Genomic DNA, 71,838 nt, shown 5'->3' with positions numbered 1-71,838 from the left:
AGCCCTGTGGCCAGTGGTGGTGGCTCAGCCCTCTGAATGATGAGTGCCACGTAAGGGTGAAGGACAGCAATGACAACTACCTCCAGGAGCCTGCTTCTGCCCTATCTTTATGGCTCTGAAATGCCCCAGGCAGAGCATTGTGATTTTAGGGTTTTTAATTTTCTCTACATATTTTTAGGGCTAAAGGCTTTACTATGGGTAAAAATTAGGACAAAGGGTGGAAAGAGAGAGAGGAACTCTGCATTGTAATAGCTGCCACCCCTCCCTACCTAAGTGCCTGCTCAGCATCTGGGCTCTAACTGCTTTTTTTACATTTTAGAAATTAATATCAGGTACACCACCACAAGTGTACCTACCCCCAGTGGAGTTAATGAGTCCTCAATAGGCATCAGAAAGCACAAATAGCTTAACCACAGGAAGTAAACAGTCCCAGATTTCTGGGGCTCACCCACCACCAAGAAAATTTCCAGGACTCCATATCAATGCAGACTGGGAAACCCAAAGACCATGTTATAGCAGCTCAACCAAAGAAAGGGCTTTCTAATAGCCAGTGCTATTAGGTAGTGAGCCCCTCAGAACTTACAGTGTGAAGCTACATTGTGAGGCCATCCACAACAGTGCTACAGAACCATTTCATGGAGCCTCTTCTAACTGTGTTGCCTTGTACTTTGAATCTTTGGTGTCCCACTCAATGAAGAAAGGGGAGAGGGATAAGAACCAGAGTGCCTGCCAGGTATGGTGGCACAGACTGTCATTCAGTTACTACAAAAGGTGAGGAAAGAGTAACACAAATTCAAGGCTAACTTGAGCAAATTAGCAAGACCCTACTTCAAAATAAAATGAAAAGGGCTCAGGATGAGCTCAGTGGTAGAATGTCTCTGTCATGGGGTTTTGGGGAGAGTATGGTTGTGGGGAAACTGTCCCAGGGACCCCTGTTAGGGTCCCAGACACAATTTCCCTCAAGCCACAACAAAACCCAAAACGACCAAAAACAATAAATTACTGTGGGTTCTTGTCCTAAGCTAATAATAAATATGCATAGCTTGGACAGTTGCTGAAGATTTAAAGAAGTTTATTAAAAGATAGAAATACAGAGGATAGGTACAGCTCCATAGCAGTCTGGCATGGAGGGGTGACTTGAATGAGTACTCCAAAGGGATCACACGTGGACTCCACCTTTTTTTATACCCATGACCTCCATCTTGTTCACATAATCCTGACTTACTAAACGTCCCTGTAAGGTACCTCCCCCAGCCAGGTGTGGCATGGTGCCTCCTTTCCTGAAGGGCAAGGTCAAACCCTGCCCCATCTTCCCTAGATTATCATGTAGATCTATCTTTAGAAAGAGGAAGCCATAGCTCTCCTCTATTGACTTGTTAATTACTTTGAGCTAGGTTAATTTACATTGGAATAGCTGCCTGCTTTAGGCAGAAACCAAGTCCTTGCACAGATTTGCCCCTCACCCATTTCTGCCGCCATTTTGATACAACTATTTTCAAAATATATCAATTATTTTCTTTTGAAATATATTAATAATCAGAGCTTTCTCAAATCTTCCTTGGCCATTCCCAATATTGGTACAATGGGAAACATGACAATTCTGTAGGCTTCTTGTCTTACATGGCAGAAAAGAATTTCAGCATGTACTGGTCAGAGAAAAAGACAGATGGTTTATTTAGGAAATTGAGGGATTTCATGAAGAAGGCAGGCCATTTGGGGTGGGGGTGGGGCATCCAGCAATAGGGTCTTTGCACTTTTTCAGTTCTTTTGTAGAACCCCCCCTTGAGGGGTGGGTGGGGTCACATGCACAGGTGGAGTTATGGACTTCCTCTTAGGTGGTGGTATCTGACCTTTGGCCTCCTCTTGGAAGCTTTGTTTACTAAGCATCACAGGAATTTCAGGTGGGAGAGGGCCCAGAGCAATTAAGGGTGTGACTCATTGAGACTTCTGTCTAAAACAGAACACACCCTATAGGATGGAGTTAGATTATGAACTTTCCAGATTTTAAAACTATATTTTTCTTTCCTTCCCAATTTGTCTCCTTTCTGTGTGTGTGTGTGTGTGTGTGTGTGTGTGTGTGTGTGTATGTGTGTGTGTGTGTGTGTGTGTGTGTGTGTGTGTGTGTGTGAGACTGGGGAAGGAAACCAAGGCCTTCTACTGCTGGGCTACACACCCAGACCTATTTTACATTTTATTGGAAAAAGGGTCTCACTAAATTGCTGAGAGCCTCACTAAGCTGCTGAGGCTGGCTTCAAGCTTGCGACCCTCCTGTCTCAGCTTCCCAAGTACTAGAATTTTACAAGCATGTGCCACCATGCTTGTAATAATCTACCAAATATTTTATTTCTTCTCTCCTACCTCACCCCTAGGTTCAATTGAAAGAAAGAAAAGAAGGAAAGAAAGAAGAAGGAAGGAAGGAAGGAAGAAAGGAAGGAAGGAAGGAAGGAAGGAAGGAAGGAAGGAAGGAAGGAAGGAAGGAAGGAGCGAGCCGGGCGTGGTGGCACAGGCTTGTAATCCCAGCATTCAGGAGGCTGAGACCTGGAGGATCATGGTTTGTGGACAGCCTCAGCTACTTAATGAGGTCCTCTGCAACTCAGTGAGACTCGGTTTCAAAATAAAGAATAAAAAATACGACGGGGTGTAGCTTGGAGTGTAGGGGTGCTGGAAAGCAGGCTGGAAGAAGTGCTTCCCCCCCTATATGAGAAGTTAACTAGAGAAGTCTTCTCCCATATTAGGATTAGAAATAAGGTATTAAAATATAGTTAAGATAGAAGTAGGGTAGGATTGAAAATAAAATCAAGATCCATCCAAGGACAAGGGTAGGGGACCCACAAGGTCAAAGCCTCTAATCTCCAGCTTGCCGGCCAAGGTCTTTGTAAATGGGACCCCATATCTCTGAGCTAGATCAGCAAACAAGGCCAGGCTAATCTGCTCTCCAGTGCAGAGATAATCTGTTCTTCAGTGCAGAGATAAGCCTGGCCCAGCCAAGGTGGGTGGGAAAGGCAGAGCAGGCTCTGATGTTTGTGGATGCATGTTTTAAAATTATTGGTTGTACTTGTTTGTCCTTGTATCTGATTGGTTGTATTCTAAGGTTGGCGGGCTCTGACTTGTGTAACCACTCCCTCATGTGTAACCACTCCCTCCTAGGATTATAAAATTCAGAGCGTGGAGTGGGGAGGGGTCGAACCTCGGCCATAGTGTCTTGGTCTCGACCCCTGGCTAGCCGGGACAATAAACCTCGCTTGCATTCTTACATCTCTTGTGAGTCCTTCGATATTTGGGTTGGTGGGCAATTCTTGGACCCTTCAGGAGGTAGAATGGGTTCCATCCCCAGACCCGCAAAAAAAAAAAAGGAAGGAAGGAAGGAAGGATGGAAGGAAGGAAGGAAAAAAAGAAAGAGGAAGAAGAGAGAGCCTGCCTCTTGGGGTTGTATGTAGATCCAATGAGGTAATAGGTACCAAATGCCCAGAAGAGTATCTGACTTGTCATCTGTTAGTACTTGGGGACCTTGCTGACCGAGGGCAGCTTTGGGGAGAGGTGGTCAGATTAGCCTCCCTGATACCTGGCCCTGTTGATGTCACTGGTGAGAGCTGTACCAGTATTGAGAATGGCCTAGGAATATTTGAGAAAGCTCTAATTATTATATTTCAAAAATTGGTGAAAGGACTTGGTTTCTGCCCAAAAAAGCAGGTAACGATTCCAATGTAAATTAACCTAGCTAAAGGTAGCAATTCCATAGGAGAGGGGAACTAGGACTTCCCCATCCTCATTCTAAAGACAGGTTTACATAATAATTGGATAATCTAGTTAGGATGGGAGGAAGGGGTCGACCTTTGACCATGACCTTCATGAAAAGTACACCTTTGCAGGGAAAGTAAGGGGAGGTACCTTACAAAGTAAGGGGAGGTACTTTACAGGGACCTTTACTATGTCAGAATTACGAGAACAAGATGAAGGGTGTCTTGTATTTCGGTGAATTATTTCGGACCATCCCCCCACAATGCCACTCTTGAATGGCATGGGGCTGTGACTGTCTTCTGTATTTCTATCTTTTTAATAAACTTTAAATCTTCAGGAAGAGTTTGAACTAATGTGTATTTATCCTTAGCTCAGGACAAGAACCTGCTTTTTATCTTTTATCTTTTTGTGGTTTGAGGGAAATTGTGTCCGAGTCCCTAAGGGGTCCCTAGGGACAGTTTCCTTAAACCCTAACAGGAGCTAGATCACCTGGGTCCCATCATCTCTTTCTTTTTTTTTTTTTTTTTTTTTTTTTTTTTGCGGGTTTGGGGATGGAACCCAGGAGCATTTGACCTCCAAGCTACATCCCCTGCCCTATTTTTTATTTTGAAACAGGGTCTCACTAAGTTGCAGAGGGCCTCACTAAGTATCTGAGGCTGTCCACGAACTGTGATCTTCCAGTCTCCACCTCCTGAATGCTGAGATTATAAGCATGCGCCACCATGCCTGGCTATATTTCTTCTTTTTTTATTTTTTATTTTTTATTTTATTTTATTTTATTGGTGCATTATATTCAAACATCATATTGGGGTAAAAAACTTGTGTGTACAAACATGTACTCATCGCTGATTTAACCCCTACCCAATTCCCACCCCATTCCCTCCCCGCCCTCCCTCCCTTGCTTGGCTTAGTGATTGACTTCGATATGTTTAAGTACATTGTGTGTTTTAGAGATTTTCCTCTTCCCCCCTCCTTTCTCCTCCTTTAGGTTGTCTGTTTGCTCCTCTATAGGATTTCCTCTTTCAAGAGTTCCTCCTATGACCCATTTCTCCCTAACTCTCACATATTAGGGAAAGCATCTGATTTCTTACTTTTTGTGACTGACTAATCTCACTTAGCATAATGTCCTCCAGTTCCATCCATTTCCCTGAAAATGATGTAATTGAGTTTTTTTTTTTTTTTGATGGCTGAGTAAAATTCCACTGTGTACATATCCCACAGTTTTGTAATCCATTCATCTGTTGATGGACATCTTGGCTGGTTCCATAGTTTGGCTATGGTGAATTGTGCAGCTATGAACATATATACACATGCATTAGTTTGGTAGTTTGGCTTCCCATCTTTTGGGTAGATACCCAGAAGTGGTATTGCTGGATCAAATGGTAGATTTGTTCCCATTCTTCTGAGGATTCTCCATACTGTTTTCCAAAGTGGTTGCACTAATTTGCAATCCCGCCAACAATGTCTTAGAGTTCCCACTTCTCCATATCCTCGCCAGCATCTGTTGTTGTTTGTATTTTGAATGATTGCCATTCTAGTTGGAGTTAGGTGAAATCTCAGGGTAGTTTTGATTTGCATCTCTCTGATTGCCAGTGATGTTGAGCATTTTTTCATGCATTTATTGGCCATCATTTGAATTTCTTCTTTTGTGAAGTGTCTATTTAGTTCACTTGCCCATTTTGTTATTGGATGCTTTGTTTTCTTAGTGTTAAGTTTCTTGAGTTCTCTGTATATTCTAGATATTAGTCCTCTATCGGTGGTGTAGGTGGCAAAAATCTTCTCCCATTCTGTTGGCCCTCGATTGAGGTTCTTGATAGTTTCCTTTGCTGAACAGAAGGTCTTTAGTTTCATGCAATCCCATGTATTGATTCTCCTTTTAATTTGTTGTTCCTTTGGGGTCTTGTTGAGGAAATGTTTGTCTGAGTCTATGTGTTGTAGTGTTGGACCTATGCCCTCTTCAAGGAGCTTCAAGGTCTCTGGTTTAATTTCCAAGTCTTTGATCCATCGTGAGTTGACTTTTGTACAGGGTGAAAAAGTGGGATTAATATCCAATTTTCTGCATATGGTTAACCAGTTTTGCCAACACCATTTGTTGAAGAGGCTATCTTTTTTCCAGTGTATGTTTTTGGCCCCTTTGTCAAAAATCAATTGAAAGAAAGTGTGTGGACTTGTTTCTGGGTCTTCTATTCTGCTCCATTGGTCTATATATCTGTTCTTTTGCCAGTACCATGCTGTTTTTATTACAGTGGCTTTGTAGTATAGTTTAAAGTCAGGTATTGTGATTCCTCCTGCGTGGTTTTTGTTGCTGAGAACTACCTTGGCTATTCTGGGCTTTTTGTTATTCCAGATAAATTTAAGGACTGATTTTCCTATATCTGTGAGGAATGATCTTGGTAGTTTAATGGGCATTGCGTTAAATCTGTAGATCACTTTTGGGAAGATGGCCATTTTAATGATATTTATTCTGCCAATCCATGAACATGGAAGATCTTTCCATCTTCTAAGATCTTCTTCGATTTCTTTTTTCAGTGTTTTATAATTTTCTTTGTAGAGATCTTTTACCTCCTTGGTCAAGTTTATTCCTAGGTATTTTATTTTTTGTGGGAGATCCTGAGTGGAAGTGTTTTCTGAATTTCTTTTTAGTGGATTATGGTTGGTGTTTGTGCTCACACTTGTGGTCTTGGGGCTGAAGGCAGTGATGTTGCCTGCACCCCTCCTTGACCTGCCTGTCTGCCTGCAGGAAGATCCCTGGGAAAAGGAAATCTCGAGATCCCAGGCCCCTCAGAGCCATGCACAGCTTAGCATGGACCAAGCAACAAGGGTCAGCCTCACAGGGTGCTCTGAGGTGGAGACAAGTCAGGCTTCTCCACCACTTCTCAGCCTTCCAGCCCCAGCCTTCAGATTCCCCTGGACCTTATGACAAACTCCTAGATCCTGCCACATGGTTACTGTACCAGTATTGGGAATGGCCTAGGAAGATTTGAGAAAGCTATGATTATTAATATATTTAAAAACTTGGGTGAGGGGCAAATCTGTGCAAGGACTTGGTTTCTGCCTAAAAGCAGGCAACTATTCCAATGTAAATTAACATAGCTAAAAGTAATTAACAAGTCAATAGGAGAGGAGAACTAGGCCTTTCTCTATCTAAAGACAGATCAACATGATTAGATAAGCTAGCTAAGATGGTAGGAGGGGTCAACCTTCATGAAAGGAGACACCTTGCCACACCTTGCTGGGGGAGGTACCTTACAGGGTAAGGGGAGGTACCTTACAGGGACATTCACTACATCAGAATTACATAAACAAGATGGAGGTCATGGGTATAAAAAGTCCAGTCCACATGTGATCCCTTTGGTGTATTCATTCGAGTCACCCCTCCATGCCAGTCTGGTATGGAGCTGTACCTATCCTCTGTATTTCTATCTTTCTAATAAACTTCTTTAAATCTTCAACAACTGTCCAAGCTATGCATATTTATTCTTAGCTTAGGACAAGAACCCGCAGTTTTTTTCTGTTTTCGATCATTCTGGATTTTGTTGTGGTTTAAGGGAAATTGTTTCTGGGACCCTAACAGGGGTCCCTGGGAACAGTTTCTCCACAACCATACTCTCCCCAAAACTGTAACAGTTACAATCATCTGGTAAAATCCCCCCACTTGGTACCAGGCTCTTTTCTGCTGTTTCTCTCTCTCTTCCCAGTCCACTGAAGACCTCGCCCTGCTGCAGCCCTTTCTGATGGGCCCCTCCTCTTATACCTTTCCGTATCTTTCTCATCCTTCAAGATCCAATTCTGAGCCTTCTTTCTAGAAGGTTCTCCTGGGCGCCTCAGCGTGTCTGGCCAGCCAACCTGTGCTCTCCATTTGCACCCCTCCCCCTGCTTCCTCTTTTCCTGGGCCAATATATAGTTAGAAGGCAGGTTCTGCAACCCTAACAAAGCTCAAAGCTCTTAAATAATTCTGGTTTCAACCAGAAGAGAGTTGATTCCCCTAGGAATACCCCAGTCATAAGCAGGCCAGGCAATAGAAGAGTTCCCTAGGAGTGAAAACCATGACAATACCATGATCTCATAGTACTGGTATTGGAAAATTGCTCTGGTATTAATTTACAAAATATAAGAAAAAGCAGTCAGAGCCCGGGTGCTGAGCAGGCACTCAGGCAGGGAGGGGCAGCAGCTGTTACAATGCAGAGTTTCTCTCTCTGCCCTTTGTACTAATTTTTACCCATAGTGAAGCCCTTAGCCCTAAAAATATTAAAAACCCTAAAACCACAGTGACTTTGCCAGGGGCATTTCAGAGCCATAGGTAGGGCAAAACCCAGGGAGATTGTTAAGCTCTGGAATTAGTAAGTGCACTGTCCAGAGGCACCATCTGGCTAAGAAATAAGTTACTAGTCCATTCCCTTGGTAAGACTGATAAGGATATACCAATACAAAATCTATTTAAAGGCTGAGGTTCCAAGAGGGGATCAGAGTTTCACAATCGGGTTCTCCAGTGTGCCCCAAGGAACACTGTTTTTTTCTTCTCTTCTCTTTCTATTTCCTACTGCTTTTGTAATAAAGACTTGTTAAAGCTGCCTATTAGTTTTTATTTTCCTAATCAACAAATTTTAGTTGAACAGAGAAAAAGAGCCCACTGATCATCGCAACCATAACTTTATCAGTACAAGGTCCACATTCTGGGAGAAGAGAAAAAATCAAAGGAAGGGAATGTGAGCCTCCTCTTTAAAGGCACAATCAGCAACTTGTCCCCCTTGCTTACCTCTCCTTGGCTGGGATATGGTCACATGTCCACACCTGGCTGCAAGGAAGGCTGGGAATGTAGTCTTTATTCTGGCAATAGCATGCCCTGCTGCAATTTCTCATTAGAAAATCAGAAGGTAAATAATCAGGGTGACCTCCACCAGTGGGGCAGCCAGCCTATTGCTTACTATTTGGCACACCTGAGTTTAATTTCCAGCAGATCCACCAGCTCTTCCCAACATCACCTCCATTAGAGGGGCACAATGTCCTCAAAAAAAGTGATTTTGCAGCTGGGTGTGGTGGTGCATGCTTGTAATCACAGCATTTGGGAGGCAGAGACAGGAGGATTGCACAGGTTCAAAGCCAGCCTCAGCTACTTAGTGAGGCACTCAGCAACTTAGTGAGACCCTGATTCCAAATAAAGTATAAAATAGGTCTGGGAGTATAGCCTGTAGGCAGAAAAGCCCCTGGGTTCCACCCCCAGTACCATGCAAAAAAATTGATTTTGCACCCCGCTCCCCCTCCCATGGGACAGTTTCTGAAAAGGGTGTTTTGGTTGTGGCAACTGGGAGTTGCTACTGCCACCTGGGGGGCAGAAGCCAGCAGTGCTGCCAAAAACCCTCTAAGAATCTTTGGGCTGCCTGGCCAAGGTGCAACAGCACCAGGGATGAGAAGTCCTGAGCAGGGGGTGGTAGGGGGGAGCATGTGTGGCAGAGTCAGACCTGCCTCCCCCTGCACCTTCACTGTTCATCCTCGGTGGCTCTGCAGTCACTTCACCTCACATAACATTCGGAATGATAATGTGAACATTTTCTAATTATGTAAAAATTGATTTAATTTCATCTTTGCATTCAGTACATGAGAATTCCTTCTCTCTCCACACAAACATCCATTAACATCTACCCTGGAGGGAAGTTAATCAGTCTGGATGTTTTTTTATTGTAACAAACAGGAAAACAGCTTGAACTCTAAAAAAAGACATTGAGTCTGAGAGATGAGTCAATCATTGAATTGCCAGATACTAGAAAGGATAGTTAGGTAGGCAATGATCACTAAATATTAATCTCTGGAGCCTGTTGCCTCACATGGCAAATAAAAGAAAAAGAAAAGAAAGAGAAAGAGAAGGAAGGCTTTGCAAGTGTGATTAAATTAAGGGTCCTGAGATGGGTCCATTGTTCTGGGCCCTGAATGCAATCACATGTCCTTCTGAGAGGGAGAGAGAGAGGGAGAGCTGGTGCTGAAGAGCAGAAAGCAGTGGGGCCACTAAGGCAGAGCTGGAGTGCTGTGGCCTGAGCAGCCCCCAGCAGCTGGAAGAAAAAGAAAGGATTCTTTCTCTCCCAGAGGCCACCTTGATTCAGATTCATGGCCTAAAGATGAAAAAGTAAAGTTCTGTTGCTTTAAACCACCAAATCTGTGGTCATTTGCTACAAAATCCCCATGAGGCCAACGAAGCAGGAAGCATGGCGCTAGACCTCTAAAATAATGGTAGGGCCGGGAGTGGTGGTGCACGCTTGTAATCCCCGCACTTGGGAGGCAGAGACAGGAGGATCGCGCTGGTTCGGAGCCAGCCTCACTGGTTTAAGAGACCCTGTTTCCACATTGCCACCTTTTCCTCGGCATCTGCGTGAAGATATTTCCACGCAAGAAATTGGCTAAGCTTAAAGGAAGCAGAGCCCCGAGGGGAAGTGTTGTCTCTGGCCAAAGTACTCCCACACTCTTAGATATTCTTTCATAACTACTATTCTTTTGGTAATGATTCTTTAACTTCCCACACGAATTGCTCCGGTGATGTAAGATCAGGACTGTGAGAGAAACTGAGTCCGTGGAAAATAAATTTTCTAGTAATTTGTCTAAGCCTCTAAATGCCCTCGGCTTTGCTCAAATGGTAATAAAATCTAGTCAGAATTCAAATGCTGTAGAACCATTCCAGTTACAGCAATTACAAACACAGATTTCCCCTCTATCTCTGACCTTCATTCTAATCATTAACCTATAGTAAAAGCCTTAAGAGTCAGGTGAAGTCATTAGCCCTAAAAACTTGCAAGGGAGGCAACCGTGCCTCTGTTTACCCCCTCTCCTTGTGATCTGACCTAGATACAGAGAAGATAAACTTTTTGTGTGACTTCAAAGCAGCCTAGTTGGCCGGGCGTGGTGGCGCACGCTTGTAATCCCAGCATTCGGGAGGCTGAGACCGGAGGATCATGGTTCGCGGACAGCCTCAGCTACTTAGTGAGGCCCTCTGCAACTCAGTGAGACCTGGTTTCAAAATAAGGATAAAAAATAGGGCAGGGGGTGTAGCTCGGAGGTCAAATGCCCCTGAGTTCCATCCCCAGACCCACACACACACAAAAAAAGCAGCCTAGTTGATGAGCAGCTAATACTGCCCAATACAATAGAGCCGAAGGCTAGGAAGATTCTTGATCTTTACACCCAGTATGTGTGCTGCCCGAGACAGGGAGGGAGGCGCCACGTGGTTAAGAAATGAATATGTCAGAACAAAGGACAGATATAATAAATGTGTAAGTGTGAAAGAAAGGAAATATGGTGAGAATAAGAAAGCATTTTGTATGAAGAAGAGCTTATCCTAAGATTGTCCCAAATGGGAAAGAGAGAATCAGGGTAATCAGAAAAGAAAACGAAGTTGCAGAGGGTTTGTGATAGGAAAATGGATTATAAAAAGAGGAATAGGCTTCTAATAAGCCTATCGTTTGAGGAAAAGTGCTCAGCAGCTAGAGAAGTACATCTGACAACTAAATCTAAAAACTTCATGTTACTTTTTGGTGTTTATCTGCTAAATTGTGTTGTGAGCTTGTTTAAGCTTTCAGACTTTAGATGGCAATGCAGACGAAATCTGGGAGACCTCCATCATATCCCCTTGGATCGCCATATCTCCCCATGCCTGCCATATGGACTAAGCCCTAGGAACAGAAAGTTCCAAAAAGTTAAAGGAGATTCCATAAGAGGCCGTCTTCTCCAAGCCCTGGGCGTGCCTGTGTCTTCTGGAATTTGCCCTTTGGAGCCACCTGTCTGCAAGGGCAGGGGGCTCAAGGGCAGGGGGCTGGATTTGGTCACAGGATCCGAGCTAATCGGAGCTAATCTTGCATGCCCGGACTAGTTTTTTTTTTTTTTTTTTTTTTTAACTTTGTTTACATGTCCTTCACTATTTGTGGTGATTACACTTCTTTTTTTTTTACTATTAATCTCACTGGTGAAGGATATAAATTTTCCTGGGTTCTTGTAATAAAGGGTCAATTTCACTAGAGGCATTTGTCCATGTCAGATTCTTTCCTGGTGAGGAATCTCCACTTTTAGTGCCATGAATAGGAACTTAAAGGAGTTTATTTCATAAAAAGGGAAAAAATCGCTGCAGATAAGTGGCTGCAGAACTGTAACCGAAGACTTTGCCCATCTTTCTGAGAAACTCGGTCTCGAGCGGATTCAGTGCCAGATTTATTGTGCACGACTGAGCCAGTCTGCCGTACCACATAAAAAAGTTAAAAAATAGGTCTGGGAGTGTAGCCCGTGGGAGTGTATCCCAGAGGTAGAAGGGCTTCCAGGAACCCCATTAACACCAAAAAATAAAAAATAATAAATAAAATAAAATAAAATAATGGTAGGGAGTCCAAGCCAGCCCTTTTGAGCCTTCACCCCTCAGGCCCATGTGTGCACCTGTCCCTGTCAGCCCTCCAACCTCAGTCCCCACCATCCCTTAAGTAACTCCACCCAGCACCCATCAGGCTGTGACCACACCACGCTCCCTAATTCAAGTGCTCCCTAACAGTTCTCTACAAGAGGCCTCTCTAGACCATTTCATCCATGATGGCACCAGTTTCACTCTCTCTTCCCCCATGCTACTTGAGTTTTCTGCATAACATTTATCGCTATCAGAAGAAGCAGTATTTGAGTTGGGCGTGGTGACCTATACATATAATCCCAGCCATCTGAGTCTGAGGAAAAGCCATCTGGGTCTGAGGTAGGATAGGAAAAATAAGAGTAATGGGTAGAAAGAAGACAAATAAGTTGGGTGTGGTGGCTCATGCTTGTAATCCCAGCATTTGGGAGGCTGAGACAGAAGGATCACGGTTCACAGACAGCCTCAGCTACTTAGGCCCTTTGCAACTCAGTGAGACCCTGTTTCAAAATAAATAATAAAAAATAGGGCTGGGGGCATAGCTCAGAGGTAGAATGCCCCTGGGTTCCATCCCCAGTAACGCCAAAAAAAAAAAAAAAATGAAAGAAAGGAGACAAACAGGTAAGAAAAGAAAGACTATATCTTTAAATCTAAAAATTCCAGAGCCAGGCATGGTGGCGCATGCTTGTAATCCCAGCATTCAGGAGGCTGAGTCAGGAGAATTCGAGTTCACGGACAACCTCAGCTACTTAGTGAGGCCCTTTGCAATTCAGTGAGACCCTGTTTCAAAATAAAGAATAGAAATAGAGCAGGGGGTGTAGCTCAAAGGTAGAATGCCCCTGGGTTCCATCCCCAGTGCTGAAAAAAAAAAATCTAAAAATTCCAGCCAGGCATGTTGGTGCATGTCTGTAATTCCAGTACTTGGGAAGCTGAGACAAGAGGTTCTCAGGCTTGAAGCCAACCTCATCAATTTAGTGAGGCTCTCAGCAACTTAGCAAGACTCTACTTCCAAAAAAATAAAATAAAATAGGGCTGGGATATAGTCTGGAGGTAGATGGCCCCTGGATTCCGTTCCCTAAACCATAAATAAATAAATAAATAAATAAATAAATAAATACAATGACCTTCACCTTTACCCTGAAAGTCTGTTTTCCTTCAGATCTAAATTCCTACACAGTTCAGTAAGTATTATAGCACTATACATCCAGTTAATTGGTGCATATATTTTGCTAACCTACATAATGTATGTTAGACTGATAAATCAAGGGAAACCAGCTACTCCCTTACATGCTCACTTTTTTCCCACCCCCCAGGAAAGGGTCCTGGAAAGCAAGAGCCCTACACTCCCAAGGGCATCTCTCTCCCACTCTAGAGGTGACCTGTGTTCTCTCTCAAATGTGTATTTCTTACTTCCCTAAAAAAACCTCTGTCTGTCTCTCTGGGTTGCATAGATTGGAATTCTTTTCTGTCATATAAGCCAGGGATCCAGTAGATCCTGAGGTTGAGGAATGAAACTGATAAGTTGGGTCCTGCACTAATGTGACTTTGTGTCACATGACCTCTGCAGGGCAAGGGAGGGGCTGAAACCCCCGCGAGAATTGGGCGTTCCTGCGAGTAAACCCTCATCTCAGGAGATGCATACCTTGAAAAGGAGAGCCTGCGTCCTCAAGCTTCGGACAGGCGCGCGGGCCCCACGGTGCCTCGCCCTGATCCCCGGGAGAGCCGTGCCATTAAAACTTTACATGCCACATGTACCGGATCTCTCTTGTGTTTTTCATACTCCGCCGTACTCACATTATTTTTTATTTTACTCACATTAATTTTTTATTTTACTTATCAGAAACATTTTCCCATGTCAAGTCCTGTGAACCTATAGAAAGATTTCATTAGGCTGGGCGTGGGGGTGCACGCTTGTAATCCCTGCGCTTGGGAGGCGGAGACAGGAGGATTGTGCTGGTTCGGAGCCAGCCTTGCTGGTTTAAGAAACCCTGTTTCCAAATAAAAAAATATAAAATAGGTCTGGGAGTGTAGCCCAGAGGTAGAAGGGCTTCCAGGAACCCCAGTACCACCAAAACAAAAAAAGAAAGATTTCATTAACAGCTAGATGGGGCTTCTCTTCAGCCAAAGAATTAAGAAGGGGGGCAGGCAAAGGGAAAGGGGAGCAACAGAGGTTGCTCAGAGATCTGCTGCATCACTGCTGGCCACTCGCAGGCCAGTATCTTTCCATGTGCAGGTTGGCAGCAGCACTGCATTATTTTTTATTATTGTTCTTGGTTTGGGGAAGTTGTGGAAAGAGGGGAATGACCTCCACGTGGCTGAGAGGGCAGAGGAAGAGGGAAGGTGACAGGTATTGTGTAAAAGCCTCCAGAAGGTTTGAATGTCAGCTGAGAAAGCAATAGTTGGTGCCACTTGCCAGCAATCCCTGGGCTGCTAACTATAGGGGGTCTAGTTCTCAGGGACTGGATGGGAGCACAGAGGAGGGGCTTCTGCTGTGGGGACACAGCCCCCACCCACAGGGAAACCATAATGAATGAGGAAGCCACAGAGCACATACCAAGGGCTGAAGGTAGTGGACAGTGGAAAATAAGTATGGGCCTGGAGGTAAGGTTGGGGTGGAAGGCAGCTGGGGCAAGTGGGAGATGAAACAGGAAATGAATGTGGGCCAGAGAGCAGAGTCATGTGTCACCATGGAAGTTAAGACCAAAAGTGGGGCTGGCTGGGTCAGGAGGTGATGGTGTTAGAGGTGGTAGGTCCAGGAACTCATGACAGAAAAGAATTTTTGCACAAGCCAAAGACATAGAGGTTTATTTAGGAAAGTAAGAAATATACATTGAAGGCAGAATCTAAGCCATCTCAAGAAGGAGAGAATGTTTTGGAGAGCCCAGGGCTCTTTTTCTATAGGAGACTTTCATGAGGGGTGGGCTAGAGAGAGTATGGGAGAATGATCTCAGTCCAGTAGCCACAAGGCAGGTTCTGGGGATCTAGTCAGCTTAAGGGTTCTCAGGGTGATTGAAGTCTTTATTATAAGTGATAAGCTGGACAGTGTCCTAAATTATAAATCTTCTCGGAGGAAAACAAAACAATTTTGTGGGGTTCTTGGCTTCCATGGCAGGAAAGAATTGCAGCACTCGATAGAGACAGGTTTATTTAGGAAAGTGAGGAATGGAAGAGAAAGGGTGAGAGCCCCCACCAGCATTGACAGTCCTTATAGAACCCCAACCAGGGGATGGGTAGGGCCCTACAGCAGCGTAGGACCTCTTAATCCTCAGCTTTCTGGCAACATAGGTGATGGTTGGGTGGCATCTGACCTTGTCCTTCCTTAGGAATCTTTTTTTTTTTTTTTAACTAAGCTTCCCAGGAATTTCAGGCGCAGAGAAGACCTGCTATGATGAAAGTTGTGGGCTTATCGAAGCTTTCTCTTAAGATAGAACAGATCCCTAGGGTGAAGTTAGATTAAGGGTGTGGACCTATTGAGGCTTTGTATAAAATGGAACACACCTTGTAGGGTATACTTAAAGATTATGAAGTTTCTAAACTAAGCTTGATGATACATGCTTATAATTCCAGCTTCAGCTCCTTAGTGAGATGGCCCTCTGCCCTCCCCACCTAGTGAGATGCTGTTTCAAATTAAAGGATGAAAATAGTGTTGGGAGGTAGCTCAGAGGTAGAATGCCCCTGGGTTCAATCCCCAGTACCATAAACACACAAAAAAATTATGATATATCTAGATTTATTTTATTTTTTTCTAAGGTACTGGGAATTAAACCCAGGAGGTTCTTTCTCCAAGCTACATCCCTAGCCCTATTTTTTTGGGGGGGTGGTACAGGACAGGTGAAACCCAGGGGCTTTTCTACCTCCAGGCTATACTCCCATTTTTATATATATACCTCACTCAGTATATATACAGCCCTATTTTTTACTGAGGTATATATACAGCCCTATTTTTTACTCTTTATTTTTCAATAAAATAGTTGTGTGTAGTCCTGGTCGGCTGACAGAGTTGCACAGCAGAGGGGAAGTCAGGGTATTTTATAGGAATGCCCATTTTCTCATGATATCTGTAGTCTCGCAACCTCTGGAGTCTGCGTTGTGATGCCTGGAGTCTTGAGGCACCTGAATTCTCAAAGTATCTCCGCTTCTGGCTTCTGGGGTTCAGCCTCCAGTTCCCACTGCAAGGTCTGCTGGGGGAAGGGCGGGATCTGACCTATCATTGGTATAATGTTGAAATTGAGTTGGGGGTCGCAAAGGAGGCAAGATCCAGCAAAGGAGTGTGAAACCAGGCACTTTTTATTTTTCACTCTTGGGCAAGGTGTGTCGACCAATAGCAGAGTTGAGCCTGAGAGAGGAAGTAAGGGCATTTAGGCAGACAGGGTGGAGCTGGTGAGGTGAGAGCTAGAATGCCGGGCCTCTCGCAACATCTGGGGTCTGCCCATCTCTGCTTCTGGCTTCTCCAGCTCTGGGGTCTCCTGTCCCAGCTGCAGGGTCCCATGAGGGGAGGGGGAGGGGACCCGGCCTATCAATTAGGTTGTCAAGAAGGTGAATGAGTTAGTAGTATATTTAAAGCTCCCTAAGAGTGTCTAGGAAGTCAGGTGTGGTGGTGCACACTTGTTATCCCAGCATTTGGGAGGCTGAGACTGGAGGATCGGGGTTTGTGGACAGTCTCAGCTACTTAGTGAGACCCTGTTTCAAATAAAGAATAAAAAACAGGCCAGGAGGTATAGCTCGGAGGTCAAATGCCCCAGGGTTCCATCCCCAGACCCGGAAAAAGAGTTTCTAGGGGAAGAGTGTTATGGGGAAGGGTGCCTCCTGAGGCCTCAGGAGAAATTATGGGGGATCCCCTTGATGTAAAAGAAGAAGAAATAAAATCAATAGCTGGAAAGGAGACATGAGGGAGAACAAGAAAAATGAAGCTTTAGTATGGAAGCTTGTGACAAGGTCTAAAAGTCCACCTTGTGACAAGGTGCCAAAAGTCCCAGAGGAATTTACAACTGGCCCTGGGTTTTTATCTGGACCTTGAGTGATTCTTTTTTACTCCCTCACCCCCACCATTCGGGGCTGACTGGCAATCCCAGTGGGGATCTTCAGAAGGTACTGTGGCCACTCCAGTAGGGATGGCAGGGTTAGTCAAATGGGCTTGGTTGGCCCATTCTCGGGCAGCTGTTAAGATATGATCCCGTTTATCAGGGTTTGAGGCAGAAGTCAAAATAACATGAAGATCCTGCCATGTGAGATCATATGCTTGGATGATATGTTGGAATTCCTTAATAAAACCAGATGGAGCCGGGCGTTGGCGCACACTTGCAATCCCAGCATTTGGGAGGCTGAGACTGGGGAATTGTAGTTTGTGGGCAGCCTCAGCTACTTAGTGAGGCCCTCTGCAACTTAGTGAGACACTGTTTCAAAATAAAGAATAAAAAAAAAAATAGGGAAGGGGGTATAGCTCGGAGGTCGAATGCCCCTGGGATCCATCCCTAGACACCCCCCAAAAAAAAAAGAAAAACCAGATGTATTGGCAGAAAAATAATCCAGTTTTCTTTCAATTTGAGCAAGGTCCAGGGAGAAAGAAACATGGACATGGACCATATCCTCCACACCAGCCACCTCATGGAGTGGGGCTGAGAGAGGAGGAGGGTCCTTGGAGCAGAAGTGGTGACTTGTGGGGGGAGGTAAGGGTTGGTCCCTTAAAGGAGGATGGTGGGGGAAAAAGGAGCAAGTTAGGGTGAGAGGCCATCGGAGGGGGCTCCAATGGCGATTGGCAGAGAGGAAGGGGTAGATAGAGGGAACTGGGGGTGCAGAGGTGAACTCGGTGGTGAAGGGAGATTAACTGTAGAGTATGGTGGTGGTCTGGTGGTGAGGAAAGACCCTGGGGATCAGGGGTAGAGTCAAAAAATGGCACCTGTCTCAGTGGAGTCATAAAATGGCGGCTTATGGGGGAGGGGGTCAGAGCAGGGTTGGAAAGACGAGCAGAATTGTCCCATACCAGCCGGGCATGGTGGTGCACGCTTGTAATCCCAGCATTTGGGAGACTGAGACAAGGAGGATCCGGGTTCATGGACAGCCTCAGCTACTACTTAGCGAGGCCCTTTGCAACTCAGTGAAACCCTGTTTCAAAATAAAGAATAAAAAATAGGGCTGGGGGTGTAGCTCGGAGGTAGAATGACCCTGGGTTCCATCCCAGGTACCTCAAAAAAAAAAAAAAAAGTGTCCTGTGCCAACAGAACCTGTGCGGTAGAACAGTGGGGACAAAGAGAATTTTGGTTTCCCATGTTTGGTCTGCGGGCAAAAACGAAGAACAGGAGACAGGTGTTCCCATTATCCTAATAAACATCTAGGAACAGGGCCAAGAGGATGGGAGGGATATCTCCACTCCCCTCTCAGGGCCAGAGGAGGACAACCTGGTTGTTTAGAGCAACTCTGATGTGGCCGCATGCTTGGACAAACAGAGAAGCCAAGACAGTGACCTGCAAACCAGAGTAAGGGAAGGGAATTCAACCCGTCCCGAGAATGGTTCCAGGTTCAGGGGAGTAGAGAGGAGAGCTCCCCTCAGGGGCCTGGCATGGACAATCTGCTGGGACTCAGGGAGGGAGAGAAAGACACACCTCCTCCTGGGTCTCAGCACCAGATGTTGAAATCAAGTCAGGGGTTGCAAGGGAGGCAAAATCCAGCAAAGGAATGTGAGACCAGGCACTTTTCTTTTTTTTTGGCGGTACTGGGGATCTAACCCAGGGGGTTCTCCCTCCAAGGTACACCTTCAGCCCTATATTTTATTGCTTATTTTGAAACAGGGTCTCACTGAGTTGCAAAGGGCCTCACTAAGTAGCTGAGGCTGGCCGTGAACTGCGATCCTCCTGTCTCGGTCTCCCGAATGCTGAGATTACAAGCGTGTGCCACCATGCCCGGTGAGACCAAGCACTTTTTAATTAATTGGCACCCCTGGGCGAGGTCTGCTGATCATATTGTGGGGGGAGGGACTGATCCTGATCGGTCAGCAGAGTCACCTCTGAAAGAGGAAGTGAGGGTATTTATGCAGCCAGGGTCTTGGGGTGGGGCTAGTGAGGCCAGAGAATGTCCTCTCACAGTCTCTGGAGTCTGCCTCACCTCTGCTTCCGGCTTACAGGGTTCTGCCTCCTGTCCCAGCTGCAGAGTCCCATGAGGGGAGAGGAAGGGGACACAACCTATCACTCAGGGTCCTTGGCTTCCATGGTGAAATTTCAGCACACACCAGTCAGAAATAAAGACAGAGGTTTTATTTAGGAAAGCTGGGAATACACAGTCAAGGAAGAATGTGGGCCTCCTCAAGAGTGTGAGAAAGGCCCCTGTCATCTTTGGAGTCCTTTTAAATTTTATTTATTTATTATGGAACTGGGGTTAAACCCAGGAGCATTCTATCTTTAAGGTACATCACCAGCTCTATTTTTTTATTCTTTATTTTGAAACAGTCTCACTGAGTTATGGAGGGCCTAAGTAGCTGCGGCTGCCTAAAAAACTTCAATCTTTGTGTCTCAGCCTCCCAAGTACTGGGATTGCAGACGTATACTACCACACCTGGGTTACCATAAGTCTTTAAGCTAGGGTAAGTCACCGTCAGTTTGTATGGTCCAGAGCAAGCCTCTTAGTCTCACTTAGTTGCCGAGGCTGGTCTCAAACCTGAGATCCTCCTGCCTCAGCCAGAGGCTACAGGAAAACACCACTGTGCTTGGCTATCAGCCCTTTTAAATTTTTTCATTTGAGACAGGGTCTCACTAAGTTTCCCAGGCTGGCTTTGAACTTGCTATCTTCCTCAGCCTCCTACATAGATGAGATTTCAGGAACCTAATTCGTTTGACATAGAAAGGTTAAATATTGCCGGGCATGGTGGCGCACGCTTGTAATACCCATGCTTGGGAGGCAGAGACAGAAGGATTGCGCAGGTTTGAAGCCAGCAGCGCTGGCTTAGGAGACCCTGTTTCCAAATAAAAATATAAAATAGGTCTGGGAGTGTAGCCCGGAGGTAAAAGGGCTTCCAGGAACCCCAGTACCACCAAATAAATAAATAAATAAAATAAATAAATATTTTTGCAGTTTTAATGTACACCAAAATTTCATGTAAATAACTACTGTGTCAATGGAGGGAAGACTGAATCTTGTGTTGTTCATAACTTTGTTAAGAAGGGTTTGGGCCAAGTATGATGGCACACACTTGTGATCCCAGCATTTGGGAGGCTGAGACAGGAGGATCACAGTTCACAGATGGCCTCAGCTACTTAGTGAGGCCCTTTGCAACTCAGGAGACCCTGTTTCAAAATAAAGAATAAAAAATAGGGCTGGGGGTGTAGCTCGGAGATAGAATGCCCCTGGGTTCCATCCCCAGTACTGCAAAAAAGAGAGGTTTGGACTGAGGCTGGGGGACATCTCAAGAACTCCTTGAGAAAGGGGTCACCTAACCTGAGGCCTGAAGAATGAGCAGGAGCTTTCCGAGGGAAAGGGAAGGGAAGACCGTCCCAGGCAGGGTGGCAGGAGGCCAAAGAAAAAAAAGTCAAGAACCTTAAAGAATCGTGTCTGAAATGATCTCTTGGAGCAGAAGTCAGAAAATGAGAGAGCTCCTTGTCTGCCTGTGATGTAAAAAGGTGCTCTAGGCAGAGCGAGCAGCAAATTGCAAAGGCCCTGAGGCCAATGGGTGCCTGGCTCCAACCAGAACAGCAAGAAGGTCTTTATGAAGCAGAGAAGAGGATGGGATGGAGGAGACTCGGGTCTTGCAGGCCATGTGACTGTCATTTATGCAGGGTGAAAGAGGGTTGTGAGCAGAGGGGTGTCAGGTTCAAGGCCTACAGAGTGTGGGATCCCTTAGAGTATAAGCCGGAAGGGGTAGGCACTTTGTTTTGTTCCCTAACTTGGAAGCATCAAACCACGGATATCCCTCAGGAAATGTTTGAACAAATAATGAATAACTTAATGAAATGGTCGGTGAAGAGAGTCTATGAATCATGGTGAATCTGACTCTTTCGGGGTCTTTCCTCCGACCAGGCAGGTGGAAGACCTGCCTTGCCTCCTCCTCCGCCTCCTCCTGCTTCCGTTGTTAGGCTGCGATGCGCGCCGTGGCCGCCAGAGGGCGCGGCGGGTTTCCCGCACGGAGGCCTTTGCGTGTGGCACCGCGTGGGGCGGGGCCTGCGGGCGGGCGGGCGCCCAGCGGCTGGGCCGGGTCGACTGGCGGGCGGAACGCCGCAGCCGGGCTGGGCTGTGCCGCGGCGGCCGGAGCGGTTTGGGAAGTGCACGGGGCGAAGATGGCGGCGGAACGACAGGACGCCTTGAGAGAGTTCGTGGCGGTGACCGGCGCCGAGGAGGACCGGGCCCGCTTCTTCCTGGAGTCTGCGGGCTGGGACTTGCAGGTAGCGCCGCGAGGCGGACAGCCTCGGGCGGGCCGGGGCTGCGGGCGCGGGCGCCTGCCGCTGGAGCCCGAGGCGGCCGAAGCGCACAGTCATCCCTGCCCCGCCGGAGCGACCCAGGCCTCATGGTCCCGGGGCCGCCTGCCACGCGTCGCCGGCTCGGCTGGGGACCGGAGGAACGCGGGACGCCCCAGACTGCCCTGCTGGGCCTCAGTTTCCCCTGTTGCCTCGTCCTCGCCGCGTCGGCGAGAGTTCCGGCACTGCTGCAGCCCGCAAGGACAGGGGTCGCCCGGGGGCGTGGCTGCCGCGCCGCCGCTGGCTGGTGGCCTGGCGGGTCCGAAAGATAATGAAGGGCCAGGGGAAGCTGCGCTCGGAAGGGAGTGCTTTGTCAGTTTCTAGTCTTCGCTCCGGAGGATGTGATCTGTCAGTTTCTAATCTCCAGCGCGGCCGCGGTGGGGGGAGGAACCCGGCCCCGGGAGGTGACCCACGCCCCCTCTTACCTAACTGCTGGGAGAAACTGCCTCTGGGGCGGTAGCTCAAAGTTGGAGCCTTTTTTCGGTTTAAACGGGAATTTACAGTCTCGTTCACTGGCACGTACTACGTCTTAGATGATTATGAATAACATTTATCGAGTAGTTACTACACGCCAGGCACTGTTCTTACTGCATTACATGCCTGATGTCATGTTACCTGAGTATGTTGCAGCTGAGGTTTAAAGAAGCCAAGTAACAGCCGGGCGTGGTGGCGCACGCTTGTAATCCCCGCGCTTGGGAGGCGGAGACAGGAGGATCGCGCTGGTTTGGAGCCAGCCTCGCTGGCTTAAGAGACCCTGTTTCCACATAAAACAGTTGAAAAATAGGTCTGGGAGTGTAGCCCGTGGGAGTGTAGCCCGGGGATAGAAGGGCTTCCAGGAACCCCAGTACCACCAAAAAATAAAAAAAAAAAAGAAGCCAAGTAACTTGCCCAAGGCCTCACTAGCTATCAAATGGAAGAGATAGAACTCATTTCTGCCAGACAGAGACAGATAGACTAGCCCTGTTCTATGAATGAGAAATTTAAAGCCTAGAGAGCAAGAAATGTGCCTACGGTCTCACAGCTAGTAAATAGTGAGGTTGGTGTTTGAAATGGGTCTGCTCATAGTCTTTCAAATTGCTTCCCAAACAAGAGTTAGATAGGGTGTCACTGCCCACACAGGCAAGGTGTAAAGAACGTGTGCTGAGCAGAAGGTCAGGATAGAAAAGCACTCTGAAATGCATAGTGTTATGGTCGAGGGTCAGTGCCCCATTCTCCTTACACTATAGATGGAGAAAGTGAGGCTCATGCATGTGTAAGTTGCCCAGCAGAGCCAGGCCTTGAATGTGGGCTTTCTGCTTTCTGCATGTCAGTTCAATGCTGACATTAGCAAGAAAGCACACTGCCTCGCAGCAGGCTGGCGTGTCCTATGACAGCTTAGATGACCTCCTAAATAGCTGGTCATCTAAGTACAAAACGTGTGTCATCTTATTTCTTTGTGCATAGTATGCCATTAGTAAATGCCTATCCATTAAGCTAATGACAGAGACAGAGACAGACAATCACAAATGGCCAACATAACTCCTATAGTCCTTCTTTATGTGTAGAGCTAACACACAGCTGTGCGTAAATCTTTTTTTTTCTTTTCTTTTTCTTTTTTCTGCAGTACGGGGAATGGAACCCAGGGGCATTCTACCTCTGAGCTATACTCTAGCCCTATTTTTTATATTTTATTTCGAAACAGGGTCTCACTAAGTTGTAGAGGACCTCACTAAGTAGCTGAGGCTGGCTGCGAACCTGCACTCCTCTCTCAACCTGCACTCCTTCCAAGTCCTGGGATTACAAAGATGCGCCACCATGTCCGGCATGCGCCACCATGCCTGGCTTGCATAAATCTTAATGGATCATCTTATCCATTATGCAGGGTTGGTGGACAGGTGCCCCATGTCACAGATTAAGAAACAATTATCAGAAAGAAAGGAAATGTAGCAACCAAATTGGTCCCTGGTTCCTGGCCTCTGACCATAAGAATGTAAAGAGTAGCCAGGCGTGGTGGTGCACACTTGTAATCTCAGCATTTGGGAGGCTGAGACAGGAGGATTGCACAGGTTCAAAGCCAGTCTCAGCTACTTAGTGAGGCCCTTTGCAACTCAGTGAGACCCTGTTTCAAAATAAAGAATAAAAAATAGCGCTGTGGGTGTTGCTTGGAGGTAGAATGCCTTTGGGTTCCATCCCCAGTACCGCAAAAAAAAAAAAACCAAAAAAAAAAAAAACCCCAGAACTTAAAAAGTGAGTGTGGTGGCGTATGCTTGTAATCCCCATGTTTGGGAGGCAGAGACAGGAGGGTTTCTTAAGCTGCCCTGGCTTAAGAAACCCTGTCTCCAAATAAAAATGTAAAATAGGTCTGGGAGTGTAGCCTGGAGGTAGAAGGGCTTCCAGGAACCCCAGTACCACCAAAAAAAAAAAAAAGTGAGGGCCTGAGATCAGTCATGGCTTCACTCCTTATCAATGGTGCAACCTTAAGCAGTTTTCTTCTCAGTATTTCTGTATAAACTATTAAATGAGACAATAAAGCTGGGCACTTGCTTGTAATCTTAGTAGGTAATCCTAGTAGGAGGCTGAGATCATGGTTCAAGGACAGCCTCAGCTATTTAGTGAGGCCCTTTACAACTCAGACTGTTTCAAAATAAAGAATATAAAATAGGGCAAAAATAAAATGAGAAATAATAGTACTAATTTTATGGAATTGTATGAGGATTTATTTATTTATTTATTTATTTTGCGGGTCTGGGACTGGAACCCAGGAGCATTCGACCTCCGAGCTACACCCCCTGCCCTATTTTTTATTCTTTATTTTGAAACTGGGTCTCACTGAGTTGCAGAGGGCCTCACTAAGTAGCTGAGGCTGTCCTCCGGTCTCAGCCTCCCAAATGCTGGGATTACAAGCGTGCACCACCACGCCCGGCTTGTATGAAGATTTAAATAAATTAGTACATATAGAATTCTTAGAACAACCTGGAACATAAATGAATGCTCAATAAATATATGTTTTGTTTTTTTTTTAATCCCCCTCTCCACCTCCCAAGTGGGGGTGGGGGGATTAGTCATGCACCACCATGCCCGGTGCTTTTGGGTGTTTTTTGTTTGGTTTTGTTTTGTCTTTTGTGATGCTGGAGGTTAAACCCAGGGACATTTCTACCTCTTAGCTTTACTCCCAGCCCTATTTAATTTTATTTATTTTTTTCCGGGTCTGTGGATGGAACCCAGGGGCATGTGACCTCCAAGCTATATCCCCTGCCCTAGTTTTTATTCTTTATTTTGAAACAGGGTCTCACCAAGTTGTGGAGGGCCTCACTAAGTAACTAAAGGTGTCCACGAACCACGATCCCCGTGATCCTCTGTTCTCAGCCTCCTGAATGCTGGGATTACAAGTGCGCACCACCACGCCCGCCCTTATTTCTTACTTGAAAACAGGGTCTTGCTAAGTTGCTGAGGCTGGCCTCAAACCTGTGGTCCTCCTCTTTCAGCCTCCCAAGTATTGAGATTACAAGTGTGTACCACCACATCTGGTACATATGCTTTTACTTTATAAAATAAGAATGAAGAGTGTCTTCTACTCTAATTTTGCTTCTTGCCTTTCCTCAGTGGAATTTGATTCAGGTGATATGATGATTAATAACTGGTTTGTTATCTTTTGGTCTTAATTTTCTATGGTTCCAGGTACAAACCATCTTGTATATGTGGGCCATGTTTTAACGTGTTTGTTATTTTGTGCTCAGAGGAGCTATATATTAGGTGAGGGACTGTTTAAGGGTCCCATAGTACTACCTCTCTGTTACAGATTGCACTAGCAAGCTTTTATGAGGACGGAGGGGATGAAGACATTGTGACCATTTCACAGGCCACCCCCAGTTCAGTATCCAGAGGCACAGCCCCCAGGTAAGGGCCAACTTTACTTATTGTTACATGATTATTTTCAGTAGTGATGAGAAGCTATTTTCTGACTTGACAGAGGATTTGTGCTTGTGAGTGTGTGTGCCCCAGGGGTTCGAGTGAAAGTTAGACCAAGTGGTGGGTAGAAACTCCCTGCAAGCCATCCATAGTTCTTTCCTGCATTAAGATTTACTGAGTGTGACTTACTGAGTGTGGTTGTGGTTTATCTTTTTAATTAATTTATTTATTTATTTATTTTGTGGGTCTGGAGATGGAATCCAGGGGCATTCTACTTCTGAGCTACACTGCCTACCCTATTTTTTATTCTTTATTTTGAAACAGGGTCTCACTAAGTTGCAGAGGGCCTCACTAAGTAGCTGAGGCTGTCTGCAAACTGCAATCCTCTGGTCTCAGCCTCCCAAATGCTGGGATTTCAAGTGTGAGCCACCACGCCCAGCTGTGGTTATGGTTTAGTTTGGGGGAAACCACAGAACCTTTGTGAGGGCCTTTTATTCATAAAACATGAGGATTGCTTCATCTCTGGAAATTTTTAAGTAGAAGCCAAAGGACTTCCTTTCAAGGGTGCTATAGATATAAACTTTTAGGCCAGATGACTTTAGGAATGCTGCTTTTGTATTTTAGGACGCCCAATTACAATAGTAAATCTTACAGAGATCTGGGCATAGCTGTGCATGTCTATATTCCCGAGTATTCAGTAGACTGAAGCAAGAGGATTGCAAGTTGGAGGCCAATTTAGGCAACTTTGTGAGACATTATCTCAAATTTTGAAAAGGGCTAGGGGTGTAACTCAGGGGTCAAATGTTTGCCTAGTATGCACAAGCCCCTGGGTTCAATTCCTGGTACTGTAAAACAATCAAATAAATCTTAAAATTAACCTGCACAACCAGTCCTTTTCCAGGTTAATTTAGGGAAGTCAAACAGTTTTGACCTTTGGGATGCAGTTTGTATCACCTTTCTTGTCCTGCTGGCTTCCATAGTAGATCATCCTGTAGTCTACAGAGTAAGACAGTGCTAGTGATGCTCCCTCTGCTTTGGCCTGTTTACTTGTACTTTCTGGTATGTTTTAGCCAGAAAATTTTACCTGAATTTGAATTCGACCTCAGAATATAGAAAAGATTTTATTGGGCCATGCAGTAGTAAATACCCTTCTGAGGGCATGTAACTATTAAGCTATATTTCCTCCCTTGGAAGAAGAAACACTAGCACCAGATCTCATTGTTTTTCCTTCATGTCTTTCCCAGCCTTCCATCTCCCGAGAAAAAAGGTAATAGGAGCCGGGCGTGGTGGCGCACACTTGTAATCCCCAAGCTTGGGAGGCGGAGACAGGAGGATCACACAGGTTTGAAGCCAACCGTGCTGGCTTAAGAGACCTTGTTTCCAAATAAAAATAAAAAAAAATAGGTGTCTGGGAGTGTAGCCCAGAGGTAGAAGGGTTTCTAGGAACCCCAGTACCAACACCAAAAAAAAAAAAAAAAAAAGGTAATAGAAATGCAGTCTCAGCTTTTTGCAGGTGCTAAATTGTAAGGTGCTGGTGGTCACAAAGGGACATTCCTACCTGGACATGGTTATTAGGGTAAGGTTCTTCTTGCAGCTACTGGTAGAGGCAGCTCGTTCCTGGGATCTGAGTCTTTGATAACCACCTCAGGTTACTGGTGGGATGTGCATGTCAGAAGTACCGATGGGGAGAGTAGAATTTTAACCTCTAATGCCATCAGATGCTTGCTCCTCTTCTTTTGTAGTTTCAAAGTCTTATCACGGTAGAGGCCCAGGAACCTAACTGCTTGACCACTTCAGAGCTCTGTGATCTCAGGCAGGTTACTTATCTCAGTTCCTCAGTTTTCCTCTCCTGTCTAATGGACATGATAGTAGGGCCTGCCATGTGTCAGATTAAAGGAATTCTTCAATAGCACTTAGAGCACAATATGTATTATCCACTGATAGCATCATTTAATTGTTATCACTTTTAGTGTCCATTCTCCTCTTCCTCATTTTTGTACCTTATCTCATTCAAGAACAAGTACATATATTAAAAATAGGCATAAAGGTAAGATCACTTTAAATCAAGAAAATAGAGTTTAACATTAAGCCTGAAGGGAATAAAAGGCTAGATACACATTCAGGCTTAAGCCTTTCTCATTCCTGGTTAGGCCTCTGACTTGGTGAAACTAACAGAGGGTGGGGGAGGGCACAGTTTGTTACATCATTGTCCTTTTCTGGGAGGATAATGCTGACTACATTCTTAGGAGAAGCCAAGCTTATGGTAACACCCCAGAGAAAATTCTGAGAGGGCCTGCTTCTCCCTTCAGCTGGGCTGTCGAGGTACTCTTGGGCCTGCTTTGGACCTCTGTCCATTTCCATCCATCATCTTCCCATCGGCCTGTCATGCTGTCACGCAGTCTTAGCTTTGACTCTAGAGCAGGGGTGTTTAATGTAGAGCCTGTGCATCCCTAGGAGGAGTCTGTGGGGTGGCTCTGAGAGGGTCTATAGATTACTTGAAGTTTAGGCACAAGTTTCTATATGTGTCAGCCAGTATCTTTTCTGGCAAGAGACTCCGTAGACTTGATCAGATTCTCAAAGGGGTATAGGAAATAAGAAGTTTAACCACTGCAATGAGAGGAAGTGTAAACTCGTCATTTAGTAGGTGCCGGGTTCTGAGTTAAGCCTTTACCTACAAATCATTTTATTTATTTTTTTATTTTGGGGGGATTCCGGGGATGGAACCCAGGGGCATTCGGCTTCCAAGCTACACCCCTTGCCTGTTTTTTTTTTTTTTTTAATTCTTTATTTTGAAACAAGGTCTCACTAAGTTGCAGAGGGCCTCACTAAGTAGCTGAGACTGTCCGTGAACCGTGATCCCCTGGTCTCAGCCTCCGAATGCTAGGATTACAAGAGTACACCACCACACTCGGCCATACAAATCTTTTTAGTCCTCAGTGAGTACTATTAAGCTCCCTGTTTTACGTATGACACCAGAGCTAGGTTTCTTCCCATGATCACACAGCTAATAAAACAGTGATTTAAGGGCAGGGCTGTTTTGTTCCCAGCATTTCAGCTCTCACCCACAACAACGTACTGCCTCTTCTTGTAGACACTCACAATCCTCCCCCTAGCTTGTAAGAACTGTATTTAATTATCTTTATAGACCCAGCATCCAGTTCAGGGCCTAGCATTTCCTCAATATTTAAAACTAAGTGAAGCCAGGTGTGGTGGTGCACCCTTGTAATCCCAGCACTTAGGAGGCTGAGACAGGAGGATTGTGGCTTCGCAGACAGCCTCAGCTATTTAGTGAGGCCCTTTGCAACTCAGACCCTATTTCAAAATAAAGAATAAAAGCCAGGCGTGGTGGTGTACACTTGTAATCCCAGCACTTGGGAGGCTGAGACAGGAGGATCACACAGGTTCGAAACCAGCCTGAGCTACTTAGTGAGGCTCTCAGCAGCTTAGTGAGACCCTGTTTCCAAATAAGATATAAAAATAGGTCTGGGAGTATAGCACAGAGGTAGAAAAAGCCCCTGGGTTCCATCCCTAATACCACAAAAAAATAATAATAAATAGGGCTAGGGTATAGGTAGAATGCCCCTAGGTTCCACCCCCAGTACTAAAAAAAAAAGAAAAGAAAAAACTAAGTGATAAAAGCAGTTGTCCAGTAGTAATATTTCATAGTAGCAAAGATCCTATTCTATTTCTCCAGGACAGCTTAAGTTATATTCCATTTTCCCCTCTCAGTAGCTTATCCCTGTTTTATTTTTTATTTTGAACCCAGATCTCAACTAAGTTGCAGAGGGCCTCACTAAGTTGCTGAGGCTGGTGGAGAATCTGCGATTCTCCTGTCTCAGCCTCCCAAAGTACAGGAATTGCAAGTGTGTGCCACCACGCCCAGCTCCACAGTAGCCTTTTCTAACTTATTTTTAATCCTGTGTGGCTTTGAAGAAAAATTCTCCCTGAAATCATGTTGCTTCTTTCTGTGTTTCCAGTGATAATAGAGTAACATCCTTCAGAGACCTCATTCATGACCAAGATGAAGAAGAGGAAGAGGAAGAGGGCCAGAGGTAAGTCTTTGATTGGGGGCACAGCCCACAGGATGGTCAGAATGATGCATAAATCACGTAGGGCAAAGTCATTTATAATACTATACCTAGATATAACTAGGTATTGACACTTTTAGTGTATTTTTTCCAGCCTTTCCTTTATATAGGATAAAGCAATATATTAAATAATAGTTTAATAGACTTATAATTTATACGTTCTCCCAGTGAACACAAACACACTGTTTTAACATTTAGTAGCATCCATTGTTGAACATACAGACAGTGCCAGACATGGTTGTGCACACTTGTAATCCCAGTACTTGGAAGGCTGAGACAGAAGAATCGCAGGTTTTCGGCCAGCCTCAGCAACATGTGAGGCCCTCTGCAACTTAGTAATTTAGTGAGACCCTGTTTTAAAATAAAGAATAAAAAATAGGGCTGGGACTGTAGCTCAAAGGTAGATGCCCCTGGGTTCAGTCTGCAGTTCCACAAAAAATAAAATAAAATTCATACCAGTGTAATGAAAAAGTATAACATTAATTTACCCTTTGGTAACTATAAATATTTTGGTATAATCTCATTCATTCATTTTTATTCTATAATATATTTTGTGTATATTTTACATGGTGAAAGTCAGATAATGTGCTGTTCTTGGATTAATGCTAGGTCCTGAACACTAATTCATATGTTAAAATTCTTCATAAAAAGCCGGGTGTGGTACACTTGTAATCCTTTTTTTTTTTTTTTTTTGTGGTACTGAGATTGGAACCCAGGGGCTTTTCTACCTCTGGGTTATACTCCCATACCTGTTTTATACTTTATTTGGAAACAGGGTCTCACTAAGTTACTGAGAGCCTCACTAAGTAGCTGAGGCTGGCTTTGAACCTATGCGATCCTCCTGTCTCAGCCTTCTAAGCGCTGGGATTATAAGCGTGTGCCACCACGCCTGGCTTGTAATCCTAATATTTGAGAGGTTGAGACAGGAGGATCATGGTTCAAAGACAGCCTCAGCTACTTAGTGAGGCCCTTTGCAATTCACTGAGACCCTGTTTCAAAAAATAGGGCTGGGGGTGTAGCTTGGAGGTAGAATGTCCCTGGGTTCCATCCCCAGTACCGCAAAAAAAAAAAAAAACTTCATAAAAAAGCCAGGCATGGTGGCGCATACTTGTAATCCCAGCATTTGGGAGGCTGAGACAGAGGGATTGTGACTCATGGACAACCTCAAATACTTAGTGAGGCCCTTTGCAACTCAGTGAGGCCCTGTTTCAAATAAAGAATAAAAAGTAGGGCTGAGAGTGTAGTTTGGAGGTAGACTGCCCCTGGGTTCCAACCCCAGTACTGCCAAAAAAAGAAAAATTCTTCATAAAAGCCAGGTGTGATTGTGCATGCTTGTAATCCCAGTACTGGGGAAGCTGAGACAGGAGGATCACAAGTTTCCAGACCAGCCTCAGCAACTTAATGAAATCCTGTTTCACAACTTGAAAAAAAAGAATAAAATAGGCCGGGCGTGGTGGCACACACTTGTAATCCCAGTGCTTGGGAGGCTGAGACAGAAGGGTCGCACAGGTTCGAGGCCAGCCTCAGCTACTGAGTGAGACTCTCAGTGACTTAGTGAGACCCTGTTTCCAAATAAATTATAAAATAGGTCTGGGAGTATAGCCCAGAGGTAGAAAAGCCCCTGGGTTCCACCCTCAGAACCACACACACAGAAAAGAATAAAATAGGATTGGGTATGTGGCTCAGAGGTAGAATACCCCAGATAGATACTGGGTTCTGTTGTCGGTAACACACACACACACACACACACACACACACACACACACACACTTCTTTGTAAGTATTTTCAATGACTACAATAATCATTATATGGGTTTCCAACGTTTACTAGTGAGCCTCTCAGTTCTGTGAGCATCTTTGTGTATTATCTTTGGCCATATTTCAGATCATTTTCTTAGAATAATTTGTAAAAATGGAAATAGAAGGCTTAGAGAACTTTAATAAAGACTTTACAGTCCATCAAGCAGAACAGTTGTCTACCTGTATTAAACAAGAATAAACTGGCAACAGCCTTATTTCATGGGTTTTGGTTCTCCATGGGTCTACCTCTGTCTATCAGACATTCTTCAAGAACATTATATAATAATCATATGGAAATTTCCTTACAATGGTCATTCTTTGGGAATTGGGTTAAGAAATTACTTGTGTTTTTTTTTTTTTAATCCATATTGCCTTCATACTACATCAGACCTTTTAGTTAGTTAGTTAGTTAGTTTTTGCAGTACCAGGGATGGAACTCAGGGGCATTCTACCTCTGAGCTATACCCCCAGCCCTATTTTTTATTTTTTATTTTGAAACAGGGTCTCACTGAGTTGCAAAGGGCCTCACTAAGTAGCTAGGGCAGTCCTTGAACTACAATCCTCCTGTTTTAGCCTCCGGAATGCTAGAATTACAAGCGTGCGCCACCACGCCTGGCCAGACCTTCCTTTTAAATACACTCAAAGTTTAGGGATATATGTCAATTCCAGGTCTTTGAAATTGAGGGAAAAGTAGTGACATCAAGAATGTGAGTGAGAGCTGGGCATGGTGGTGCACACTTGTAATCCCACCACTTAAGGCTAAGACAGGAGGATCACAGTTCACAGACACCCTCAGCTAACTTAGTGAGGCCCTTTGCAACTTAGTGAGACCCACTACCCCAGTACCACCAAAAAAATAAGAAAAAAGAAGTGTGAGTGCCTTGCTCCTAAATAGCTCCCTCACCTTCTGTCCAGCCGGCTGGTCATTTCATGCCCCTTAGCTTCCTCGGCCCCTTCCTCGGCACTTCTTCAGACCTGCAGTGGCACTACCACTCATCTAAGGTCCACCCATTCCCTAATGAATGCCAGGCATGAGAGGGTTGAGACTAATTGTCACAGGTTCTCAGTTCTCACTTGGAGGACATGCTATTGGCTTAGCTGTGAATAAGAGTGATGGGGCAGTATGTGACTAGTTTTCAGACCCAAGTTAAAAAAAAAAATTACTAACTTAATCCCAAACCAGCCTTAGCCCATTACAAAGCCCAACGTGGATGTTTTGGGACTGATATTTGAGATTAGAGTTTCTCTGTCCTTTTCTAGTCCCATCTCCTCAGGGCTCCCAGTGTATGTCCCTAAAATGACAAGGTGAGTCTCTGGGGACACTTGGTGCTGTCACACCACCTCATGTGTGTGCATCCCTCTGCTTGTTCTTTTGCATACATCTGCTGATTTGAACCTCACGGCCCTGGCTTAAGGAGCAGGTAGGTAGGGCATGCTTTCTCTCCCTCCCCTTCCAAAGACAAGGACTGTGTAAGAACAGAGCACTGGCTTACCCAGCACACACAGCAGCAGAGCCAGAACTGTTACACTAACTATGCCACTGCCACATTAACCCGAACTGCTAGAGGTAGTTGTGTCCAACTAGGACTGTAGTCCTGTGCTGGCCTCTGGATGGATGATTCCTAGCTAGTGCTCTTCTCTGCTGACATGCTGTCCTGCATGCTTCGAATGCCCTTCCTGATTCTTCACCTGATACACTCATCCTCAAGAAAGCCCAGAGGACAGCCTTTTAGGAAGCCTTGGCTATCCTCCCCCCCGTGCATTGTGCCAGAGTCCCCTTAACTTGACTTCATGGCTGCTCACGTTACATTGTGCCTGCCTGCCTCCTTACATGTGTCCCCAACTAGCCATGTTTCTTAAAGATGGGCATTGTGTCATTCTCTACAGTGTGCGTAGCACCAGCACAGAACTTGATGCATCTTCTGTTCATTTTCTAAAAGCATTTGGTGTTACAAGTGTATATTCTACACAGGTTTTATGCTGGGGGCTCTGAGAGAAGTGGACAGCAGATTGTTGGCCCTCCCCGGAAGAAAAGTCCCAATGAGTTGGTGGATGATCTCTTTAAAGGTGCCAAGGAACATGGAGCCGTAGCTGTGGAGCGAATGACCAAGAGCCCTGGAGAGACCAGTAAACCAAGAGTGAGCATACAGGACTTGGGTCCCCCAGAGGAGGGAGACTTTCTTTGCCCCAGTAGTGATTGTTTTGTTTTGTTTTGTTTTTCTCTTTTTTCTCTTTTATTTGCTTACTTGGTTTCCTGTGTAGACAATTGGTATAGTTAACACCTTTATCATGAAACCATTATTGGGATCAAAGTGAAACCTGAGTCTGGATCACTTTCTGCAGACATGTTTGTCTTGGCCCATCCAATTTGACCAACTAAGTGTTTTGTTTTAATTGACTTAATCACTACCAATTTTTCATAAAATCCAGATTTCTGTCTTTGGGAAATCAAAGTCTTTAGAATTATTCTGTTCTCAGATTCCTACCTGGCAATGATTAAGTAAGTATAGAGTTTAGTAACAACTGTTCCTTGTAGCTGGTCACCCACACACACCCTTCCCATTCTCACCCCAATCCTGGCCAATTTACCAATTTCATGTTAATTTACCAAACCATCACTGAGTGTGATATGCAGAAGATGTGCATTTGGTAATTCACAAGCTCATGCAGGGTACTTTTTCTTTCACCTACCTAAGGTTCATCATTGTATCTGAGTACTCCATCACCAGTTGTTTACGAACTTGTCCTTTATAGCCATTTGCAGGTGGTGGCTACCGCCTCGGGGCAGCACCAGAGGAAGAGTCTGCCTATGTGGCAGGAGAAAGGAGGCGGCATTCCGGCCAAGATGTGAGTGTGCTTCTGCCTTCCTTATGGAAGCTCGTGGATATTTGTTCTGCCATTTTTCCAAAGGGATTGGTGACGTGCACAAACAAGTGGCCTCTGGTAGAGAGGCCTACAGAAATATTGCCTGTCCTGTGGCCTTTAACAAAAGTCTTACTGAGGAATCAGAGATAGCTCTCATCTGGCTGGGCAGGGGGCTGGCAAGAAGTTTTCTGAGCATTCCATGGATCTCAGGCAGAGGAAGTGTACCCAGAATTCTCTGAATGTGAATGTGGCTGAAGAACTTGGTCTTGGAGAAGGCCTGGTGACCTAAAATACAACCCTTTTCTTTCTTTCTTTTTTTCTTTCTTTTTTTTTTTTTTTTGTTTAAGTTTTCCTTATTATTGTCCAATATAAATATAAATAGGTCTGGGACCTATATATTTATAAAGTAGTTCTGGGACCCATGTGCATAGGGTCCCTCCCCCTATAGATGCATTAATATTATGCCACAAAATTTTCATACAGCCTTGTGCCCTTTTTTTTTTTTTTTTTTTTTCAGTACTTGGGATGGAACTCAGGGGTGTTCTACCTCTGAACTACACCTCAAGCCCTATTTTTTATTTAGCTTTTTGTTGTTGTTGTTGTTGTTGTTAGTACTGGGGATGGAACCCAGAGGCTTTCTACCTCCAGGCTACACTCCCAGACCTATTTTCTATTTTATTTGGAAACAAGGTCTCACTAAGTTGCTGAGAGCCTCACTAAGTAGCTGCGGCTGGCTTCGAACCTGTGCAATCCTCCTCTCTCAGCCTCCCAAGTGCTGGGATTACAAGCGTGCGCCACCACGCCCAGCTCTATTCTTTATTTTTTGAAACAGGATCTCACTGAGTTGCAAAGGGCCTCATGAAGTAGCTGAGGCTGTCCATGAACCGCTATCCTCCTGTCTCAGCTTTCCAAATGCTGGGATTGCAAGCACGTGCCACCATGCTGGACTATTACTTTCTGTAATGTATGTTTTAAATAATTTTGGTTTTTATTCCAAAATAAAGTCAAGCAAGAAGAAATTAAAAAATCTTATTTACTCTTGGCAGCAGTTGCTAAGGCATTAGCTTTTAACCTTGTAGGCCCTTTTCTAAGAATGTGTATAGGGAGTTGTCGACAGAAATTGTAGACACAGGTTTTTTTTTTGTGTGTGTGTGTGTGTGGTACTGGGGGTGGAACCCAGGGGCTTTCTACCTTTGGGCTATCCTCTCAGACCTATTTTATACTTTATTTGAAAACAGGGTCTCACTAAGTCCCTGAGAGACTCACTAAGTAACCGACGCTGGCTTCAAACCTGTGCGATCCTCCTGTTTCAGCCTCCCAAATGCGGGGATTATAAGTGTGTGCCACCACGCCCGGCTTAGATACCATTTTTAATGACTGAAAAATAGTTCATGAGTATATTTGCCATGGTAATTTATTAGAACACTAGTCTCATACCAGCTGCACTGGCAGCCATCCAGAGGAGGAAGCTACAACTTCAACTGAGTTCCTTGATCAAAGCTACATTGCAGAGTTAAGACAGGTCCCCTTAAAAAATATCCATGCTCCTAACCTGTTCTCTATCACCTTATTTTAGGCTAATGCTTATTTGGTTGATTGGTGACTAATTTCCCTTTGTATATGTGTATTTGTATGTGTTTGATTCTCTGTGTTTAAAAATAGCAACACAGTGAAGTGAAGTGGCCAGGACCTGCTAGTGTACAGGTTTAAATCAGGGCACCTTCTAGGTTTCTGCCCATCTATTACTTATTTCCCCTTCTCTCATCACAGGTTCATGTCGTGCTTAAGCTTTGGAAAAGTGGGTTCAGCCTGGACAGTGGTGAACTTAGAAGCTACCAAGACCCAGCCAATGCCCAGTTTCTGGAGTCCATCCGCAGAGGGTGAGGAGAAATGCCCTCCTTTGAGTCCCAGTAGTGAATGTGACAGCAGGTAGGAAAAGGAGAGGCAAAATATTTATTAAATGAAATTTTTCAAAGTAGGTTTTGAACAATTGAGGTACAGATTTACAAATCTCTAGAAACTTTGTTCACATTTTCTCCCCTTCATCCTGGAATAGAGTCAAGTGGCCAAATAAATGGGTGTCTGCTGTGACTAAGCAGGCAAGAGAGGAGGTGGAGATAGATAAGCAGTCACTGGAGGAGCCAGCCCCTGCTGGCTCTCACCATTGGAACTGAGCGGTTTCTTCTCCCCCATCTGGTGTTTTCATCTTGCTCTGTCAATCACCACGTTGCCTTTTCCTCTCAGGGAAGTGCCAGCAGAACTGCGGAGGTTAGCTCACGGTGGGCAAGTGAACTTGGATATGGAGGACCATCGAGATGAGGAGTTCGTGAAGCCCAAGGGGACCTTCAAAGCCTTCACTGGTGAGGGCCAGAAACTAGGCAGGTAAGGAGTGTCACCAGCGGGCACTAGACTCTTGTCCTACCAGCCACTGTGGATAACTCTTCACTATTGACAAAGACGTTTAGATTTGCCGGGTGTGGTGGCACACACTTGTAATCCCAGCATTCAGGAGACGGAGACCAGAGGATCACAGTTTGTGGACAGCCTCAGCTGCTTAGCAAGGCCCTCCACAACTCAGTGGAAACTTGTTTCAAAAAATAAAAAGACTAAAAAATAGGACTGGGGGTGTAACTCAGAAGTAGAATGCCCCTGGGTTCCATCCCCAGTACTGCAAAGAAAAATAAAAGTTCAGATTTTATTTTAATGGGAGGAAGAATGTGGAGAGTGTGAACTTTGGAGTTAACAGCCTTGAGTTTAAGTCTTTGCTTCCTCACTTTTGTGACTGTGACCTTGGTCTGGACAGCCTCGGTTCCCTCAGTTTGAAACTGCTAACAGTCCTACCTCTTAGGATTATTGTTGCAAGGAATAAAGCTGATACATAGAGAACACTCCCCATACTGAGCAGTAAGTGTGGCATGATTGGTTGCTTGACTCAGTAATCCAGGGTGTTCAAGGAAGGTGTTATCTCCTTGATGGCTTAAAGCCTAAACTGGGGGTTCTGAGGAGGACCAGGAATTCCAAACGTTTCCACACAGCCAGGCTTCCTGGTGGCATTGCTTAGGTTCCAAGGGAGCTCCAGGGCATTGTTGGCCCTGTGCCCACTGGTGCTGCCCCATAGAGCAGCTCAGCAGCTCTTCCCTCACTTTTCTGGCCCTGCCTGACTTTCTTTCCTGTGACTTTTCTGCCTTATGTCCCCTGTTGCTGCCTTCCCTTTGCACCTCTGAATTCCCCCAACCCTGCCATCGTGCATTCAAACCCCCAATAGGATCTGATTGTTAATAATTGCCATTATCCCTGACAAGCAGAGTTTTCCCAACAGACCCTTGGCCAGCCTATAAGCAGGCTGTCTTCTCTCAGGGCTTCACTCAGCTTTGACCGTGGCCAAGTGGTCACTTTGTCAGTGTTCTTCAAAGAGAACTGTGTACATGACAGGCCCTCAGAGCATAGGAACCCTTCCCCCATCCCAACCTGCTGCCAATACAGTCCTGATTTTTTTTTTTTTTTTTTTTTTTGGTGGTGGTACTGGGGGTGGAACCTAGAGGCTTTCTACTTCTGGGCTATACTCCCAGACCTATTTTATATTTTATTTCGAAACAGGGTCTCACTAACTTACTGAGAGCCTCACTAAGTAGCTGAAGCTGGCTTTGAACCTGTGCAATCCTCCTGTTTCAGTCTCCCAACACGGGGATTATAAGCATGTGCTACCACACGTGCCTAATACAGTCCTGATTTTACAGAGGGAAAGCTGAAGTTCTTGTGCTTTAAGGGCTTGCCCTTGGGCACTTGGCTGGCATGTGGTAGAGTCAGGACCAGAACCCAGGCTCGTTGTCAAGAGCTAGTCCAGATAGCCATTCTCAGAATGAATTTTCCTGTCAGCTCTGGTAAGCTTTGTAGAGCACCTGATAATATTAGTAACATAAAATATCGTCATCCTTTAAAAAATAGGAAATTCAGATAAGAATAAAGTTTGTTTTTTGGGGTTTTGTTTTGTTTCGTTTTTTTGGCAGTACTAGATGGAACTCAGGGGCATTCTACCTCCAAGCTACAACCCTAGCCCTATTTTTTTATTCTTTATTTTGAAACAGGGTCTCACTAAGTTGCAGAAAGTCTTGCCTAAGTAGCTGAGACTGTCTACGAAGCTGAATCCTCCTGTCTCAGCCTCCCCAGAGTAAAGTATTTTTAAATCAACACTAAACGTACCCAGGTTAGTATAGTGTCTATGGAATATATCTTTCTAATCTTAATCACTTATATGTATACTAAGTGATTGTGTGTGTGTGTGTGTGTGTGTGTGTGTGTGTGTGTGTGTGTGTGTATCTGTTTGTCTGTGACACTCTCTCTCTCTGCCTCTCAGTATTCTACTGTGATTTGGACACATGTCCTCAAAAAGTCCATGTGTTAAAGGCTTGGTCTCCAGCATGATAATGTTACAAGATAGAAGAACCTTTAGAAGGTGGGATCTAGCAGGAAGTTCTTAGGTCACTGGGAGATGTACCCTCGAAGGGGATTACAGGGCCCCATCCTCTTCTTTCTCTTTTGCTTCATCATATACTTTCTGCCATTGCTATCTGGCATGACTGCCAGAAGCCCAAAGCATGTGGGGACTGAAATTTCTAGTATATGACCCCAGATAATTTTTTTTTCTCTTTGTAAGTTAATTCTCTTAAGCATTTCATTATAGTGGTATGAAGTGGTGGATGCTGCTGTATCTGCCACTTTTTGCCTAATCAGTAAAGTACAGCTATTATTCCAAATCAGTACATGTATTTCTGCACATTTATTTCTAATGCTTACATAGTTTTCTATCCTATAGATGTTGTAATTTAAGCAGTCCTTGCTAAAACATTAAGCAAGCTGCCAGTACTCTGAACAATATTGTAGTGAATTATCTTTGTAGCTAAATATTTATTCTCTAATGTTGTCATACAGGTAAATTCTCTGGCTCAAAGGGTCTTTATGTTTATTTTATTGGAGCATTACTGTCTTAGTGGGGCACAAGATGGTAGAGGCATACATGCACACATCACTCATTTAGCCCTCCCCCAATTCCTACCCCATTCCCTCCCCCCTCTCTCCTTCTCATGTTTGGCTTAGTATTGATATGTTTTGTGAATGTATATCATGTATATTAGGGAATTTCTCTCTTTCCTCCCTCCCATGCCCCTCAGGTCATTTTATTTGCTCATCTATGGTTTCTCCTTTCTCATCTAGAGATCCTCCTATTACTCTTTCTCTCTAGCTTTAGCATATTAGGAAGAACACCTCTGACTTTTTACTTTTTGTGACTAATCTTTTTTGTTTTTTGTTTTTTGTGGGTCTGAGGATAAAACCCAGGAGCATTTGACCTTCGAGCTACACCCCCTGCCCTATTTTTTATTTATTATTTTGAAACAAGGCTCACTAAATTACGGAGGGCCTCACTAAGTAGCTGGGCCTGTCTGTGAACCGCTATCCTTTGGTCTTAGCCTCCTGAATGCTGGGATTATAAGTGTGCACCACCACGCCCGGCTTCACTAACTAATCTTACGTAACATAATGTTCTCCAATTTTACCCATTTTCCCCCAAATTATGTAATTTTTTTCTTTATGGCTGAGTAAAATTCCATTGTGTACATACCCCATAGTTTTGTAATCCTTTTATCTTTTGATGGATATCTTGGCTGGCTCCATAGTTTGGCAATTGTGAATTGTGTGGCTATGAACATAGATACTCATACATAGTAGTCTGGTTTCCATTCTTTTGGGTAGATACCCAGAGGTGACCATATGATATTGCTGGTATGGTTTATGGTAGGTTTGTTTCCATTCTTCCGAGGATCCTCCATACTGTTTTCCAAAGAGGTTGCACTAATTTACAGTCCTACCAACAATGTATTACAGTTCCCACTTCTCCACATCCTTGCCAGCATTTATTGTTGTTTGTTTTTTAATGACTGCTATTCTAATTGGGGTTAGGTGAAATCTCAGTGTTCTTTAGGTCATCTTTAATGACCTTTTGTCTAGAAGATTGTTCTAGTGGTGTGAGAGAAATGTTAAAGTCTCCGAGCATTATTGTATTGGGATGTGACTTAATGTCACAAAGAGTTTGTTTGATGAAAAGTGACTACATTTATGTTTGGGGCATAAATGTTGAATATCTTATTTCCTCTTGCTGGATTGTTCCTTTTACCAGGAAAAAAAAAAAGACCTGCTTTTTCTCTTCTGATAAGCTTGAGCTTGAAGTCTAATTTGTCTGATAGCATAGTTGCTACTTCTCTTTGTCTTCCAGTTTTGTTGGCATGTATTATCTTGCTCCAGCCCATCACCTTTAGTTTGTATCTTTACTTGTAAGGTATGTTTCTTGCAGGCAGCGTATGGATGGATTCTGGGGGGGCGAGGGTTGTTTGTTGTTTTTGCATTACTGGGAATGGAACCAGGGTTATTCTACTCTGAGCTACACTCCCAGCCCTATTCTTTATTCTTTTTTTTTTTTTTTAATTTTTTAAAAATTTTGGTGGTGCTGGGGGGGTAGAACCCAGGGACTTTCTACCTCTGGGATACACTCCCCCAGCCCTATTTCATAATTTATTTGGAAACAGGGTCTCACTAAGTTGCTGAGAGCCTCACTAAGTAGCTGAGGCTGGCTTTGAACCTGTGTGAGCCTTCTGTCTCAGCCTCCCAAGCGCTGGTATTTCAAGCGTGCACCACCTCGCCCAGCTTATTCTTTATTTTGAAACAGGGTCTCACTGAGTTGCAAAGGACCTCTAACTAGCTGAGGCTGGCTGCAAGCTGCAATCCTCCTGTGTCAGCCTACCAAATGCTGGGATTACAGGTGTGTGCTCTGACACTCGGCCTTGGATTCTGGTTTATAATCCATTTTGCCACCTTATGTCTTTTTACTGGGGAGTTGAGGCCATTTATATTGTGTGATTTTTTGAGAGATGATTTTTAATTCCTAACATGTTTAGTTTTAACTTTTTTTGGTAGTGTTTGTTCTTTGATTAGTTGTTTATTTGATGGAGATTATTGTTTCTCTGGTTCTGGCGTTTATTGCTTATTTCTTCTTTGCAGTTAATCCCTTTGAATACTTTTTCTAGTGCTGTTGTGGAAGACATACATTTTTTCAGCTTCTGTTTGTTGTGGAAGATTTTTATTTCTCTCAGATTTGAAAGATAGTTTTACTGGGTAGAAAATTTTGGGCTGCAAGTTGTTTTCTTTCAGAGTTGGAATTTGTTGTTCCAGACCTTCTGGAGCTTTTACATGGTTTGGGAAGTCTGGAGTGATTCTAATTGATTTTACTCTGAGTGTCACTTGGTCTTTTGCTTTTGTTGCCTTTAACATTCTCTCCTTGGTCTCTGTGTTAGTCAGTTTGACTATTACATGGTATGGTGAACCTTTTCTCTGATTTTATCTAAAGATAAGGAGGTTCTATATGTTTCCTGTAACTGTGTATTGACCTCTTTTTCTATGTTTAGAAAATTTTCTGATGTATTACTTATTTGATAAGATTGATAACCCCTTTGGTTTCACCTCTATTCCCGCTTCTATTATTCTTAGGTTTGATCCTTTTTTTTTTTTTTTTTTTTGGTACTGGGGATGGAACCTCCGAGGTACCTTCAGCCCTAGTTGTTATTCTTTATTTTAAAACAGGGTCTTGCTGGGTGTGGTGGTGCACACTTGTAATACCCGCGCTTGGGAGGCGGAGACAAGAGGATTGCGCAGGTTCAAAGCCAGTGCAATATACACTCTCAGACCTATTTTTTAATAGTTTTATTTGGAAACAAATAAAACTATTAAAAAATAGGTCTGAGAGTGTAGCCCAGAGGTAGAAGTGTTTCCAGGAACCCCAGTACCACCAAAAATAAATAAATAAATAAAATAAAACGGTCTCACTGAGTTGCAGAGGACCTCACTAAGTAGCTGAGGCTGTCTGCGAACCAAGATCCTTCTCTCTCAGCCTCCCAAATACTAGGTTTACAAGCATGTGCTACCACGCCCAGCTCAGGTTAGGTCTTTTAAAATGGGCCCATATCACTGGGCGTGGTGGCGCACTTTTGTAATCCCTGCACTTGGGAGGCTGAGACAGGAGGATCGCACGGGTTCAAAGCCAGCCTCGGCTACTTAGGCTCTCAGCAACTTAGTGAGACTCTGTTTCCAAATAAAATATAAAAAATGGTCCCATATCTCTTCAATGTCCAATGCATGCTGTCAATTGTTTTTCTAAATTATATACTATATGCTCATTTTGGAGTAGTCATTTTATAAGAGAGATTCTAGCTGGGTGTGGTGGCGCACACTTGTAATCCCAGCATTCGGGAGGCTGAGACAGGAGGCTCATGGTGCAAAGACAGCCTCATTTACTACTTAGGTCCTTGACAACTCAGACCCTGTTTCCAGATAAAGAATAAAAAATAGGGCTGGGGTTGTAGCTTGAAGGTAAAATGCCCCTGGGTTCCATCCCCAGTACCACAAAAAAAAGTGAAATTCTTTTTTTTCATATGGTGTAGTATATTGTTTATTGTTTCACTTCAGTGATTGTATCCTTCACTTCCTTCAGTTCTTCTCATTCCTGTTCAGGGTGTCAGATTATTTATTTATTCCTTTATTTCTTTCAGCTGCTCTCTAAATTCTTTTCTGGAATCCTATATCATTTCTACTACTGAAGTTCTGATTTCTCCTTCAGGCAGTCTCTGCAGTTCTCACAAGAATAGGGTAAAGAGCAGATAGGATTGAATAGAATGAGGGTTTGAATGTGGTAAGGTTAAATATAGTAGAAATTAGAGATAGTGTATGTGTAAAAGAGTTCTAATAACCAGAGTATTTAGGTATAGTGATATGAAGTGAATTTAATACAAGACAAAGATGAGAGAAGAAGAAAAGGGACAGATAGAGGAGAGTAGATAGGAAAGAGGGAAGAAGGGGAGTAGGGAAGAGAGGAAACAAGCACACACACAAAATAAAAAAATAAAAAAATGAAAGAATCCTACAAATATATGAATACTGAGCAGACTTGGCCTCTGCAGTCCTCCTGAGTCTGCATGGATTCTTTCAGCCATTTAAGGTTCACTTTCAATTTAGGTTCTTAAGTATGTTCCAAGCACTCTCATTTGCTCTGAAATCTATAGTAATGATGTCAGTTTGTAACCCCACTTTTTGCTCTCCTCCAATGATTGGGACTCTGGCCTAGTGACATTTTGCAGACATCAAATGCCTCCAATTCCTCTTCCACTGAAAGCCTGGGTCTCTGAGCTCTCAATACAGGCCTGTCTTAAGTCTATAGGCGGTGGGATCTAGTGTAAGCATGGAGCTGGATCTAGTGTAAGCATGGGTCTCCACACTTTTCACAGACCCTGAGCTTGTGTCTCTCCCTGCCTTCGTGGGCGGCAGGTGCCACTGGGAACAGACCCAGTGTTAGGGTCTCTATTTTCCACAGATAGGGCTGAGTTGGTCTGACTTCTCCCCAGACACCACTATTAGGTGGTCTGTGGCAATCTCCAGAGGCCCTATTATGGCACTCTACTTTGCAGACTGTAGGCCTCTTTGACTAATTGGCCCTGGGCACTCTGCTAATCTGTGCCCCTTCGACAGCCAATTTCCCACCCACCTTCACCAGGGTGAGCCACAGAGTCTCACACCCTGTGAGTTTATCAAGTCTATCACTTGCTTTGGGAGTCTCTGCAACTGCACCAGTGGTTGTCCACAGCAGTGACAAGTTCACGTAAAGGTTGTTGAGCGCTGCTCTGGATCTTCTGAAGATACACTGGGATCAACCACCACTGCCACTGCTTCAGGTCTAGCTGGGTTCCAGACAATAGTGTCTTTGTGCCGTATAGTAGGAGAAACTGACTGCTTAAAATTCTGCTGAGCTGCAGTCATTTATTTTGCTTCAAATCATTGGCTTTTTTTTTTTTTTTTTTTTTTTTTTTTTTTTGCTGGGGTCTCTGGAAGTGCAGTGCCTGTAGTCCCAGCTCGGCTGCAGCTGTTGGAGGCGAACAGGGCACTACTTGCCCTCTGTTCTGCCTTCTAGCTTTGTTTCCATCACCTTTTAATTCTCCATACTCTGTTCAGTTTTATGCTATTTTTTAAAATCTCTTGAAAAGACACTGTTTTCATGGCAATAGAGATCCAGTGTCAGCAGGACCGAGATGAGCTGCTTCCCTCAGTTGCCATCTTCCCATCTGTTTAAGATATTGTAAAATTGTCCTCCAAAAAGGTGGTATCTTTTTTTTTTTTTATTTTAACTTCTTCACCAGTAATAGGGAAGGCTCAAGCCAAGCATGGTAGTGCACACCTGTAATACCAGTACTTGGGGGGCTGAGGCAGGAGGATCATAAGTTTGTGGACAGCCTCAGCAAGTTAGCGAGACACTGTTTCAAAATAAAAAATAAAATAGAACTGGGAGTTTCCCTCAGAGTTATAATGCCCCTGAGTTCAATCTTCAATACCATTAAAAAAAAAGGAAGAGTCACAACAACATTCAGTGAGGCTTTGTTTGCTATCATAATACTAACAGGAAATGGTTGTTTGAAAATCTACATATAGCCGGGCATGGTGGTGCATGCTTGTAATCCCCGAGCTTGGGAGGCGGAGACAGGAGGATCTCGCTGGTTTGGAGCCAGCCTCACTGGCTTAAGAGACCCTGTTTCCACATAAAAAAGTTTAAAAATAGGTCTGGGAGTGTAGCCCTTGGAAGTGTAGCCCGGAGGTAGAAGGGCTTCCAGGAACCCCAGTGCCACCAAAAAAAAGAAAGGAAGAAAGAAAATGTACATATTATGTGTGTAGGCCTCTACATCTCAAGAAATTAAAATACTTTTAACGAACTCTAGTCAAGCAGGATAAAAATAAATACTTCATTAATGTGGAGGACGAGCTCAGCAAGTCACAACAGAGTGTAATAATCAGGTGTGATATTTGACAGCTAAATAGTCCTAATTGCATTTTGTTTCAGTTCTGGCTTTTTATGAAAGCTGAGTTTAAAACAAACAAAAAAAAAACAGTTTTATTTAGCCAGGTGTGGTGGTGAACACTTGTAAACCCAGCATTTAGGAGGCTGAGATTGGAGGATAGCAGTTCGCCAACAGCCTCAGCTACTTAAGCCCTCAGCAACTTAGTGAGACCCTTTTTCAAAATAAAGAATAAAAAATAGGGAAGGGGTTTGACTCAGAGGTTGAATGCTCCTGGTTCCATCCCCAGACCAGCTTTAAAAAAAAGTGTTATTTAACAGTTTTATATAGTTAAATGAGAAGGGATTTTAGCCTTTCAGTGTAAATCAGATGGGCAACCTCAAAAAAGTACCTTAGTGCCAGTTTATTCCACTATGAAGACAATGAGTAGTTGGGTGACTGAGGCTCTTGTTTTGAGAAAAACTTGGTTTCCTATGATTCCTAATGATATTGGCAGGAAGACACCAAAGGAATGCCTCTTTTCCTAGCGATCTGCTCCTGCCTTGTTTGAAATGCCCTCATTGTTGCAGGTGGCCAGGTGGAAGGAGGTCTCAAGACTGTACAGTATTTGGTTCTCAGAACAGATGTTCAGGAGTTTCAACACAGTGAATAGAGTGATTTGGAACTAATGCTCTTTGAGCATCTCACTCTTTGAAGAAGAAGGAGGCGCAGTGTTGACATTTCCCCCTTTTTTACCTCCCCCAACCCTGACCTATAGCGTCACAGGCTGGGAGCCCCTCTCAGGTGACTCGCTTATAGTCCACGGGTAGACAGTAACATTGCCAAGTGACTTTGGTCCAGAAACCAGGTGAATATAATGGAGCAAACCCTTAAAGAATGATAGTAAGTAGTTACTATGAGCTAAGCACTGTAATGAACATTTCCATGTGTCATCTCCTTTATTCTGTATTGATCCCCATTCTGTAGATAAAGTCTCTAAGGTTTGGAGAGGTCATACTTTATCCATGGCTACCACTGGCCAGTGTAGAGCTAGGTTCCTCCAGTGTCTGCTCTTAGCTGCCATGCTTTGGTAATCCTGGATGTTCTTACACAACCATATAGACAAATATTTATGATGCTGGGGATTAAACTCAGGGGCCTACTACCTCCAAGTTATACTCCCAGGCTGATTTTATTTTTTATTTGGAAACAAGGTCTCACTAGGTTGCACAGAGTCTCAGTAAGTTGCTGGGGCTGGTTCTGAACCTATGATCCTCCTGTTTCAGCCTCCCAAGTACTGAGATTACAAGTGTGCACCTGGCTTCCAGCCCTGTTTTTGTTTTTTGTTTGTTTTGTTTTGTTTGTTTGTTTGCGGTATTGGGGATGGAACCCAGAAGCATTCTACCTCCAAGCTACACCCCCAGCCCTATTTATTAGTCTTTATTTTGAAACAGGGTCTCACTAAGTTGCAAAGGGCCTCAACTAAGTAGTAGCTGAGGCTGTCCGCGAACCTGGATCCTCCTGTCTCACCCTCCCAAATGCTGGGATTACAAGCATGCGCCACCACACCCAGCTTCCCAGCCCTGTTTTTTATCCTTTATTTTGAAACAAGGGCCACTAAGTTGCAGTGGGACTCACAAAATACCTGTGAGGCTGGCTGTGAACTTGCGATCCTCCTGTCTCAATCGCCCAAGTACTAAGATTATAAGCATGTATCACCACACCCCACTGACTTTCCACTATTTTTTTTTTTCTTTCTTGTGGTGCTGGGGGTGAAACCTAGAGGCTTTCTACCTTCGGGCTATACTCCCAGACCTATTTTATATTTTATTTGGAAACAGGGTCTCGCTGAGTTGCTGAGAGCCTCACTAAGTAGCTGAGGCTGGCTTTGAACCTGTGTGATCCTCCAGTCTCAGCCTCCTAAGCGCTGGGATTACAAGCGTGCGCCACCACGCCCAGCCTGACTTTCCACTATTTTTAAGCAACCATTGAGGGCTATAGTAGTGTCATTTATTTGCATGTTCCAGCCCACTGTTGAGTTCCATGTGTTGTGAGGCTGATGCACAGAAGCAACTTCTCTTGTAGTGCCTAAGTGGCCAGCATTCTCCTCTTAGCTCCATTTTGTAAGTTTCTTAAGCCTATATTGATACTTTAAAAAAAAAAAAAAGTATGTGCTATTTAGATGTTCCTGGGCATTGTCCAAAAATTCAGTTCTATGAAATACTTATTCTGCAGGAGGTTAACAAGTATTACATGTGAAAAGGAGCCTAATATGTTAATACCCTGTGGTGCTGATAGGATAATATGTGGTTTTTCCTAAACCTTCCTAGATACATCTCAAAGGAATAAGAACCCTGTGGAACACAGTTTGGACAGCATTCAGTTGGATTTTCTACAAATACCTCTTTTAGAGCATAAAAATAAGAGGAAAGAGCTGGACATAGTGGCTCATGCCTGTAATCCCAGTACTTGGGAAGCTGAGACAGGAAATTCAAAGGCTTAAGGCCAGCATGCACTTAGCAACACCCTGTCTCAAAATAAAAAGGGCTGAGCGGTAAGGCTCAGAGGAAGAACAGTCCTGGGTTCAATTCCTAGTGACCCCGCCTCAGATTTTTTTAACAAGAGGAAGGATGAGGTATAGGAACCGATCTAATTAGAAGCTTGGGGAGGATGGGTGAAGAGAACTAATGGCCTTTCTTCTCTGCAAAGATCTGGGTCAGTCATCTGCTAAAAGAGAAACTAAGAAAGATGGCAGGTGAGTAGTATAGAGAAGAAGGCTCCTAACCATTGTGGAGAACTGGTGGTTGCCAACTTCCCTGACTGCGTTAATCCTCACAAAAACTGAGCAAAGCAGGCAGCCTTAACCCTTGTTAAAAGTTGTTACTGAGAGGAGCATGGTGCCACACACTTGTACTCCCAGTTCTTGGGAGGCTGATAAGAGGCTCATAGGTTGGAGGCCAGCCTCAGCTATTTAGTGAGGCCTTCCTTAACTTAGTTAGACTTTGTTTAAAAATAAAAATAAAATAAGGCTGCCGGGCTGGTGGCGCACGCTTTGTAATTCCAGTACTTGGAAGGCTGAGACAAGAGGATCCGAGTTCACAGCCAGCCTCATCTTAGTGAGGCCCTCCAGAGCTTAGTGAGGCCCTCCAGAGCTTAGTGATACCCTGTTTCAAAATAATAAATAAAATCAGGCTCGGGTGTAGCTCAGAGGTAATATGCCCCTGGGTTTAATCTTCAGTGCCGCAAAAATAAATAAATAAATAGGTGTGAGGGTATAGTGTACCTGGGTTCAATCCTCAGTCCTAGAGGGAAAAAAAGTTGTTACTGCCTCAAGCAGTTCCATATGCATATCCCAGATACTACCCACTTCCCAGATACTCAGGAGGCTGAAGCAGGAGGATCACAAGTTCAAGGCCAGTCTGGGCAATTTGGCAAGACTCTATCTCAAAATAAAAAATAAAATGGCTGGAGATATAACTTAATGGAAGAGTACCCCTGGGTTCAATCCCTAGTAATGCCAAAGAAAGATCCTTGTTACTGCCTTTATTAAAACTAAGAGAGCCGGCGTGATGGCGCATGCTTGTAATCCCTGCGCTTGGGAGGCTAAGACAGGAGGATCACACAGGTTCAAAGCCAGCCTCAGCTACTTAGTGAGACCCTGTTTCCAAATAAAAAAATATATAAATAGGTCTAGGAGTATAGCCCAGAAGTAGAAAGCCTCTGGGTTCCACCCCCAGTACCACAAATAAATAAATAAATAAATAAATAAATAAATAAATAAATAAATAAATAAATAAAACTAAGAGAGCTTGAGTAACTTACCCACAGCCACATGTAGTCAGTGAATACAGACCCTAGTCCGTCCAACCCTAAATTTTGAGCTATAAATATTGTGGCAGGCTGGGCACAATGGTTCATGTCTGTAATCTCAGTACTTGGGATGCTTAGGAGAATCACAGTTCAAGAAGAACCTCAGCAATGAAGGAAGAATCTCAGCAACATAACAAGATTCCATTTCAAAAAGACAATATAAAATAGGGTTGGGGTGGCCAGGCGTGGTGGCAAACGCTTGTAATCCCAGGATTTGGGAGGCTGAGACAGGAGGATCATGGTTCGCGGACAGCCTCAGCTACTTAGTGAAGCCCTCTGCAACTCAATGAGACCCTGTTTCAAAATAAAGATAAAAAAATAGGGCTGGGGATATAACTTGGAGGTAGAATGCTCCTAGGTTCCATCTCCAGTGCCGCAAAAAAAAAAAAAAAAAAAAAATAGGGCTGGGGTAGAATGCCCCCCAAGTTCAATTTCCAATACCAAAAAAAAAAAAAAAAAAAGACCATGGCATGTCCCATTCATCCAGTATTCAGGAAGCTGAGACCAGAGGATCATGGTTCACGGACAGCTTTAGCTACTTAGCGAGGCCCTTTGTAACTCAGTGAGACCCTGTTTCAAAATTAAAAAGACTAAAAAAAGATAGGGATGCGGACGTAGCTCGGAGGTACAATGCCCCTGGGTTCCATCTTCAGTACTGCAAAAAAAAAAAAAAAGACTCTATCCCAGCCAGTTGCCTGCCAGGCTATGCCAAGGTGACCTCAGCTTCAGCCTTGGAATGGTTCCCTTCAGCTACTTTTTAGAGGCCATCACTCACCCAGTCTCATGACCCTGTCTCCCACCTCATTCTCTCCTCCCTTTAAGCCTTTGTTCAAGTGAGGACACCAGGAAAGACAGTAAGCAACTGGCCCAAGGCTCCTCAGGAGTGAAGGAACCAGCAGTGACCAATGACTCCGGAGGTCAGGAGTTGATTTTTCTGGACCCTTGAGCCCTGCAGGGCAGTAATTCTCTCTGTCCTGGGCACTATGTCAGCTGCACCAAAGAGTCCAGGCACATAACTGATGCCCAGTAACAATCCAGACAGGAGCCCCCATCTGCTCTGTCCTCATGTGCTCCTCTCTCCTCAGCACGGCTCCCCAAGTGTTGAGTACCAGCTCTCCAGCCCAGCAGGCAGAAAACGAAGCCAAAGCCAGCTCCTCCATCTTAATCAACGAGTCAGAGCCTACTACAAACATCCAAATCCGGCTTGCAGATGGCGGCAGGCTGGTGCAGAAATTTAACCACAGCCACAGGTACTTGCACTTTCTGGCCTTGCTTTTCTAGCAGTGTCCCAGGGACCTGGGAAGAGGCACTGCATGCTTATGGGGGCAGGAGGGGCACAAGTCTGAAGTCCCATTCTTCCATTAGTGTGGCCTTATTCCTTTTTCTGAGGGTTTTTTTAAACCATCAGACTGTTCACAAGTAATCTCAGGCCAAAGCCCAGGTGTAGAAGAGATCAAATCAGAATTGCTCTGGTTCATGGAGATGAGAAGGTACAGTACCTGCACCCTACCCACTTGACTCTCTCCACCTCTGTCCCCAGGAGCCTCTGCCTCTTCTGTTTGAAAAATGGGGAAACTGAGGCAACACGAGATTAAAAGACTAGTGGGGGAGGTGCTGGAGGACTGTTGCCAGCAAAGATATCTGGCAACTTCTTTCTGTAGAATAGAGGTGTCCAAGTTTCATCAATGGGCTAGCTGAGCCAGGAGCATCAGGTGCCTTGCTTGCTCAGACTCCTGAGAGGGGAGTGGCTCGTCTCACTGACTGAGTTACTTGCATCGGTTTCAGTTCACTAGTTAACCCTAGCATGACTGCTGCTCACCCGGGGTGGACAGTTCATGCAGAGTGCAATGCGGTTGAGAGCCTGGTCTGTGTCTTGCACGTTCAGACCCTTAGATGTGCTACTCTGTAGATTGCATTGATCCCAGGGATTGGAGACAGAAGGAAACTTCTGTTGAAGCACTCCAAGAGAAGGGATCTGTTTCCAGTCATGTGGAGAAGGGATTTCTAGCTCTGAGGGGTTGCTGATAACTTGAATGCTCCCTATAACATACAAGAGATATGTCTGCCCTTGTGAATCAAGTCATCCATAAATGTTTGCTTACAAACTTGCCCAGTGCCCTGGAGGGAAGGTCGGCATGGAAGCCAGGGGCAGGGGGAGGTTGCCCTGCAGAGGTGGCATTTCAGCAGATGGCTGCCTGAGGTGAGGCTGGGATTACAGGGAGGCAGAGGACCCAAATGTGGGAAGGGCATATGGCCTGACAACTAAAAGAGGAAGTAGAGAATGGAAAAGAGGACAGAATGATGCAGGCCTTAGGACCCAGTAAGGACGTTGGTGCTTATTCCTAGAAAGATGGGGGTCCAGCCGGGGAGGGATTTATCTGATGTTTCCCAAATGACAGCTTTGGCTGCTCTGGGAAGGGGAGGGGAGTCAGGAGGTGTTCATCCCTCCAAGGGCAGGGATGTGGTTGGTGGAGGACACTCACTGCCTCTCCTCCTCTACCCATTCCTCCAGGATCAGTGACATCCGACTCTTCATCGTGGATGCCCGGCCAGCCATGGCTGCCACTAGCTTTGTTCTTATGACTACTTTCCCGAACAAAGAGCTGGCTGACGAGAGCCAGACCCTGAAGGAGGCCAACCTGCTCAACGCTGTCATTGTGCAGCGGTTAACATAAACACCTGGCCACTGCTGCCTCCCTCCTCTGTCTCCACGGCCACAACCATGCCCCGTGGGATCAGCCCTCCTGCCCCCTGTGCACACCCAGAGGTCCAGTGCCACGTTTCCTTCGTAGCTCTGGGTCCTTAGATCTTGGTTGGACATTTGTTTTCTCCTTAGTTGCATCTCCTGGGTTTTTGTGATGATCAATGGACTTTAAAGAAAAAATAAAAAAAAAAAAACCAAAAAATTTGAAGAAATAACACCAGCATGTTGTATAGAAACTCCTATGCTGAAGCAAACTTGGCAGTAGAATCTACTTATCTTGGGGCCTGGTAGGAGAACCAGCCTTCTATCCTCTGCATAAACTGCTGTGGCATATAACACTCATCCACCAATGCGGCCCTCCTGCCACCCCAAAAACAGCTGTGGAGGATTTCCTTCATAGGGAAGGAAGAGCGGAGCCATGTGGAAAGAGGCTTTGCAGCCACTTGATTCCCACAAGAATATATAATTTGCCCCAATAAAACTGGGCAGCAGCAATGGTCCCCGACAGTGGGAGGTGAGCTTGAGAGGCACATGGCCCCCGCAGGTGAGGAGGCTTCTCCACATGCCCTTCCCACAGCCCCGGGAGCCCACACTCCCTGGCCTTGGCCAGCAGAGCTGTCACACCTGTACCCTCACCTCCGAGCTACTCCTCATTGCTTTATTTACTCCTCATGCAGAAGTCTTGAGTGTGTCTAAGAGGTAACCCAAATGTCAGGGTATTTTGGCCTAAGAAAGAAACAGAATCAAAATGCCACAGAGCTGTCCACTAATGCTGTGTGGACAATCAAGTGTAGAAGGAGTGGGTGTATTATGCTACCAGGCCCTCTTACTGTGCTGGTGTTTGCAGGAGGTTTCTGGTGAGCAAATTTTGAGAGCCAGCATAATGTTAGCACTTGGCTTTGGGCTGTAGGTTTCTCTTCAGGCTAATTCTCTGACTTGGAGGAGTTCAGGCGTAGTCTCTCAGCCTGTTGAAGACTCACCAGCCCTGTACGTTTGCTTTCTCATAAGTTTAGAGAAGAGGGGCATTGGTTCTAAAGGGAATCTTTCCCAGCTCCCTGTTAGGTGAACCACAGGCTTAGATCAACACCAACTGAACCACCAGGTCATAATGTGCCTCCATCCTCTTTCCCAGCAGTCATCACTAGTCACTTGTGCTTTCCTGTCAGCCCCTGCCCAAGCCAAGAACCAACACCATATCCACCCAGCATTATGGAAGGGCTCATCCTAAGAAAGGGCCTGGCCTGGTGCTTCCCATCCCAAACTTGCCAGACTGGCAGCTGCCTCCCCAAGGCTATAGCATCTTCTAGTGTTTTCTTGAACAAATGGAGGTAACTGGATGTTGAATGCAGGTCTAAAAAAATATTGGCACCATGACCATTAAAAACCAGAACGAGGGCAATAGAGTCGTATTTTCTTATGGACTACTTGGAAGGAAATTAATAGCAGCATCCTGCATGCTTCACAAGGGTCCCATTTACAGTGGCAAATCTAAAGCCTGGGTTATAGCTAGTAAGTGGTCAAAGTGCTACCTTGTAGTTTCCAAAGCCCTTTCTCTAAACCACAGGCCCCGCCCTTTGCCTTGCCTACATACATCAAGCCCCTCCCAAGCCCTTCTTGGTCTTTGCTTTCATTAATTAGCACAAAACAGGAAGAGATCATAAAACACCCAATTACAACCCGCATCTAGAGCAGCTTTCAGAGGCTCTTGGATGTTCACTCAATTTCCAAAGGAATTGCTGGACACCCTCCCAGACCCAAATAAAAGGAGTTCTTTCAAATGATGGGGCTCCTGGGAAGTGAGTGTGCAACCGAGCTAACTTTCCCTGTGTCTGGCTCAAGGCCGGAGGGATTGCACTGCTCTGGTTCCAGGTCAGGGAAGGAAGTTTCCAGCCTCAGTCTTCTGATGGCTCAGCTGGAAAGATCTATCCACTTAGATGGGCTTTCATAGGATACTCAACTGTTAGTCTGGATTTAGGACATTGTTCTCAACTGAGGACATTGTTCTCAACTAGAATGTACTGGATCATCTCCAACACTGGTTGGTGAGTAAGGGAACCAACCCAATACCAAATGGGTCCAGCCCGTGATGTATTGCAACGCCCAGGATGTGTCCTGTTGAAAAGATGTCCCAATTATCAGAGTGAAAAGGCAAGTTAACTGTTGTGATGCCCATTCTAACAAGTGTATTTAAACTAGTCTGCTGTGGGATGCATGTTTGGTGGTATTAATCATGCCAAGCAACCCTGTTGGTTGAGTTTGTTTGTATCTGGTTGCTTTCTCAGGAGATAGCCCTGGAGAAGGCTAGGTACATCTGTAGTTGGTTGGCATCATCAAAGTGCCTTCCAGGGTGCCTCCAGTCCTGTTTGTGTCCATCAATCATACATTGCATGCCCATTCCCGCCAGGAACATAAAGGTGACTTGAAGCGTGTCTAGAGGAAGCAGCTGGTGAGGAAATGTGGGTTCCCTGTTGCTCCCTCTGTGGTAACCTCCAGTCTTTCCAAGGGAATTACTACCTCTGACACCCTCCCAAGTCAAATAAAAGAAGATCTTCCTCCTTTCAAATGACATGGCTCCTGTGTCTTAGGATATGTAGCTGTGACCTGCCATCCCCTCTTCCAGGCCATCAGGCCAAGCCAGAAAAGCAGAATAGAAAACCCATCCTTGACTTGTAGCATCTGACCATGTCCCAGTGTAAGCCAGCTCCAGTGCTATATGACCTCGCTCCTCCCTCCTGCCACATCCAGTCCATTAGGTCCTCCAGGTGCCACTAAAAGTGCATTCAAATCCAGCCACCTGCATTCTACCTGGGCCTCCATCATCTCACGCCACCCTCATGTCCCCTGCCTCTTCCCTCATCCCCTCTCGTCACACCAGGCAGAGGGCTCTTTCCATGACGTTGACCACGTCCCTTCACCCCTTCTATTAAAGCTTTCAGGAGCCTCCATTACCTCTGGAAACTTCTAAGGCCTGAAGAGCTGCAGGCCCCTGCCCATTACCCTCTATACCTTTGCCTTGCTTTATTCTCATTCTTAGCTTCCTCCATCTGATACATTATATATCCTCCATGAATGCTTCTTTCCTTGTTCCTTTGCTTCCACTGGGGCAGGGATGTGCTCTTTGTTCTTGTATCCTCAGTCGCTGACACAGTGCCCAACACCTAGTAAATCCTCAACACATAACTGGATAGATGAAACCATGAAGTGAACATAGACAGTCCCCCATAGACAGTCCCCCCTAGAAGGAGAGACTCTGTCCATATGCTTGGTAACCTCGAGCCTGTGCTCCCTACTTCTCTCTCCTAAAGTAGGTTCTCAGGCAGCTGTAGAATAGCTGCCTTCTAAGAGGTACCTGCATGTTTCAGGTTCTTCCTGCACAGGTGCTAAGAGGTCAAAGTAAAAACATGTATACCTAAGGAGTAGGGAATGGGGTATAAAGAGAATGTACCCCAGCACTTCCCTTACCAGTTGCCTTCTACCAAGCACTTGCAACCCCCAATGCCAGGATTGGGCCTTTGGCTACTGCTGGATGATGTTCAATCCCCACTGCCACAAAAAAAAAAAAAAAAAAAAAAAAAGAGCTGGGAGTGTAGCTAAGAAGTGGAACACCCCTGGGTTCAATCTCCAATACAAAAAAAAAAAAAAAGCTAATATATTAATAAGGCTCGAGAAAATGTTTTTTTTATTTCTCCCTTGTCTCCTGTTTGATAAATTTCCTTCCCATGATAAATTTCTTGGGTATCCTTCCTAAATACAAACCAACATTCTATGTCTAGTCTTAGACATACGTTGTTTTTCCACATTTAACACCTCTAAAATCAGAACACATACAGTCAGACAGGCCTGATAACACTGAACACATCACATTTTTGCTTGTATTTCTTTTTTTCTATGCCTAAGTGATACATGATTCAAATTTGTGACTAAGTGAGCTCTCAGATGTGAATGTCTATGTCTAAGGGTTGTGGCAAAGACAGACAATAACAGTCTTTCTTAGAGGCCCATAATTTGATGGTGGCTTTGGCATCTCTGGTGTCCAAGACTGAATCTGCAATGATTCTGACAGCAGCCTACCCACCAATCTGTCTTTTTCCAAGGGAAACAATAGACTTTCCCTTGTTGTGAAGGACATGGATGTCTCCAGTGTTTTGCTATCACAAGCAGCACTCACTGCAGTGGGCATCATGTCCATGCAAATGTATGGAGAAAGTAATTGCTAAACATGGGAGTGTGGGTCAGAGGACTAACCAATTCACCACTCCTCCCTCCATGGATGTGAGTGGGAGCCTGTTTTCCCTCAGATTGGTCAGCAGGGTGCGCTGTGAGGATTTGCTAGTCAGGTAAGCAAGCAATGGATTCCTCCTATAGTTTGTTAATAGCCACCATTGGAGGTTTTTGTTGTTGTTGTTGTTCTGTATCTCATTATAAGCTAAATGCTTCCCATGCATTATCTCATTTAATCCTCAGACCAGCCCTATGAGGCAGATACTTTTTTTCAAGAATTCAACTAAATTTTTCTTGAGCAAATAAGTGTATTTCAACCTGAAGATATAATAATCAACTTCAAATATGCAGAGGTCTGTCACACAAAGAATTAAGACTTGCCCAGTATTTCTCCAAAAGGTAGATATTGAATCAAAGGATAATGAAAGCAATCAATAAGCTGTAGGATTGTTGTACAAAGTCATATCACTTATTTTAAAGTTTCTTTCCCCCATATAATGCATTCCACATGTAACTTTTTTCCTTCTTCTGAAAGATGTACATCTTAATACCTCTCATGAACAATCTTAAAAATAAGTCACATCTTCATGGCAAGCTCTTTGCTGCCAGAAATAAATGTATTCACACTACTGGAAAAATGTCTAAACTGAACAAGCTAGTTTGCTAGGGAAATGGTCTAGTTGCTCCTCAACCCCCATTTCTGTGTTTTATATTAGAGATTCTCAGGAAGTGAATAGAAAAAAGCATATTTTACAAAGGGTGAGTCACAATCTCCAGCAATTCAGGTACTGCCACTGGACAGTCCTCCAATCCCATTGAATTGCTACAGGTATAAACCCATGGTACACATGAGAAAGCAGTGTGTGCCAGGGCAGGAAAGATAGTTGACAGCCACTGTTCTGCATGAAGCAGGAAAGTCAATTAAAAATATAAACTAACCACATGATATTGGCAAGCTCCAACCAAATTGTTAAATATTGCAGTATAAGAATTGTTTCAACAACTTCAGCATGGTATTTAAGAACAAAATATAGGTAATAAGCCAGGTGTGGTGCTGCACACCTGTAATCCCAGTATTTGGGAGGTTGAGACAGGAGGATCACAGATTTGAGGCTCCAGTGAAACCCTCTTTCAAAAATAAAAAATAAACTGGACTTGATGGCATATGCTGTAATCCCAATACTTGAGATGCTGAGACAGGTTGCAGATTCAAAGACAGCCTCCACAATGTAGCCAGACTCAGTAACCTAGGAAGATTCTGTTTCAAAACAAAAAGTAAAAAGGGCTGGGGTGTAGTTCTGAGGTAGACTGTCCCTGTGTTCAATCCCCAGTGTGTGTGTGTGTGTGTGTGTGTGTGTGTGTGTGTGTGTGTGTAATACATAGATACCATAGAATATATATTTGTAACATACTTTATATATGTCATATATTACACTCTCAGTAAGGAATACTGAGGAGCTTAATCCATTCAATAAATTAAAAATGAAAATTTTGCATTCCTATATTTGTCAGTGTACAGGCTTAGAAGATGGGTCTTAACTGGGCGTGGTGGCACACACTTGTAATCCCAGCATTCAGGAGGCTGAGACTGGAGGATCAGTTCACAGACTGCCTCAGCTTAGTGAGGTCTTGCATAACTTAGACCCTGTTTCAAAATAGAGAATAAAATATAGGGCGGGAGTTGTAGCTCGGGGGTCGAATGTTCCTGGGTTCTATCACACACACACACACACACACACACACACACACACACACACAAAGGTGGGTGGGTCTTAAGCTTGGAATGATAAATGAGTTCTCAGTGAAGCCCCACAGTTGATCACTGGCTGCCTGCTTTTTGTTGGGATTGATAACACGAGGGCAGGCTCTGATAATGGAATAAATCCTTTAGACGTGACGTTTCAGGGCTCCTACAAACTTGCTTTCTGAGAAAATCTATTCTTGTAATCCTTGCTCTAATACACCTTTCACAGTCCCTTCCACAGTCCAGTTAAGGCCACAGAACCCTTGGCAATCACTGAGGTGTGTACTGTAGGGCCCAATGTGAAGGCTCATCTCCTTGGTACATTTCCTTGGTGCAGACCACTGATCTGAACACTGATGGCTGTAACATCCCAAGGAAATCTCTCTGCCACATTCTTTTTCCAACTGATCAGATTCTCCCAAATTAAGCTGGCCATGATGGTGCATGCCTGTAATCCTTGGACTTGAGAGGCTGAAATAAGAGGATTATAGGCTCAAGGGTAGCCTAAGCAAGTAGTAAAACTCATCAATCTGGCGAGCCCCTGTTTAAAAATAAAAATAAAAATAAAAATAGGTCTAGGGGTATACATTGGAGGTAGAATGCCCCTGAGTTCAATCCTCATTACCACAAAAAATAAAATTAAAAAATTCCCCTACACAACCGGCTTGGTGGCGCACACTTGTAATCCCCACACTTCAGAGGCTGAGACAGGATGATTGCACAGGTTCGAAGCCAGTTTCAGCTACTTAGGCTCTCAGCAACTTAGTGAGACCCTGTTTCCAAAGAAAATATAAAATAGGTCTGGGAGTATATCCCGGAGGTAGAAAGTCCCTGGGTTCCATCCCCAGTACCACCAAAAAAAAAAAAAAAAAAAAAAAAAAAAATTCCCCTGCTCATTATTTATTTATTATTTTCTATGTGGTACTGGGGATTGAGCCCAGGGTCATTCTGCCTCTGAGCTACATTCCCCCAGCCCTATTTTATCTTTTATTTTGAAACAGGATCTCACTAAGTTGCAGAGGACCTGTGATCCTCCTGTTTCAGCCTCCCAAGTACTAGGATTATAGGTGTGGGCCACCATGTCTGGCCTAAATTCACAATTTGCAGATTTCAGAGCAGGTGGTATTCTATCCTAAGATATCCTACATTACTCATGTCATTGTGGAACCTCAATAAAGCTAGAAGCTGATCACACACCTAGGGTGTAGCGATTCCTTCAGGAGCTGTGAACTTGTCACCTTCTCCTGACCCCGCGATACTTTGGTTCTGAAGGCACTTTCCCCTGTCACTGCCACTGTCACCTTCTCATCCAATCTGGCCACTGCACTGTTCCTAGAGTCAAACCCCAACTTGCAGGTACCATGTCTAACCCTGTTTCACAGATGAGGGCTTCAGAGCTTAAGCAGCATGTCTGTCAACAAATTTGACCCTAGGAGACTTTATTTCAGAGCTCACACTCAGCCACTGTGCACATCACCTCCCCAAACATTTTTTTTCTTTTTTTGAAGATTTAAAGAAGTTTATTAAAAGATAGAAATACAGAGGATAGGCACAGCTCCATATCAAACTAGCATGGAGGGGTGACTCGAATAATTCACCCCTCCACAAACATTTACTTGTGCCCAGTGTTGAATGTGATGTTTCCAACCCAGGCTGGGGACTGGTGTAGCTAGCTTACATCAGATTCATTTTGTATATTCCTATGACTGATCTCCAAAGGCCGATATGCTAAGGGTCTGGTTACCAACCTGTAATGCTACTGAATTTTTTTTTTTTTTTTTTTTTTTTTTTTGGTGGTGGTGGTACTGGGGTTCCTGGAAGCCCTTCTACCTCTGGGCTACACTCCCAGACCTATTTTTTAATATACTTTTTTATTTTTTTGGAACAGGGTCTCTTAAGCCAGTGCAGTTGGCTTTGAGCCTGCACGATCCTCCTGTCTCTGCCTCCCAAGCGTGGGGATTATAAGCGTGCACCACCACGCCCGGCCTTGCTATTGAAATTTTAGGAGACAGAGCCTAATAGAAAGAAGTTAAGACATCAGGTCATGCCCTTGAAAAGAATAATAGGATCCCAGTCCCTTCTCTCTCTTTGCTTCCTGATCAGCATGAGGTGAATAGACCTCCACCACGGGCTCTTGCCATGATGTACTGTGCTGTCACAGGCCCAAAGCAACAGCAGTAATCAATCATGGACTGAAATCTCTGAAGCTATGAGCCAAAATAAATCATTCTTTCTCTTCAGTTGATTACCTCAGGTATTTTGTCACAGTAACAGAAAGCTGACTAACATAGCTATTTCTTTACTTACTAATTGGTGCTGGGGATTGAACCCAGAGGCATTTTACCTCCAAGCCATGCTTAACCTGATTTTATTTATTTGGAAACAGACTCTCACTAGGTTTCTGAGAGCCTTGCTATGTTGCTAAGGTTGTCTTTGAGCCTGTGATCCTCCTGTTTCAGTCTCCCAAGTACTAGGATTACAAGCATGCACCACACCTGGCTTTTTTTTTTTTTTTTCAGTATTGAGAATTGAACCCAGGGACATTCTACCTCCAAACTACCCCCCCAGTCCCATTTTTCATTCTTTATTTTAATTTTTATTTATTTATTTTTGTGGTCCAGGGATGAAACCCAGGGGCATTCTATCTTCGAGCTATACTCCCAGCCCTATTTTTTATTCTTTATTTTAAAACAGGGTCTCGGCTGGGTATGGTGGCACATGCTTGTAATCCCCATGCTTGGGATGCAGAGACAGGAGGATTGCACAGGTTCAAAGCGAGCTGCGCTGGCTTAAGAGACCCTGTTTCCAAATAAAAATATAAAATAGGTCTGGGAGTATAGCCCGGAGGGAGAAGGGTTTCCAGGAATCCCAGTACCACCAAAAATAAGTAAATAAATAAATTAATAAATAAATTAATTAATTAATTAATTAAAACAGGGTCTCACTGAGTTGCAAAAGACCTCACTAAATAGCTAAGGGCTGTCCATGAACCACGAGCCTCCTGTCTTAGCCCCTCAAATTCTGGGATTGCAGGCATGTGCCACCAAGCCCAGCTTCATTCTTTATTTTGAAATAAGGTTTCACTAAGTTCCAAAGGGCCTCACTAAGTAGCTGAGGCTGACCGAGAACCTGCAATCTTCCTATCTCAGCCTCCCAAGTACTGGGATTACAAGTGTATGTCACTACACACTGGGACTACCATGCCTGACTTCTAAAACAGCTAATTTAAAAAAAAATTATATATATATATATATATATATATATATATATATATATATATATATATATATATAAAATACTGGCAAGCCGGGGATGATGGCACACGCTTGTAATCCCAGCATTCGGGAGGCTGAGACCAAAGGATCGTGGTTCCCAGACAGCCTCAGCTACTTAGGCCATCCGCAACTTAGTGAAACCCTGTTTCAAAATAAAGAATAAAAAATAGGGCAGAGGGTGTAGCTTGAAGGTCAAATGCCCCTGGGTTCTATCCCCAGACCTGCAAAATAAATAACTGGTGAGGATGCAGAGAAAGGGGAACTTCCATTTACTATTGATTGTAATATAAATACAATCATTAAGGAAAATAGCATAGAGTTTCTTCAAAAAAATAAAAATAGAACTATCATAGAATTCAGAAATCTCACTGTTGGGTACATATTCAAAAGATAGGAAGTCAATATGGCAAAAACACCTGCACTCCCACGTGTATTTCAGCACTATTCATAATAGCCAAGAGACAGAATTAACCTGAGTGTTCATGAGCAAATTAATGAAAAAAGAAAATGTGATACACATACACAAAGGAATATTATTCATAAAAAATAATAATTTAGCCACGTGTGGTGGCACATGCCTGTAATCCCAGTTCTTGGGAAGCTGAGACAGAAGAATCACAGGTTTGAAGATATCCTCAGAAAAAAAAGTGAGACTCTCATCAACCTAGTGAACCCCTATTTCAAAATAAAAATAAAAATAAAATAAGGCTGGGGGTGTAACTCTGAGGTAGAATATCCCTGGGTTCAATCCCCAGTACCATAAAAATTAAAAAAAAAAAACCTCCCTGTCATTTGTGACAACATGGATGAGCCTAAAGGGCATGATATTAAGTCAAGTAAGTCAGGTGCAGAAAGACAAATACCATGAGTTCTCACACATGGAAACTAAAAAAGTTGAACCATAGAAGCCAAAATAGAATCATGGTTACCAGAGCCTAGGACGGACAGGAGGAAGGAAGAAAGAAAGAGGATGGCTAATGGGAGCAGAGATGCAGCAGGATAGGAGCAGTAACTCCTAATGTTCTATAGCATGGTAGATTAACTATGACAATTAATTTTGGGAGAGTACTGGAGCATTCTGCCTCCCAGCTACACCACAGCCCTTTTTATTTTGAAACAGGGTCTCACTAAGTTGCTGAGACTGGCTTCAAACCTTCAATCCTCCTGTCTGTCTTCCAGGTACTAGGATTATAGGCATGTACCACCACATCTGTCTTTATTGTATATTTCAAAATAGCTAGTAAAAAGAATTTTGAATCTTCCCCACAGAAAGAAATGATAACTTTTTGAGGTGATGGCTATGCTAATTACTGTGATCTGATCTTTATGTTGTATACATATACTGAAATGTCACCCTGTACCCCATAGTGAAACGGGGGTTTCTTGAGAGAAAACCCGGCGAGTTCTTGTCTATGGTGAGCGAAGAATGACACCCGCAGACCTCAGGAAGGGGAGTAAAAGGTTTATTGGAAGCAGCAGGGAATGGGGCAAGGGTGGCTGAACACCCCCAAAGGGGCTGGAACTCTGGATCCAGCAGCTGCCTTCAGGACAATACTTGAGAGTAGCCCAAGCCAAATTGCCTTCAGGTGCAGGCTGCTTTCTTCCGGGAGTCCATGCGATCTGCCAGAAGGGAATAGAGAAAAGTGGCCGAACACCCCATAGGGGCGGTCGGAACTCCGGGGTCCAGTAGCTGCCTTCAGGGTCACTACCCGAGTGTCGCCCGAGCCAAGTGCCCATCAGTTGCAAACTACTTTCTCCCAGAGTCCACGCGATCTGCCAGAAAAGAGTCACCCCTAGGGGCCTGGTCAGCTATGATGTCCAGCAGAGGCCTTCAGGTCACTACTCGAGAGTTGCCCGAGCCACGTGCCCTCAGATGCACTCTGCCTTCTCTCAGGGCCGACACGACCTGCGAGAGAGAGAACAGCTCCCCAAAAGGGGAGGGGGTCCCAAGCGGGAAAGTCCCCCTTTTGCCATCTGACTGGCCGAAGCCTGACCGCTTGCAAGTCCGTTTTTGGTTAGGGTGACTTTTGGGATTCCAAGGAGAATTTGCATAGGGTATTTGCAAGTCCTTTGAAGGGTCTCCTTTCAGGAATGCCAGACTTGCTCCTGGGTTTGTTGATTAGGAAACTCAGGATGGCTTTGTGAAGCTCTGATCCTTCTTATCTCTGAGCCTTTGGAATTTCAGGCATTTGTCGCCCCTCAGGAAACTCAGGAAATTAACTTTTTTCTACCAAGGCCTTTTCCCTATCTGCCTATTTCCTTTCTATCTCAATAGTATGTAAAATTGTGTATCAATTAACTTTTTTTTTTTTTTTTTTTTTTTTTTTGCTGGTCTGTAGGGGCATTCGACCTCCGAGCTACACCTCCTGCCCTATTTTTTATTCTTTATTTTGAAACTAGGTCTCACTGCATTGCAGAGGGCCTAAGTAGCTGAGGCTGTCCACGAACCATGATCCTCTGGTCTCAACATTTTAAAAAATCTAATCATTCAAAGGGAACCAGGACCACCTGTGGAGACAGGCTCATAGAAACTGGACCTAGCAGAGCTGGGCATGGTGGCACATACTTGTAATTCCCACATTTGGAAGGCTGAGACAGGAGGATCACAGATTCAAAGCCTGTCTTAGCAACTTAGTGAGGCTTTCAAAGACTTGGTGAGACCCTATTTCCAAATAAAAAATAAAATTAGGCTGGGGGTGTAGCTTGGAGGTAGAATACCTTTGAGTTCCATCCCTAGTGCCAAGAAAAAAATTGGACTTAGCAAAGACTAATGTATCAGCCTATTACTGATTTTTAGTTTTTAATAAGAACCCTGTGTTTGTTAGAAGTCCTAATAAGCCAGGCATGGTGGCACATGCTTATAATTCCAGTACTTGAGAGGCTGAAACAGGAGGATTGCAAGTTCAAAGCCAAAGGAGTGAGGCTCAGAAACCTAGTGAGACTCTGTTTCCAATAAAGAAATGAAATCAGGCTAGGGAATAGCTTGGAGGTAGAATGCCTCTAAGTTCAATCCTCCTCAGTACCAAAAAAAAAAAAAAAAAAAAAGACAACAAAATAAACAAACAAAAAAGTCCTATTAGCTTCAGGTAACAGAGCTCTACAGCAACTTGGAAAAGCCAAAGCTGGGATTTATTTTTCTCACACATGTCTGGAAGTAGGCATTTCAGGTTTAGAAGAGTAAGAGCCCAGGCTCCCAACTCGCTGGCATTGAGGCACACCCTCACGTACTCCACAGTGATGGTACTTAGGTACCTAGGCATGGTGGCACACACTTGTAATCCCAGTACTTAGGAGGCTGAGGCAGGAGGATCTCAAGTTTGGGGGCAGACTCAGCTATTGAGTGAGGCCCTCAGCAACTTAGTGAAACCCTGTCTCAAAATAAAGAATAAAAAATGGGGCTGGGAGCCAGGTTTGGTGTTGCACACTTGTAATCCCAGTACTTGGGAGGCTGAGACAAGAGAATGGCAATTCTTGGCCAGCCTGAGCTACTTATTGAGGCCCTCTGCAACTTAGCAAGACACTGTTTCAAAATTAAAAAAAAAAATAGGGTGTGGTGGGGTATAGCTCAGAGGTAGAATGCCCCTGGGTTCAATCCTCAGTACTGCCCCCCCAAAAAAAAAGTGAGAGAGAGAGAGAGAGAGAGAGAGAGAGAGAGAGAGAAAGGGCAGAAGATAAAAGATTGAGCAGAATACCAGCCAGCAAATACAGTAGCTTTCTCAGCTGTCCCAACAGGCGACTGCTTCCATCTCATTAACCAGAGCTGTTTACACTGCAATTTCCAGCAGCAGCGGAGCCTGTGCAAGACTGGGTGTGGGAGGGAGCAGTGGGTGGGTGATTTACAAGTGCTTCACTGCTTTGCTCAACATTGGGCTCTGAAGTAAAAAGGAAAGGATTTATGCAGATGGCAGCATCTAGTCCCAAACTTAATTACCTAGAGAGCCAAACACTCTCATTCCCCGGTCCAGGCATTCTCTTCCTGGTAGAGGAATCTAGATGGGAGCCAGCCTTGAAATTTTTTTAGTAAATACTGAATCAGAACCAAGTAGTCATCTAAGAACAGAGATAGCTGACTCTGTGTGTGTGTGTGTGTGTGTGTGTGTGTGTGTGTGTCCTCTGACTCAGGAAGCAAGCCCTAAAAGTAAAGATTCTTTGCAAATTATGAAGTTCCCTACAAAAGTGTCATTGCTCAGGAGGCTCTTAAACATATCTAGTGTGATAGAGACCACTACGTAGCCAGCCATACCCAGTTCCTCTCCTTGCCAGGTTGAGCCTTTGGGATGCAAAGCATCATGGTTGGAAATATATTGTGGAGGGAACCATTCTGCTCTTAGTGGCCAAGAAGAAGAAGAAGAAAAAAAAAAGAGACTGAAGAAGGGACTGAAGAGAAGAGACACCCTTCCAGGTCCTGTTCCCAGAGACCTACTTCCTGCAACCAGACCCACTTCATACAGTCTTTTTAACCACCTCCCAATAGTCCATTCAACTATGAACACATCAATAAATTAATCCTTCCATGCGGTTCAAGTTGTGATCCTATGACTTCCCCAAAGCCCTACCTCTGAACATTGCTGCATTGGGGACCAAAGTCCTCAGCACATAAGCCTTTGGGAGACATGCCAGATCCAACCTTTAATAACCCCTGAACTTTTCCAGGGCACAGTAGTAGGAAACCACAACAGACAGGTGTTTTTGTTTGTTTTTCGTTTGGGGTTTTTTTTCGGTACTGGGGATGTAACCCAGAGGCATTCTACCTCCAAGCTACACCCCCAGCCCTATTTTTTATTCTTTATTTTGAAACAGGGTCTCACTGAGTTGCGGAGGGCCTCACTAAGTAGCTGAGGCTGTCTGTGAACCATGATCCTCCGGTCTCAGCCTCCCAAATGCTGGGATTACAAGTGTGCGCCACCACGCCCAGCTTACCACAACAGATATTTTTAAAGATTACATGAATTTTTAAAGGTTACCTGAGAATGTTCTAGAACTGTGAAATCTTTCCTATAGGAGCTAAGAGTGGGGATCAAATTTCCTGTGGATCCCTGGCAAATACCACGATGGTTATTTCTCATAGAAGCCCCACATTCTCAACCTCAGACTACTAAGATTCATGAATCGAGGGCTTCCCTTACACTAGTGATTCTACCAAAGGTGGCTCCCAGGCCAACAGCATTGCTGGGGAATGCCTTAGAAAGGCAGATTATCACCAGGCGCAGTGGCGCACGCTTGTAATCCAAGTACTTAGGAGGCGGAGACAGGAGGATCACGCAGGTTCAAAGTCAGCCTCGCTGGCTTAAGAGACCCTGTTTCCAAATAAAAATATAAAATATGTCTGAGAGTGTAGCCCAGAGGTTGAAGGGTTTCCAGGAACCCCAGTACCACCCCCCCAAAAAAAAAGAAATACAGATTATCTGATCACACCCACAGAATGAGGAATTCTGGGAGCAAAACCTAGCAATCTGAGTTCTACCAAGTGTGTGTGTGTGTATTATTGAGGATTGAACCCAGGGGCATTCTACCTCTGAGCTACACTCCCCGGACTTTTTTTTTTTCATTCTTTATTTTGAAACAGGGTCTCACTAAGTTGCAGGAGCCTTACTAAATAGCTGAGGCTGGCTGAAAACCTATAATCCCCCTGTTTCAGCCGCCTGAGTACCTGGATTACGAGCATGCACCACCATGCCCAGCCCCTATTTTTAGTTTTTTTGTTTTTTTTTTTTTCAGCACTGGAGATGGAACCCAGTTGCATTCCACCTCCTAGCTATACCCCAGCCCTATTTTTTATTCTTTATTTTGAAACAGGGTCTCACTGAGTTGCAAAAGGCCTAAGTAGCTGAGGCTGTGCACAAACCACGATCCTCCTGTCTCAGCCTCCCAAATGCTGGGTTTACAAGCATGTGCCACCCTACCTGGCTTTTAATTTTTATTTTGATATTTTTTGTATGTGTGTGGTATTAGCGTTTGAATGCAGGGGCATTTGGCCTCGGAGTTATACCCCCAGCCCTATTATTTTCATTTTTATTTTCATTTTTATTTTCATTTTTATTTTGAAACAGGTTCTCACTAGGTTGATGAGCATCTCCCTAATTTCTGAAGCTGTCCTCAAACCTGTGATCTTCCTGTTTCAACTTCCCAAGTGCCGGGGATTACAGGTGTGTGCCACCATACCCAGCTTCAACCAGATGACTCTGATGTACACTTAAGTGTGAGAACACAGCTGGACATGATGGTATGCACCTGTAATCCTGGTATTTGGGAGGTTGAGACAGGAGGATCACAGATTTGAGGATAGCCTCAGCAATGTAGTGAGTCTCTAAGTGACCTAGGGAGACCCTGTTTCAAGACCAAAAAAAAAAAAAAAAAAAAGCCAGGCATGGTGGCACATGCTTGTAATCCCAGCATTAAGGTTCTTGGACAGCCTCAGCTATTTAGTGAGGTCCTTTGCAACTCAGTGAGACTCTGTTTTAAAAATAAAGAATAGAGACTTCCGGGAAGATGGCGACGGAGGAAAGTGGAGCTTACGAGCCCCGCTAACTACCAATCTATTGCCACAAAATCAGCGCCTTTCATAGCCAGAAAACACCAACAGCAGAGAAACAAAAAATGTAATTACAAGGGACAGAGAAAAAGAGGGCTGGAAAAACGAGACACCAGAAACCAGACTGCAGTGCTGCAGCCGGAGCCGTGGTGTGGAGTGGCGGGCGCCATCTTCTTTTGCAGCACCAGGCTCCAGAGAGGAAAGGAACTCATAACGGAGCTAAGAGCCACAGAGGAGATACGCTGGCCTCACGCCCAAGGACGCGGCAGCAGCGCCTTACTGCTGGCGGCAGCGGCGAGCTCACCGGATGGCTCTAGACCAACACACTCAACAGCCCACCAGGCTCCAGAGAGGAGTGGCAGACAGCGAGCCGAGGTGAGCCGCTGCAGAACAGCCGGGCAGGATTCGGCAGATTTCTCGGTGCAAGGAGCATCTAAAGCTCCAGGGGCTGGGCTCAGCACACGCTGCAGGGACTCAGAGCGGAGCTCAAAACCAGAGAAGAAATACGCCAGCCTCACGGCCGAGGGCGTGGCAGCAGCGCCATATTGCCACTGGCGGCAACAGCACCAAATTCACCGAGTCCACTACAGTTACATCTGCGCACTCAACAACAGTGAGTCAAATTGCGGGCCCCAGAGGAGAAATCCCAGTACTGACTCCCAGGGACTTGACCCATTGGGGGAGTGGCGGTGGCAGAAATATCACACCATAGGAGAATGCCCAACCTGGCACCCCCCCATGGTCTAAAGCAGCCTTGATTGACTCCCTGGGTCTGAGACTCTGCCATACAACCCAGTAAAGGAGTAGTAGGGACTGAGATACCACAGACTCGAGATCCAGAGCACCTTAAGTGAAGTCGTAGTCACCCAAGGGAAGAACCCAGAGAAGGCACAAACTTCCAAAATCATGGGAAAGAGGAATAACAATGGAGCAATGAATGCCCACAACCCCACAACATCAGAACCCGATAAAACAGAAATTCAGAGATTTCTAGAAGATCAAATCAGGAAAATAACTGTAGAAATAATAGAGGTGTTTCGAAAAGAATTCAGAGAGAGCCAAAAAGAGATAAAGGGTGCAATTAATGAATTAAAGGCCTCAATTCAAAGTACAAACAACCAATTAGAACACATGGAGAATAGAATCTCGCTCCTAAAAGATGATCACTCCAAAAATGAACGCATAGTTTCTAATTTAGAAAAAAAAATCCGACAGCAGGCATCTGACATTGAAGAAATATGGGCCCATTTTAAGAGAGCTAACCTAAGAATAATTAGAATAGAAGAGGGAAAAGAAGGTGAAACCAAAGGGATAAGTAATATCTTCAAAGAAATAATAGTAGAAAAATTTCCAAAAATAGAGCAAGAGGTCAATACACAGGTCCAGGAAACTTATAGAACTCCCTTTAGACAGGATCGGAGAAGAGGATCCCCACGCCACATAATTGTCAAAATGACCAATGTGGAAGCCAAGCAGAGAATCTTAAAGGCAACAAAAACAAAGGGACAAGTGACATTCAGAGGCAAACCAATTAGAATCACTCCAGACTTCCCAAACCAAGTCATGAGAGCCAGAAGGGCTTGGAGTAACATATTCCAAACTCTGAAAGAAAACAACTTCCAGCCAAAAATTTCCTACCCAGCAAAACTTTCTATCAAATTAGATGGGGAAATAAGAAACTTCCATGACAAACAGAAACTGAAAGAATTTATGTCTTCAAAACCAGCACTAGAGAAAATACTCAAAGAGATTAACTACAAAGAAGAAATAGGTAACTCACACCAGAAACAGAGAAAGATTTTCCATCCAACAGACAACTAAGATTGGTTATCTGTGGAGATCCATTACTTATGTTAGTCTTTTACCTATCTCTAAATTGTATTGTTTGCTTTTATTGTTGCTAATTTTTAGGATTTCTAGTTGGAATACTAATATACCTTCAGATATAGCATTTGGAAATATTTTATCCCATTCTATCAGTAACTTTTAACTCTGTTTACATTGTCTTTGGATATACAATATTTTATTTTTTAGGGAGTTTGTTTACCGTTTTGTTGCCTGTGCCATTGAAATCATATCCAAGAAATCACTGCCAATTTCAATGTTGTGAGGTTTTATGACCCAGATTTTCTTCTAAAAGTTTATAGTCTTAAGATTTATATTTAGGTCTTTTATCTATTTTGAGTTAATATTTGTATATGGTGTTAGGTAAGGGTCCGATTTTATTCTTTTCCATGTAATTATTGTTTTTCAACAATATTTAGTTAAAAGATAATTATTTCCTCCACCAAATGTTCGTAGAAACCTTGTCAAAAATAACCTGACAATATATGGAAGAATGTATCTCTAGGCTTATATTTAACTCCAGTGGTTTATATATCTGCCTTTATAACAGTACTACACTATTTCAATTATTGTAGTTTTATATGGTTTGAAATTAGAAAATATACATCTTCTAGCTTTGTTCTTTTTTGAGATCATTTTGGGTATCTAGAGTCCATATTACATATTAGGATAGATTTTTTGTGAAAAATAAATAAATAAATATATGATAGTTTCACCTTAAAAAAGAAAAAGAAAGAAATATTCTCTGGTAAGAAAGAAAGCAAAAAGAAATATTGAAATGTTATCCTTAAGTCATCAAAAGCTTGGTATCAGACAAATGAAACTGTTATGTGAGATTATCAACGTTAAAATTGGATAAATTGCTATAATACTAGATGTCAACCACTAAGCCAAGCATGGGAAGGAGGGATGGGGAGGGAATGGGGTGGGGATTGGGTAAGGGCTAGCTGGGCCATGTGTGCATGTATGTCTACAAAAGTATTATTTTTATCCCATTATGATATATGAATACAGTGCACCAATAAAATAAATTTAAAAAAAGAATAGAAAATAGGGCTGAGGGAGTAGCTTGGAGGTAGAATAGCACAAAAGAAAATAAAAATAAAAAATAAAAACGATCTGGGGTATGGATCAGAGGTAGAATGCTTTTGGGTTCAATCACCAGTACTCCCCTCAAAAGTGTGAGAATCTCCTATCACCATTATACATATCACCAAAGCAAATGGTTAACCAGCAGGTGCAGCCCTTCAAATGGAGTAAACTGTGAGTCTGGGAATCATATTACTCAAGAATCTTTTAGTTGCAAATAGCAGAAAGTCCAATTCAAACTGGCAAAAAGATAAATGTACTGGCCCACATATGGAAAACTTAAGTGTAATGTGGATTCAGGCATTGCTGAAACTACCATAATCAGAGTTCTCCTTTAATCAGTAATGGTACCCACAAAAATCCAGAATTATGTAACTGTGCTATGGACTGAATGATTTATCCCCAAATTCATATATTGAAGCCCCAGTGTGATGTATTTGGAGATAGGAAGTTTGGGAGGTAGGTAGGGTTAAGTGAGGTCATAATGGTGAGATAGACCCTCATGATGAAATGTGTGCCTTTATGAGAACACTAGAGAGTTCTCACTTCCTTCCATCCCTCCCTTCTGTGTGAGGAAATAGCAAATATTGGCTGTTTATAAAAGAAGGCCAACATCAGAACCCAACTGTGCTGGTGCTAATGCAGACTTTCAATCTCCAGCATCACAAGAACTTTAATTTCTGTTGTTTAAGCCCCCCAGCTTGGGGTGGGGGCAGCTCAATGGTAAAGTGCTTTGCACACACAAGACACTGGTTTAATTCCCAATATTAATACCAATACTACTACTAATAATAATACTCCACTCAGTTTTGGGTTAGTTTGTTAGGCAGGCCAAGATGATGAAAACATTCTCTGTATAAAGCATTCTGTGTGTATCATACCTTCATGGTCTGAATGTTTATGCTCTTCCCACTCCCCAAGGAGCCCCAAGGTATTGGTATTAGAGAATGTGGGGGCCTTTGGGAGGTAATTAGGTCACAGAGCAAAGTGTTCATGAATAGGATTCTTGTCAAAGAAGCCAGAGAAAGACTACTCAACCCTTCCACCATGCGAGGACACGGTGAGGCGGTGCTCACTCAGAGCTAGAGGACAGCCCTCACCAGACAGGGAATCTACCTTGATCTTGGTCTCCCATCCTCCAGAACTGTAGGAAATAAATTCTGTTGCTCATCAGTCACCCCCAGTTTATGGCATTTGTTTTTAGCAGTCTGAAGAGCATAAGACCGATGCCTGTCCCTAAACCAATCACTGTATCTAAGGAGACACACAGCTCTAGCCAGCCAGGCTTGGGTCACAGGACCTCTCTGGAACTGAGAGTAATAAGGAGTTCCCCTTGAATGCTATGGCTGAAGGTGGAGGGACAGGACTGCTTCCCCAGATGGAAACCAAAGCATAGTTTTCAAAAAAGGCAAATACCACAATGTCCACCAGAGAAATGTATATAGTTTCTTCCACAGTCTCAGACATGCCCTGGCACAGCAGTGCACCCCCACCCCTCTTGCCTCCCACCAA

At 44.2% G+C, this 71,838-nt stretch overlaps 1 protein-coding gene across 2 annotated transcripts; it reads left to right on the top strand.

Annotated features, from left to right (window-relative positions):
• Nucleotides 1-21,337: 21,337 nt before the first annotated feature.
• NSFL1C (NSFL1 cofactor) lies at nucleotides 21,338-51,591 on the top strand (the record flags this gene model as incomplete). Of its 2 annotated transcripts, XM_080716315.1 has the most annotated exons (9): nucleotides 21,338-21,471; nucleotides 25,322-25,419; nucleotides 29,409-29,483; nucleotides 33,292-33,457; nucleotides 34,074-34,166; nucleotides 35,955-36,064; nucleotides 36,429-36,566; nucleotides 50,002-50,166; nucleotides 51,429-51,591. In XM_080716315.1, 9 exons carry the CDS (start codon nucleotides 21,367-21,369, stop codon nucleotides 51,589-51,591), a joined length of 1,113 nt encoding a protein of 370 aa, XP_080572441.1. The 2 variants fall into 2 exon arrangements, with proteins under 2 accessions (XP_080572441.1, XP_080572440.1); XM_080716314.1 differs by lacking the exon at nucleotides 34,074-34,166 and having other exon boundaries at nucleotides 21,367-21,471.
• Between the last annotated feature and the right edge of the window lie 20,247 nt (nucleotides 51,592-71,838).

The sequence above is a fragment of the Muscardinus avellanarius genome (genome assembly GCF_963383645.1).
Source record: "Muscardinus avellanarius genome assembly, chromosome: 19".
In the NCBI taxonomy this organism is placed as follows: Eukaryota; Metazoa; Chordata; class Mammalia; order Rodentia; family Gliridae; genus Muscardinus; species Muscardinus avellanarius.
The sequence above is the reverse complement of the archived record's forward strand: the minus strand, read 5'-3'. Positions and strand labels throughout refer to the sequence as shown.